Genomic DNA, 72,089 nt, shown 5'->3' with positions numbered 1-72,089 from the left:
AGGATGGTATTTTCAAGATCCATCCATTTACTTAAGAATTTCTCAAATTCATTGTTTTTTATAGTTTAGTAATACTCCATTGTGTAAATGTATCACAATTTTGTATCCATTCCTCTGTTGAAGGACATCTGGGTTCATTCCAGCTTCTGGCTATTATAAATAAGGCTGCTATGAACATAGTGGAGCATATGTCCTTGTTATATGTTGGAGCATCTTCTGGGTATATGCTCAGAAGTGGTATAGCTAGGTCCTCAGGTAGTAAATTTTTTGAGGAACTGCCAGACTGATTTTCAGAGTGGTTGTACAAGCTTGCAACCCCACCTGTTGCAACTGGCTCTGCTCTACCTGGCTTGAGACAAAAGACTTAACAAGCCTGAATAGTTACTATGTTGTGGCCTACTCCACTCTGCCTGGCTTCAAACTGCCACTCCGGTCTTTGGGTCAGGGTCTAGAGAGAGTGATGATAAAGAGAAAAGACTCAAGGAATAGAGACAAGACAGAGGTTCTGATCAAGTTTCTTTATTTGAAGGGAAATCTAGGGTATTTATACACTTTTGCCACGCCCCTTGTAGGCGCGTGGATATGACATAAGCTTTGGAGGCGTGGCTAACATGTGGATAGCTGCTTTCTAGCCCCTTTCTGCTAAAAGTCTGCTCCCAACAGGTCCCTCTTTTTAATTATTTTTTCAAAAGGGAAGGCTGGGAAAACTTAGGAAACTGTGCTTGTAGTAGGTTGGAACAAAGGACCCCAGCCTCCCTTTTCCATCCTTGGATACTCAACAACCATTGGTTGAGCTCCTGTCTTAAGATGGTGAGGCCTCCCTTCTTTTAGGGGCAAGGGTCTCAATATGTTCTCTTACCTGTCACTGACTATCCGGCTTAGTGCATAAGTTAGGGGTTAATCCTCGTCAGTCTTGATGACAGAGGTTTCAGAGTCCCCTACTTCCAACCTATAATAATGGACCTGTATGGGTTTCATTTGAATAGCATCTATCTTTGCCATACAAAAGCCATCAGTCCTGTTGAACAGCATAAACCCGAGAGACAAGAGACGTAATGCCTAAATAGTCAGTATAACAGCAACACTCTTTTTAAAGGCAACACACAGAAATACAGAACAAAAACAGAGAGTTTAATTCAGGCTGACTTATTTCTTGCCCCATTTTCATTATACCTTTCTTAACGTGGCAGATTCCTGCAGCAATCAGCAGATCCTTTTAATGTCCTAACTGGATCTCTAGTTCGTAATGTCCTAAGGTTCTCCTAAAGTCCTTCACTGGGTCTCTGGTTCCCTCTGCCTCTTGTTGAGTGCCAAAAATATTGCAACCAGCTCTGCTCTACCTGGCTTGAGACAAAAGACTTAACAAGCCTGAATAGTTACTATGTTGCAGCCTGCTCAGCTCTGCCTGGCTTCAAACTGCCACTCCGGTCTTCGGGTCAGGGTCTAGAGAGAGAGAGAGTGAGGATAAGGAGAAAAGACACAAGGAATGGAGACAAGAGAGAGGTTCTGATCAAGTCTCTTTATTTGAAGGGAAATCTAGCATATTTATATACCTTTGCCACGCCCCTTGTAAGCGTGTGGATATGACGTAAGCCTTGGAGGCGTGGCTAGCATGTGGATAGCTGCTTTCCAGCCACTTTCTGCTAAAGGTTGGCTCCCAACACCCACCAACAATGGAGGAGTGTTCCTCTTTCTTCACAGCCTCTCCAGGATCTACTATTACCAGAGTTTTGATCTTAGCCATTCTAACTGGTGTGAGGTGGTATCTCAGGGTTGTTTTGATTTGCATTTCCCTGATGACCAAGGATGATGAACATTTCTTAAGGTGCTTCTCAGCCATTCGAGTTTCCTCTGTTGAGAATTCTTTGTTTAGATCTGTACCCCATTTTTTAATAGGGTTATATGGTTGTCTGGAGTATAATTTCTTGAATTCCTTGTATATCTTGGATATTAGCCCTCTATCTGATGTAGGATTGGTTAAGATCTTTTCCCAATCTGTTGGTTGCCATTTGTCCTATTGACAGTATCCTTTACCTTACAGAAGCTTTGTAATTTTATGAGGTCCCACATGTCAATTCTTAATCTTAGAGCATAAGCCATTGGTGTTCTGTTCAGGAAATTTTCCCCTGTGCATAGGTATTCGAGGGTCTTCCTCATCTTCTCTTCTATTAAATTCATTGTATCTGGTTTTGTGTGAACGTCCTTTATCCACTTGGTCTTGAGCTTTGTACAAGGAGATAAGAATGGATTGATTTGCATTTTTCTACATGCTGACCTCCAGTTGAACCAGCACCACTTGTTGAAAATTCTGTCCTTTCTCCACTGGATGGTTTTAGCTCCTTTGTCAAAGATCTGGTGACCATAGGTGTGTGGGTTCATTTCTGGATCTTCAGTTCTATTCCATTGATCTTCCTGCCTGTCTCTGTAACAATACCATGCAGTTTTTAATCACTATTGCTCTGTAGTAGAGTTTGCGGTCAGGGATGGTGATTTCCCCAGAAGTTCTTTTATTGTTGAAAATAGTTTTCACTATTCTGGATTTTTTGTTATTCCAAATGGATTTGCAAATTGCTGTTTCTATCTCTATGAAGAATTGATTTGGAATTTTGGGAGATTGCATCAAATCATGAGCAGTCACCAAAGGTAGATGCTGATGTGGATTTCAGGAAGTGCATGCTGATAGGAGCCTGATATAGCTGTCTCCTTAGAGGTCTGCCAGAGTCTGACATATTCAGATGCATATGCTCACAGCTAACCATTGATCTGATCAAGGAGTTCCTAGTGGAGGAGTTAGAGAGAAGACTGAAGGAGCTAAAAGCGTTTGTAGCCCCATGAAGTGATCAACAATACCAATCAATCAGAGCTCTCCAGCATCTAAACCACCAGCCTGGGAGCACATAGCGTGGGACCCATGACTCCATCTGTATATCTAGGGGAGGATGGCCTTGTTGTGCATATGTGGGAGAAGAGATCTTTGGTCCTATGAAGGCTGAACACCGAGTTGTGGGAGAATTCAATGGTGGGGAGGTAGGAATGGGGAGGTAGGTTGGGGCACATCCTCATAGAAGCACAAGAAGGGGAGATGGGAAAGGGGGTTCCTGGGTGGTGGGGGTAATAGGGAAAGGGGATAAAATCTGAAGTGTAAATATAATATCCAATAAAAAAACTGATGGGAGCAGATGTCAAATCCAATACTCAATCATTAGGCTGAGCTTGAAAAGTCCTGCTATGGAGGTGAGAGGAAGGGTTAGCTGAACCAGTGATACAGCATAAGAACAAACCACACAGGATCAACTGACCTGGACTGATGGGAATTTGAGAGACCAGGGAGCCTCTAGGGATCTGTCTTGGCTCCTCTACATATATTGGTATGGCTGAATAGCTTTTATTCTTGAAGAACCCTAACAGTAGATGTATTGTCTGTCCTGTTGGGAGCCGACTTTTAGCAGAAAGTGGCTAGAAACAGCTATCCATGCAGTACATGCCTGCAAGGCACACGTGGTATCTATGCCTGCAAGGCGCATGGTGCACTTGCTATCCATGCCTGTAAGGCTTACATCATATCCACGCACCTACAAAGCACATGTCAAAAGTGTATAAATATCCCAGATTTCCCTTCAATAAAAGAGACTTGATCAGAACCTCTGTCTTGTCTCCATTCTGTGCGTCTCTTCCCCTTATCCCCACTCTCTCTCTCTCTAGACCCTGACCTGAAGACTGGAGTGGTAGTTTGGGCCAGGTGGTGGTGACCCAAACTACCAAAGTGGTGGCGCATGCCTTTAATCCCAGCACTTGGGAGGCCAAGCCAGGTAGAGCAGAGCAGATCGCAACATTTTTGTTATAGTAACTATTCAGGCATTGTTAAGTCTTTTGTTCTTAGCCAGGCAGAGCAGAGCAGGCCGCAATACTGTCCCTTACTCTTTGCCTACTTGAGTGACTCCTTTCCCTCTACTGGGTTGCCTTATCCAATCTTGAAGTTATGGTATGTGCCTGGTATTATTGCTATGCTGTGTTTGTTTGATGTCCCCAGGAGGCCTGCTTTTTTTCTGAGGGAAGAAAGGGGTGAGGGAGAGGGAAATCTGGAGAAGAGTGGAAATAGAAGGGCGGAGAGGCTGGGAGAACAGGAGGGAGATAAAACTATTGTGAAGAAACTGCAGTCAGGATGTAATATACGAGAGAATAATAAAAAAGACTATAAATCTTTCTATATACAGCAAAAGCACTGCAATTCATGACAGAGAGGAGTGATGAATCTGAGTTGAAGTGTTCCAGGAAGCATTTGTTGGCACTTACCAGACTAATGGGATACACAGCTGTAAGTATGTGTACTGTGTTATAAAAACTGTGCTGAATGTGTGAAGTCACATGGTGTAGCATAGGCTCATGCTGCTAGATACATCTCAGAATTATCACACATTTTAATTTATATTAATTGTTGGCCATTGCATATTCAGAAGCCTTTACTTTTGCCAAACTATTCATGAGGCTTTCAGTCAATTAGTTACACATATGGCATGTGAACCACAATTTAAGAGGTCTCCTCTAAATTATACCAAAGGCTTCCAAGCAACATTAGTATTCACACATGAAAAGTTCATATTGAAAAGACAAAGTGCAAAGAAAGAAAATAATAAAGAGAGATTTCACTGAATTATGAAATCATTAGTTTTCTCTATTTGGATATTGCCCAGTTTGGAATCTTCTTATTAAAAATAAAAATGCATTTTCCAGTATTTATAGAATTTGGATTAAGTCTTTTTAAAATTTTTGTTCATTCCTAGTTTTATACAAGTGTGTGTGTGAGTGTGTGTGTGTGTGTTTTGTGTGTATGTGTCTATTTACTTGTCCTTCTGTGTATGTACTATGTGTGTACTGATTGATTCTCTTCAAAAATATTCTACTAAGCAGCATGAAAGCATGACATTATACACATTCAATTTTTGATTATAATATTTAGACTAAATTTTAAAGTAAAATGTGGTAATCATTATTCACGATCATTGCATACGTTCTAAACAACATAAATAAATTAAATATATTTGTTCATGGAGTATAAAACAACTGTAAAGGGATTACCAACACATCTCCAGGAATAACAGAATGTCATTGTCAATAGTTTAGAGTGTCCAAATACCTAAATTATGGGAACACCAAGTCAAATCTAAGGCCTTGTACATTAAAATATTCCACAATAACCACAAAGGCACTTAACCATAGAATAAACTCAAGAGCATTGGAATAAGTGTAACAGTTTTCTAAGTATAAAAATACTTATTTGCACTTTAATTACTGAATAAATACAAATTCCAGTGACAGTTTTTTTCTCTCTCTTCAGAAATCATGCTTTAATTTTATTCCAGAAAGTGAAATAATGGAGAAAATTTAAGAAAGTACATTTTAAGTGAAAGAAGTAAGAAAGATAATGAATAGTAACTTTTAATAATGACTTAAAATATTATTAATACAGAAATAATTTTACCATGTAGTCTTTCCCGTTACAAGGTAGGAAAATAAAAATCAATCATTGTTAAATAGTGAAGGCCTTAGACTACTGTGATATGATCAGAAGTACAAAAGATAGAGATAGAAATAAAATGCTGAGAATCCTGATGGTCTATATACAAGAAAATCAAGATTATCATAAAAGCCTAATAGCCGCCTTTTAATGCTGTTGAAAATATGATAAACCCTGCTTAATCTGCAAAGCCTCAAAGATAGCTCTGTAAGTTACATTTGGGTTTGAATTACAGGAAATATTTTAAACTACATCTATATTATTGCATTCAAGGTTTTAAATGAGATTAAGAATGTTTCCCCTGGTAGATTTTCTGAAGAAAATAATTGTGATAATTATATGAAGTTGATTTTTAGCTGACACATCTGTTTACTAAAAATGTATAAGTACATGAATTGACACGAAAACATACCTGTAGGTGAAGTGTATTACCATATAAATATGTCTGCATTTGGAATCTGCTTTCTATGAATATATGATATATTGAAAGTAGGTGTTTCACATGCTGAGTAACTGCTCAGGAAAAAGTTCCCCTTAATCTCAGCTTTTCTGGAGCAAGTGTGAAAAATACCAATCCTTTAATCCTTGCCTGCATGTTCTGTCTAACTGAAATGAAGTATCTCATGGTATTAGCCCCAGTGAGTGGTTAAGCAAGTAAGTGATTCAATTCCAGCCAGAAGCTCATCCTTAGGATAGTGACTGAAGCTATGCAGAAATTAGAAGCTACCTTGCTTAAGGAAATTACATGCCTTTAGAATGACACAGATATAGAACTGTTTGAAATACCTTTGCCAAAACACTAAAAATATCCTTTGACACGTATCTGTGCCAAAAGACAATTCTGTACAACTGTATGTCAATTATATTAATCATGTATCAACATAATTTAAAAATGTGTAATTTTATTGTGCTTCTTTTGTTTTACATACACAAAGCCATGATGAATATACTTGAATAACAAATTAATACATAAATATTCGTGCTAGGAAGATTTACTTAAATTCAACCAGATAAAAATATTATTCTAAATAAAGAAAACAATACTTTAATATCAAACCATATGTAATTTTAGAAAATACTCCTGACTAAATGAATTTTGCAGTGAAAGAACAAAGCAAAGAAAACCAAGTCAGTTTAAAAATTTATAGGAGTCATTAATTTTTTAAATCTATGTGATTATGAAATAAAAGACTAACACATTGTGTATGTTGAAGTTTACAGTACAATAGCATTCAGTCTCCAGCTAACATAATCCTTAGTATACAGTCATGCTGAAAAGACTGTTTGCTAAGTTTTCATATGATCATCAGCTCTGTCTCTGCTTTTTCTGAGCCATGTCATGATTGTTAGTTAACAAAACAAAATACCTTAAAATCTGGCATTAAAAAATACTGTTTACAAAGAACAGAGATTTTCAGTTTGTTCTAGTGTCTTCATCAGCTTATTTTTTCTAGAAAACAATATTTCTAAGTGTGAACACTAGTTAATAATGACTGAATGATGGTCCATTAGTTGTGACAAATGTTGTATGCTAATATGCTAATAAGAGAAACTCAATGTGAAATGTACTAAAACTCTGCACTATTTGAAATGTTCTATAATCTAACCCTATTATAAAATCAAAGGCTTATTTCAGAACAGGAGGTAACTGGAAGAATAAAGAAAAACACAAAATAAAATAAGAGAAAATGAAAGAAAATTAAACAGAGGAGGCCATACATACACTGAAATGCTACATTTATATGAACTAATCTGAAGGAAAAGTGAAGTGAATCATCCTAGATTCTATGGACAATTGGATAAAGACGTATTATGTCACCAAACTGACCTCACCCACGCTTATATCTGCCAGAACCTGAAAAAGATAGGCAAAAAAATCCCAAAAAATCTGTCTCTAGTCCATACCTCCTAAGCACAGCCAGCACATAGGGCAGACCTATATGGAATTCCTGGACCCTCAGTGTCCAGTACAACATGTCCATTTTTTTCTATCACCAGCATCCATTACAGAGAAGTGTGGAGTCTCTGGATCTTCTGCCTCTGGGAACACTTCTCCTACCCTGCTACCACCCTGCCCAGTCACATAAGAAGTCTTCAACTTCTGTATACACTTTCTTACCTAGCCGTACAAGGCAAAAAATTCTGTCAGCCCTCTACCACTATGCATAATTCCACTGTCATCTAAATAGTAGAATAGATAGGTAAGAAGTCTCTGGCCCTGTGCCTCTAGGGTATACTTTTACTTTTGTAGTGTTCATCTCAGCCAGGCATTTATAATCAGAACTTCTGCAGTGGCATATTTCTTATCTTGGGCCCTAAGGCTTTTTGAGGTATAGTAAAGCAATGTCTTCTCCAAAAACTGGTACACAATCCACGAAAGGGAACAAGAGGAAGAAATCCACCTTCACCTGACACAAACACATAATGCTGTGAAGTTTCAAGTAATTGGTTCATCAATTTGACACATTCACACACCTTATAACGTCAGCTCTGAAGATCAAGAGACAAATAAAACAAAGTCTGTTGTTGGCTTATGAGGTCAGAGTATATGCCAGATACCACAGGGTTGAGATCACTTTCAACTACCCAATTCTAATAATCAACAGCACTTCTCTCCACAACTAACCCTATACCCAGCCAAAATTTACAAAGTAGGAGAACAAAAAGGATCCAAACAAATCTCACTTAACTCAGCTATGCAAGAACATCTTAACAAATTAATTTCAGATGGAAAATAACACTAGCTATGTAAAAAAACTAAACAAAATATTTTCTCCAAAACTTAATAATGATAGCAATGCCCACCAATGACTGTGATTTAGATAAAATTGCAGACAAAGCACTCACAAGAATTATAAATGAGCTCAAAGATCTCAAAGAGGACACAAATAGACATGTCAATAAACTCATTGAGGATATGAATAATAAGAATAAATTTTAAGAAAAGAAAAAGGTGAGTGAAATAACAATGTCAATGAAGGACATGAAAATAGTCTTTAATACAGAGATATAAATATCAAAGAAAAACTAAACTGAAACAATGCTGGATATGAATACATCAATAAAACAAAAAAAATCTACAGTTGGAAACCTCAATGAAAGACTGGATCATGCAAAGGACAGAAGAGCAGAACTTTCAGATAGAATGGAATATATATGGAATCTCTGAAAGCCAGAAGAACATGATGTACTTATTGTATTTCAGACACCACAGTTAACAGCTCAGGCTATTATACCTAGCAAAAATTTCTATTATAGTGGAAAGAGGAAAATAACACTTTCCATGACAAAACAAGTTATGTTTACTGAGCCACAACTACAGAGGATATAAGAGGGAATACTTTGAATGGAGATGAATGATAAATAGACCCAACATGGTAGAAGAAATAAAACATGTTAAGACTTTCATTAAGAAAATGAGGGAAACTGACTTGCTGTATATTGCTTTTATTATGTTTAGGCATGGGTCTTGAATTCCTGATTTTTCTAAGACTTTTCTATGAAGGGATGTTAAATTTTGTCAAATGCTTTCTCAGCATCTAGTAAGATGATCATGTGGTGTTATTCTTTGAGTTTGTTTATATAATGAATTACATTGATGGATTTCTGAATATTGAACCATCCCTACATTCCTGGGATAAAGCCCACTTGATCATGATGGATGACTCTTTTGATGTGTTTTTGGATTCAATTTGCCAGAATTTTATTGAATGTTTTCACATCGATATTCATAAGGGAGATTGGTCTGAAGTTCTCTTTCTTTATTGGGTCTGTATGAGGTTTATGTATGAGCATGATTGTGGCTTCATCATAGAATAAACTGGGTAGTGTTTCTTCTGTTTCTATTTTGTGGAATAGTTTGAAGAGAATTGGTATTAGGTCTTCCTTGAAGGTCTGATAGAACTCTGCACTAAAATATCTGATCCTAGGCTTCTTTTGGTGGGGAGACTTTTAATGACTGCTGCTATTTCTTTAGAAGAAACTGTTTAGATGTTTTTTTTGCTCCTGATTTAACATTGGTACCTGGTATCTGTCTAGAAAGTTGTCCATTTTATTGAGATTTTTCAGTTTTCTTGAGTATAGGCTTTTGTAGTAGGATCTGATGATTTTTTGAATTTCCTCAGTTTCTGTTGTTATATCTACCTTTTTAGTTCTGATTTTATTAATTTGGATACTGTCTATGTGCCCTCTCGTTAGTCTGGCTAAGGATTTATCTATGTTGTTGATTTTCTCAAAGAATCAGCTCCTGGTTTTGTTGATATTTTGTATAGTTCTTTTTGTTTCTACTTGGTTGACCTCAGCCTGAGTTTATTTCCTGCTATCTACTCCCCTTGGGTGTATTTGCCTCTTTTTGTTCTAGAGCTTTCAGGTGTGCTGTCAAGCTGTTAGTGTATGCTCTCTCCAGTTTGTTTTTGTACGCACTCAGAGCTATGAGTTTTCCTCTTAGCACTGCTTTCATGGAGCCCCACAAGTTTTGGTATGATGTGTCCTCATTTTCATTAAATTCTAAAAAGTCTTTAATTTCCTTCTTCATTTCTTTCATGCCCAAGTCAAATGGGACCTAATAAAATTGCAAAGCTTCTGTAAGGCAAAGGACACTGTCAATAGGACAAAATGGCAACCAAATGATTGGGAAAATATCTTTACCAATCCTACATCTGATAGGCGGCTAATATCCAATATATACAAAGAACTAAAGAAAATAGACTCCAGACAACCAAATTACCATATTAAAAATAGGATACAGAGCTAAACAAAGAATTCTCAACTGAGGAAATTCGAATGGCTGAGAAGCACCTTAAGAAATGCTCAACATCCTGAGTCATCAGGGAAATGCAAATCAAAACAACCCTGAGATTTCACCTCACACCTGTCAGAATGGCTAAGATCAAAAACTCAGGTGATAGTAGATGCTGGCGCTGGCGAGGATGTGGAGAAAGAGGAACACTCCTCCATTGTTGGTGGGATTGCAAGCTGGTACAACCACTCTGGAAATCAACCTGGCAGTTCCTTAGAAAATTGGACCTAACATTACCTGAGGACCCAGCTATACCACTCCTGGGCATATACCCAGAAGATACTCTAACATAAAACAAGGACACATGCTCCACTATGTTCATAGCAGACTTATTTATAATAGCCAGAAGCTGGAAAGAACCCAGATGTTCTTCAAAAGAGTAATGAATACAGAAAATGTGGTACATTTACACAATGGAATATTACTGAGATATTAAGAAGAATAAATTTGAGAAATTCTTAGGTAAATCGATGGAACTAGAAAATATCATCCTGAGTGAGGTAACCCAGTCACAAAAGAAGACACATGGTATGTACTCACTGATAATTGAATATTAGCCTAAAAGCTTGCAATATCCAAGATACAACTCACAGACAACATGACAGCTCATGAACAAGGAAGACCAAAGTGTGGGTGCTTTGACCCTTCTTAGAAAGGGTAACAAAATACTCATGGGAGCAAATATGGAGACAAGCATGGGACAGAAACTGAAGGAGGGGCCGTCTGCATACCATTCTAAAACCTGGGTATCCATCCTTGTGCAGTCACCAAAGATAGACACTGATATGGATTGCCTGAAAGTGCAAGTTGAGAGGAGCCTGAATATAGCTGTCTACTTAGAGGTCTGCCAGAGCCTGAAATATACAGAGGGGGATGTTCACTGATCATGGGGTTCCCAATGGAGGAGTGAGAGAGAAGACTGAAGTTGCTAAAATGGTTTAAGGCTCCATGAGAAGAGCAACAATACCAACCAACCAGAGCTCCCCGGGTCTAAACCACCAACCTGGGAGCATATAGGAAGGGAACCATGGCCCCAGCTGTATATGTAAAGGAGGATGGCATTGTCAGGCATAGGTGGTGAGGAAGTCCTTGGTCTAGTGATGGCTGGATGCCCCAGTGTGGGGAAAATTGTGGGTGGGGAGGTGAGAGTGGGAGGGTGGGTGGGGACATATTCTCATAGAAGCAGGAGGATGAGGGATGGGATAGGGAGGTCTTGGGGGCAAAGGGGATTACATCTGAAATGTAAATAAAATATATAATAAAAATTTTAAAAAGAAGAAAATGAGGGAAGTAACTTGACCATATTCATGAATATATAAGAAAGATACCTGAGCAGAGAGTATATAAAGCAATCCAGTAAGTGGCAATCTTAATGGTTTCTGAATCAGTACTTGCTTGAGTGTTAGCCCTACCTTCTCTCAGTGATGGACTATTACCTGGAAATACAAATAAATTATTTTTCTCTCCAATTTACTTTTTGTCACAGCAACAGAAAAGAAAACTAGAATACATGTTTATGGATATGTGCACATACATGTGTGTTCACACAGAGACACAAATACACAAATGAACACACGGTTAAAATAAACTCTTTTAACAGTAAGAAAATGACTAAGAAAACACCAAATAGTAAAGATATCAACAAAATGGCATGAATTATTACAAATTTTTCAATAATAACTCAATATCAATTCATTCAACTCCTCAATCAAAAGATAAAAACTAACAGATGGATAAGAACTCAATCTTTGTTTTTGTTGCCTATAAGAAAGTCCACCTGAAAATCAAACAGACACCATCTAAGTGTAGATGGACAGATGAAAGCATTTCAAGCAAATGCAATCTCAAAGCAATCAGGAGTCACTATTTTGGTATCAGACAAAAGCAGAGTTCTACTCAGGCCAGAAAGTATCAAGATCATTTCATACTGATTAAAATAACAAGACATCAAGAAGACATTACTATTCTCAATATATATGTTCCAAATACAAGTGAAGCTGATTTCACAAAAAAAATACTACTAGATTAATTTCACAATTTAACCCAAACATAGTGATTTAAGTTAAATGTATACCCTACTCCTACAAATAGATATGTTACCCAGGCAAAAAAAAAAAGGAGTAAAGAATTTATGGAGGTATTTTGTATCACGGGTAAAATGGATTTAACAGACATCTATATAATAATGCATATATTATAAGATTCAAATCTTCTCAGTAGTCCATGTTATATCCTCAAATTGATCATACTTTAAGATAAAAACTTAATATGAACAAAATAGAGAAAAATTAAGATAGTGGGTAAAACTATAAAAAATATACAACTCATGGAAATTAAAAAAATATACTATTGAGCAATGACTGAATCATTAAAGAAACCAAGAAATAAACTTAAAAATTTCTAGAATCAAATGAAAATGGAAACACTATATCAAAACTTATGGAATGTGATGATGGCAGTTGTGAAAAGGAAATGTCTAGGTAAGTGAGAAAATGAGACTTCAAGTAAATACACATTGAAGGTCTTAGAAAAACAAACACAAATCAAATCAAGTACACATGAAACACAAAAGATCCTGTATTTTTTAAAGCAATTCTGAGCTATAAGAATACTGCTGGAGGTGCTACTATACAGAATTTCAAATCATACCAAAGAACCATAATACCAAGGCAGCATTATACTGGCACAAAATAGACACAGATCAGTAGAATAAATGACAAGCTACTACTAACTACAGCCAAGTAAGTTTTGACAAGGAGGTAAAATATTCATAATGGCGATGCTGGTAATATGACATGTCCACATGTAGAATGAGGACTAGATGGTTCCTTCTCTCACCATGCAAACCACCACCAAATTGATTAAAGTCCTCAACATAAAACTGAGGCTCTGAAAAAAAGCAAAATGTATGTTAAAAGACATGAGTATAGGTAGAGGGCTTGTAAATGGGACTCCAAAAATTCAGAAAATTAGGGCCAAAAACTTAAAACGGGGACTCCAACAAGTTAAAAGTTTCTGTACAAAAAAAATAAAACTATCAGTGAAGCAAAAAACAACCTACAAAGGGAGAATATACTTGTGACTTATGCAGTGGACTGGTAATTAACACCTAGAATAGCAAAGAAATGTTTAAAAATATAAATGATATCAGGTAAACAGACAACCCAATCAACAATAAGATTCAGAATCCAAAAGAACTCCGAAAACAAAAATATTAATGTCCAGTAACCACTTTAAAAAGTATTCATCATCCTTGGCCATCAAAAAATGAAATAAAATTAAAACTACTTTGAGATTCCATCTCACCTCATCAAGAATAGCTACTTTCAACAACTCAAATGACAGCACAATAATTTTGTTGTGGGAAAAATGAACACCTATTCTCAGTTTTGAGGAGTATCAACTGTACAGGTACTATGTTGATCAGTGTGGATGCTTCTCATAAAGCTAGAGATATAATTTTCATCATATAACCCAGCTATTCTACTCCTCAACATTTACCCAAAGGACTATATCTCCCATTAGGGAGATACTTGCTCAACTATGTTCTTTCTGCTTCATTGACAATAGCTCAGAAATTAAATAAGCCTAGATCACCATCAACACGTGGATAGTGAAACTGTAGTTCATTTATTCAATGGACTATTACTCAATAATAAAAAATGAAGTTATTTAAATGGCAGGTAAATGGGTGGATCCATAGCTATCATGATAGAAAGCATATCAGCAGGTAGGCAAACACCATACTAAAGCAGTAGCTGACAGCATAAGCATAAATCTGATCCAAAAACATGAAGCAGAGAGGGAGAAAATGCTAACAGACTGGTATGGGATTTTGTATCCTTCAAGTCTATTCCAGTGACAAAAGTCCTTCAACATGGCCACACCTAATCCTTCCAAAACAGTTGCACCAACTGTTTACCAAACATTCAAATATATAAGACTATCTAGGACCATTCTCATTCAGTCACTTAAATGAATCTCAGAACCTCTCAGATGGACATAGACCTGAACATTCTCCAATATGTATTGCATTCTACCATTTTTAATAATGTATAGTATTTCTGTAAGCATATAGATAATCTAATTCATAATTCCAGTCATCTTTCATGCATTTAGAGATTTTGGTTGGTGACATATATTTTATTTTTACACCTGATGTGATACTATCCTTTTATTTATGCTGTGTTTGCATGGCAACATGATGCATACATTTGTTGTACATAAATATGAACAGTATAGCTACAGTATCACTTAAACAATTGATCTAAAATTTTGACTGATGTAATAGTCAATGCATCTGAACAAAGATATTAGTATTACCACCAACACAGAAACCCTGAACTTTGACAGATTTTAAATAGGCACAAAGATGAAGTAAAATAATGAAAAACTATCAAATATTGGTGTATATTTGAGGCAGCTTATATAAATGATTGGCTGTCCTTTTTGTTTGTTTGTTTGTTTGTTTGTTTATGTGTTGTTTGTGTATGTCATTTGGGAATCAGGATCCTCAATTGAGAAAATGTTCCCAACAATTGGCCTGTGGGCAAGGCTAGGGGAATGTTTTAAATTAATGATTGATGTAGGAAGAAACACCTCACTGTAGATGGTGACATCTCTTCTGTTCCTGGGTTTTATAAGAAAGAAGGCCCAGGAAGAGCATCCCAGCAAGGAGCGTTTTTCCATGGAATCAGTTCTTGCCATGCTTGAGTTGCTGCCTTGATGGTCTTCAGTGATGGGCCTGAAGTGTATGATAAACGGAAGAAAAAGAAAGAAAGAAAAACCCTTTATTTCCAAGGTTGCTTTTGGTCATGGTGCTTTCTCATAGCAATAGAAACTTTGAGGAAGCCTTTCTCCTTTTCATAAAGAGATACAATTCTAAAGTTGATACCATTAAGTCTCTGAGGGAATCTCATTTTGTAATAATCTTTTTCCACAGGACTTACCAATTGACCACAGGGCATGTAAATGATTTTAATGGGATTTCTTTCTTTTGTAAAGCTATTTCATCCTTAAGGCTGCTTGAACACTTAATAGGCCTCAAAATATTTTTAGGGATTCCCTAATGAAATTGTGACTAAAATAGATTAGAACAAAATAAACTTCATCTCCCATTAGGGGCTACTTAAGTGTATTTCCATTTAGAATTAGAATTGTTTATCTGAGATTCACCTGGTAAGTGCGATTAACTAGGGAATTTCCTTTGTGAGAATATATTCTCATTTCTATTCAGTAGCATACCCAGTAAAAGAAAACAAGTGACACTGTGATGTGTTGTATGATGGCATTTATAAATGTTGACATCAAAGTAGAGCATTTAGAAACAGAGCTAGATTAAAACAGAGCCAGTCAATGGCATTCAACAGTTAAACACATCACAAATTTCCGAATGATGCTTTCTAGCTATTTGTGCCTTTTTCACTAAACTAGGTGGTGGGATTTACACATACAATTTATTTCTTGTGGGTATTACCATCCCTAAATTAATTTTGACTTTTCTTTTCATGAAATCAAGAAGGAATAACTAACATTAACAACCGGAATGAGAGATACTAAGATGTAGCTCCATGGGAGAGTGCCGGTCTATCATATACACGACCGAAGGTTTTATCCTTAGCACTGCTTGAAAGCATCCAGGTCATTGTTGAATTTTCTGAAATTGATAATACCATTGCAACACAAAATAAACTCAATGGTATATTTTGAACACTTTTTTCAGTTCTTCATTACTTAGGCATTTTTGTCTTATTATTTTACATGTACAGTTTGGTTACTTTTTATGTTTCAGTGGGTTTTGGTTTATTTTTGCTTTTATTGTTGATGATGATGATGATATTTTTTGATGTGTGTGTGTGGATAGGTGTGTATGTATGTGTGTGTTTGCTTTTTGTATGTTTTTTTAAGAGGCAATATACTTAAATTTGGATTACTCAGGAGATAGGAAAGGTCTGGGATGAATTAGGGGAAATGAAAACAATGTGATCAAACTACATTGTATGAAAATTCAATAAAAAAGGGAAATTTCATTCAAATATATTTTATATTTTATATCTAATGAAATTAAAGATAATTAAAGATTCTGACTTTGGTTTTTGGTGGTGGTGGTGATGGTGGTGGTCATAGTGTCTATATATTTATATGGTGTGTGTGTGTGTGTGTGTGTGTGTGTGTGTGTGTGTGTGTGTGTGTTTAAAGTGTTTAGGATAGACCTTTTGGTTATGCACAGGCTAGGGAAAGCACAAATACTGAGTTTGGGCTTTGGTTTACTTGAATGGTTTGTTCATGTTTTATGTGGCATTGGAGATTGAAATTATTAGTGATTTGAAAGTCCCTGTACTTGTCAGGATTTTTATTTCTTTGAAGAAATACTAGACATGAACAAATTAATAGAGGAAGAATTCACTTTGCATTATTAGTTCAGAGGATGTCATTCAGGGTCACTTTTATTTTTGGATGCTGGGCCTATAGTGGCAGAGATGTGTCAAAAGCTACTTGCAGTGGTCTGATTGGTCTGGCCTCAGTAGGAGAAGATGGGTATAATTCTGGAGAGACATGAGGCCACCAGGGATGGAAGAGGCCTGGTGGGATGAGAGCAACCTTGCTGAGGAAAGGGGGAGGAGGAATTGGATGAGGAACTGTGGGAGAAGTGACTGAGTGGAAGGAGGACAATGACTGGAATGTAAATAAATAAAATAATTAAAAAACCAGCCCACATGGTTTGTTCTGTTTTTACAAACAATGTATCTCTCCACATGGTCCAAATATAGTTATACATATTCAGTGAATAAACATGACAATTTTTGTTCATGTTTAGGGAAGTGTAAGCAAATTAAAGGAGCTATTTTTTTTAATTTGGCTACAGTTCACAAATTTGTTTGAGATGCTTTCTAAGTACTACTAGAAAATTTATCTATACCATCAGAAATTTTATTTCTAGGATCGAGTAACCAAGAAATAGAATGCTACAAGATTATTGTGGGCAACAGTCCAGGTTTCTCAACTGTTGGCCTAGTGAATAAATTTTATGAGGATGAAGTTCTTGAAATTGTCTGTTGTTAAATGTAAGGTTATGGCCCAGAATTATATATCTGTCACCATATCATAAAATGCAATTAGAAAATAGGTGAAAATAACTAGATTTATAGGAAAAAGGCTACATTAAAATTTAAAAAGAAAACCTAAAGTTTATTCTCTAAATAACTGAAAATATTAGTTTTTAGTTTCTTCAACAAAATACCGTAGGCAATTATAATTCCTTATCATATGATGTTATAGTAGTAATTTAAGATTAGATCATATAAAATTGCAAATATATATCATCATCTTATTCACAAAAATGATATTTTCATCTAGGTGAATCAGGAAGTCACACCCATTTATAGAATCTTTCTTTGATATAGGTATTTCCTGTTGTTGTACATGTGGCATATGATAATGATGGCATCAATATTTCATTTTTCTCTTTATATGCACTCTTTTCAATGTACATTTTCAGTTTCATACTATCAGATTTACTATTTTGTCTGGGATTAACAATTTGATTTACTTTGTCCAATAGCTTATTGGGATGTGTGTGAAAACAGCCTTCGAATGAGCATATGCAATAAGCGCTAGGCTTCTTCTATGATAGGATAGACTAAGAATGAGATACATGGAGAAATAGGATCAAGGACAGTATGTCATCATGCTCCAGGTCATCTTAGATTTTAGATATTCAACAATCCCAGACCTGTTAATAAAACTGCCCCTGTCGTGTGTAGGTAACTTTTTACCAGTCCATAGCTGTAAGCTTAATGTTGTAGACTACTCAGAGTTTATCTTGGTACTCATATTATAGAAGCAATAACTAACAGAAGAAATTACCTGTACCCATACACACAATGGATGTGTAGGCACTATTACTATCTACATTAGACAAAGGAAGACACAAAATCTAGAGAAAAGTCCAATGAATTGTTTCAAATTATATTACCAGATAACAGAGGCCATTGGAAATAAGGAAGCCCAGCTCCATAGTCATTATTCTACCCATTGCACTTGAGTGAGTGGCTTTGTTCTTCTAAAGAGAAAATGAAATTATGTTTTGAGTTCCTTGTCAATGTTAAAGTACACAAAAAATAAAGCATTATTATGAGACTGAAACAACTTTTCAGAGATGCTCTAAAGTTCTAGCTAATCATATTCTACATTTCACATAAAAAGTAATCCAAAGCAATTGTAAGATAATTCAAGATGCAAAGTTCTTTGATATGCTCGTGACATAAGGAGAATTGATAAATGGTGAAATTTCACATGCTACCTTCCTTCTGAATTTGTAACAGAACACTACTATTTGCTATCCAACTACCAAGTAAACAGAAAAATAAGGCCATTATTTTCTTGGACAATATCATTATAAATAGATTATGTTTGTAGTAAATGTAATTTACAACACAGATCCTACAGACAAAAAAACCTGAAGGTATTAATAAGACACATTTTAGTTTTATGAAGTTAGACACATCAGCATAATAAAACAAAATATTCTTTGGGAATTCCAATGGAACAGGATACTTCTTTCTGAGCTTCAGGCGGTATGTATATACAAATAGTTCAAAACAGGAAGCTGATTATGCTTTGATGTTTAGTAAACATGTAAAACAAAAACTCTGCAAGGCATTATGTTTATATGCTATAACTCTATTTACATGGAATAGTATCAGTAGGCATATATTTTTAATATTCCATTTGTATTTTTATTATTCAATATATTGAAGCTTCCAAAGATGATTATTTCATGAAAGAATTAACAGTAGTAATGGAATGTAAAATGATGTACATGTCTATGTGAAAGAGCATGAGCTCAGCTGAGCAGGACATGCCAGGCAAAGGAACTTAACTTGCATGGCTGTAAGATATATTATTCCTTTCTTAAAATAAGGGACAATCCTTATGCTTTTCCCAAAAAGATGTAATAAAAAGACAAAACAAGAGAGAAAATACTGCAATTTAAAGCATTGTGATTGGACAGAAAAAATCTGCTTTAGATATTATAGCTGAAATTAAAACAATAAAATTGTTAGGTTTTATTTAATGGATTCTTTATTTTTGCTTATTTATTCATTTAATAATTGTTACTTAATTGTCTCTTCATATACAAAAAAGATTTCAGTAGAAATGAAACACTCTAATAATGTTGTTTGTAGTGTCTGTATATAATCTATTATTTAGCTTTGCACAAAACAATTTACTCACATAGTAACTTAAAAATTGATTGTTGCCCTGGCTTGGTCCTTTTGGCTGGGTCAGACTCCTAGCTGGTCTGCTCCAGTGAAGATGCTCCACATCTTGACCAGTCCTAGAGGAACCACTGTACTCAGGTAGGAACCCTCCCCCACAACTCTATGCCCTAGAGCTGCAGCTGGGAGCCTGGGGCACTCAGGACCCATTACCCACCCAAACCCTGCCCTCCAGAATACCACTCCACTTCCACCCCTAGCTTGGTCCTTTTGACAGGGGCAGACTCCTAGCTAGTCCGCTCCTGTGAAGACCAGTCCTAGAGGAACCACTGCACTCAGAGCAGTGGAGGAACCAATGCACTCAGAGCAGCAGAGGAACCACTGCACATGGAGCAGCTGAGGAACCACTGCACTCAGAATAGCAGTATTTCAGGATCCCGGAAGCAGCCTCTGAGTCCCAGGAGCTCTTCTACCTAGGAACTCAGGATCACAGGATCACAGAAACAGCTGGACACTGAGGAGTTCTAATACAAGCAAGATAACTGGAAAGACAGACTCAAGTAAAAGACACAGTGAGTGCAGGCAGCACTAGAGATAACCAGATGGTGAAAGGCAAACTCAACAACATAAGTAACAGAAACCAAAGCTACCTGGCATCAGCAGAACCTAGTACTCCTACCATAGCAAGTCCTGGATACCCCATCACACTGGAAAGCAGGATTCAGAATTAAAATCACTTCTCATGATGATGATCGAGGACTTTTAAAAGGACATAAATATCTCCCTTAAAGAAATACAGAAGAACACAGGTAAACAGGTAGAAGTCCTTAAAGAGGAAACATGAAAATCCCTTAAAGAATTGCAAGAAAAAACAACCAAACAAGTGAAGGAATTAAACAAAACCATCCAGGATCTAAAAATGGCAGTAGAAACAATAAACCTCAAAGGGAGACTACTCTGGAGGTAGAAAACCTAGGCAAGAGATCAGGAGTCTTAGACTCAAGTATCACCAACAGAATACAAGAGATAGAAGATAAGATCTCATGTGCAGAAGATACCATGGAAAACATTGACACAACTGTCAAAGAAAATGCAAAATGCAAGAAGCTCCTAATCCAAAACATCCAGGAAATCCAGGACAAAATGAGAAGACCAAACCTAAGGATCATAGGTGTAGATGAGAGTGAAGATTCCTAACTTAAAGGGCCAGTAAATATCTTCAACAAAATTATAGAAGAAAACTTCCCTAATCTAAGAAAGTGATGTCCATAAATATATTTGAATCCTACAGAACTCCCAATAGACTAGATCAGAAAAGAAATTCTTCCTGTCACATAATAATCAAAGCATCAAATGCACAAAACAAATAAAAATATTAAAAGCAGTAAGGGAAAAAGGTCAAGTAATGACAATGAAGGCTCATCATACCAAAACTCATAGGACACAATGAAAGAAGTGCTAAGAGAAAAACTCATATTTCTAGGTGCCTACCAAAAGAAACTGGAGAGAGCATACACTAACAAATTGACAGCACACCTGAAAGCTCCAGGACAAAAAGAAGCAAATATACTCAAAAGGAGTAGACAACAGGAAACAATCAAACTCAGTGCTAAAATCAACCAAGTAGAAAGAAAAAGAACTATACAAAGTATCAACGAAACCAAGAGTGTTCCCCCTGGATATCTATCCCATGTACAGCCACCCAAGGAAGATGCTGATGTGGATGCCAGGAAGTGCATGCTGACAGGAGCCTGATATAGCCATCTCCTTAGGGGTCTGCCAGAGCCTGACATATACAGAGGAAGCTGCTCACAGCTAACCATTGAACTGATCAAGGGGTTCCCAATGGAGGAGTTAGAAAGAAGACTGAAGGAGCTGAATGTGTTTGTGGCCCCATGAGTAGAGCAACAATACCAACCAACCAGAGCTCCCCAGGGTCTAAACCACTACCCTGGGAGAACATAGCATGGGACCCATGACTCCATCTGTATATCTAGGGGAGGATGGCCTTGTTGCACATATGTGGGAGAAGAGATCCTTGGTCCTATGAAGGCTGGATGCCCCAGTGTCAGAGAATTCAAGGGGGGGAGGTGGCAGTGGGAGGGTGGGTGAGGACATCCTCATAGAAGCAGGAGGAGGGTGGATAGGATAGGGAGTTTCTGGGTGGGAGGGAATGGGGAAAGGGGATAACATCTGCAATGTAAATAAAATATCCAATAAAGTAGAAAAAATGACTCTCACTTGGATTAAATGTGATCATTTCTTCTAGGGGTTTATCTTATACAAATTTTGGTTTGTTAAAACTAATTTTGTTGAATTTGATTTGAATAGCATCTTAGTTTTTACATCTTAGTTCCATTTTTAACATACTGGTAAAGAAAAGTAGTAGGTTTTTCTTTGAATTTTCATATTTGATTATAATGTATTTTTATCACAACCATGCTCTATTAGTCTCTCTTATTCTGAATCTTTTTTGACCTAATTGTACCTCTTTTACTTTACTTGTTTATTGTTGTTGTTGTTTTGTTTTATTTTCATTTTATTTGACTTATTCCTTGGGAATTTCATACATGGATATAGTACATTTTGTTCATATCCATCTCTCTAACTTTTCCCATACCCCAGAATTACCCCCTTGAAATTTAATAGGTTTTTACCAACAAAGACTACTGAATCCAGTCAATACTACCCAATTAAGCAAAGTTTAGATTCATCCACTGAGACATAGTAACTTTCAAGAGATCACATCTCTGAGAAAACTGAACTACCTTGACTGAGCAGCCATCAATTTTGAGTAGCTCTCATCTAAGAGTGGGACTTTATGTTTCACTCCCTTCTTGATGCTGGAATACTGGGTGGCTTTTGATCTTGTCTTGTGAAAGCAGCTACTGCTGCTATGGCTTCAAGTGAAAATGCAATTATGTCAAGAAGACACTGTTTTAAGCAGTTCTCTTTGAACTCTAACAACGTTTTTTTGCTTCTTTTGCTATGGTGCTCCCTAAACCTTGGAGTGAGGGGATAATGTAGATGTTTTATGTCAGCTGAGCACTCAGTGTCCCTTATTCTGTCTGCATGTTCACTAGTTATAAATTTTTTGCTAAAAGATGTCCACTTCGATAAAAAATTTCTCAAATGTAGAGTGAGTGGCACATCAATTGATAAGTATAAAAATAACTATTTAGAAACCATTTTGATGGTATATCCAATAGCAAAACAATAGCAGTGGGTTTTCTCTAACCTTGTTTTCTTTGCCACATTTAACACATTTAACACAGCAAAAACAGGCCTTCCTGTAGAGTGGGTCGTCTATTCAAACAGAAAGCTTTGTTGGCTACAACCATATACCAGGCAACCCAGTGTTGCATCAATGAGCATACATTATGAGGGTAAATATTATTGTAGCTCCCATAGTTAACAAGTGGATAAGGCTGTTGATGATTTTTTGTCTCCTGGAAGCATCTTTTGGTATTATGAAATCTAAGCAGAATAGAAAAAGTTTCCAGGTCAGTACCAGTTTGACTTCTCCATATCCTATGACCAAAGTATGTAATGTCTTTAGTAGTGGATGAAATCTTAAGCTAAAGTTCTGGTGAGCAACCAAGAACAATTGCAATAGCCTATATTGTTAGAGTGCTCTCTGGAACTCCCCTGAACAGTAACACAAAGGGAAGTATCCCATGCCTGCCACTGGGTCTTTGGTTTGATCTACTGCTGCTGGAAGAAGAATATTCCCCCTCCATATAGGCCCACTCCAAATAGTTCTTTTTAAGATTTTTAGAAATCTTATAAAATTGTAGGTTTCCAAATGTTTTTTTTTTTTTTTCAAATGTGTTTTCCTTGGGCACTCCTTCTCGTCTCCTCCTCTCAGCCCCATTGCACTCTCTCCCCAATATTCCATTTCTTCTTTCTCACCACCTATGGTCTGCTATCCATGTACCATAAGTTATTTCTCCTCCCATCTTCAGTGACCCTCTTTTAGCTTTCTGTATTCTATAAGTATTCTGAATTAAATAGAAATCTAAAAATTTGAAGTAAGGATCCACATATGAGAGAGAACATACAGCATTTGTCTTTCTAGCTTGGGTTACCTCACCCTAAACAATTATTTCCAGCTCCTTTATTTACCTAAAATTTTTATAAATTCATTTTCTTTGACAGCTTAATAATATTTCATTGTGTAAATGTATCACATTTTGATTATCCATCCACCAGTTGATAGATGAGTAAGCCTTTCCATGTCTTGCCTTTTATGAATAGAGCAGTAATGAACAGGGATGAGCAAGTATCTCTGTATCGTGTCATATACAGATACTTCTTTAGATATATGATCTGTGTTTCACTATTTTGTAGGCATTTATTAATCAAATCAAATTGACAATCAAAATTTAACACCAGATCATCCCTCTATGCAGTTTTAGAAAAATTTCCTTTCTTATTGTTCCACTCAATCTTATAGACATTGGTATCTTAACAATATGGGTTATGGGCAATAGAAATGTACTTTTTTCTTAAATTAAATCATTTAGTTTAGAATTGGAGACAAAAGTCATATGGGCTCCTGCATGAATTGTCTTTATTAGCCACAAAATTTATTTCCCATTCTTATTCTATATTTTAACACACTATATTATTAGTAACAGTGCAAGGCAATAGTAATATTAGCAAATATATTTTGAAATCTTAATTCACTCCACAGTATAAAGCAGAGTTATTATAACTATGTTCTCATCCAATATTACAAGATCCATGAAGCCTGAGCTTATATCTTTATCAAAATCTAATCACAGATACAGACACAGTTTTGTGTTCATGTTTAGAAACAATAAAACTGAGTGATAGGAATATTTTAAATATATGTGAAACACTTATGAAACAGAAATGCCTGCAAATCTGTATGTGTGTGTGTGCCCCTGTGCATGTTTGTGCATGCATGTGCGCTCAAGTTAATTCATGTACATATATGTGTATGTGTACATATGTGCATGTGTCTATTTGAATCCAAAGAGAAAGGGTAACATCTGGAACACAGGAGCAAGGACAGCTTGAAGGTTGTTCATCATCATGAAAATATGTTGGTCTTGTCAGCATTTGGTATTACGGATGAGTATTTGGGAGAAATTGAGTAGTCTATCTACAATGCTTGTTCTAACAGATTGAATTCATGGACTTAACTGGTAATAAAAGAAGTCTCTTGACCATGTAAGGGGTACCACAGTCATAGCTATGTGCATGGCTATTTTATGCATTAATTCCAACCTCAAATAAATCATTTTTCTGTTCTGCTTTGGAAGGAAAGAGGATATTTCTGTCAGTGAGTGAATGGAGGATTACTGACTTTCTGACCTTTCCTCACTGTGATAAAAGATGACTTATTTCCTTTTAGTAATACTTCAAAAATAGAAATTTGTCTTTTAAATGTGCAATGTGAGAATGAAGTTAGCAGCCAGCTATTATTCCATAAATAGATGGTAACAGAGAGCACCCCTTGGGAGACAGAGAATTGTAGCTCTCTGAGTACTCCCAGGATACATGTGTTTGTATTTAAAGAACTATAAAGAATGAAGTCTTGACCAGATGTATGAGACTCCAATTTTATTCATGTGACATTTAGATATAGCATGTAAAATGTAACACATTTAAATATGGTAAGTTCTAAGTTTGCTATTTGGCATTCATTTATCATTTTCCAGATGAAAATGTTGGGAATGCAAATTTATGTTGTACTGCATTGGTGGATCCAAGTAAGTATGGAAACTAACAACACATGTGTTTTCTCTTGATCCAGAAAATAAGACAATTGCCTGGATTTGAAAGAAAAATTGATTTGCTGCTCAGCTACAGGAAAGGAATAAGTGAGAGGACAGGACTTTAAATGTGTTGAAGAATCTCTTGAAGGCTGAGGATTTTAAATAAATGAGAAAATTGCACTATTTAATACTATCAAATAAAAAAATAGGAGTGGGGCTATTCTATCATATCATTAAAGTATTGTATTAATAAATCTAGGAGGAAACGTTCTTGCAGTCACACCAATTGTCAGAATCATTCTTTTTACATAAAATAAATAAATGCATCTTTTTTATATTTCAAATAATTGTATCTTTTATATACAACATAAAAGGTACTCACTGCACACAAATTGCCGGGATTGTGTTATTCTAGCAAATTCTTCCGATAAATAACATTAAGCATTAAGGCCATTTACTGTCCACATTAAAGAAAATACACTGACTAAAATCCATAGCATTCTATGTAACTTTAAATAATTAGGAGGGAGAATAAAACTCTCAAAGTATATAGATACCTTAGTCCCTGACTGAAAGCTATGAAGACAAAAAATAATTTGGCTGTCTATTATTATGTGACAGAGTAAACTGTCATAGCACATCAATTAAACACCTTTAAGAGTGAACTGTCACTTTCCTTAAAAAGTGTTTATATCATACTTCAATTTGAGATTGAAACACATATTGTACTGGTAAATATTAAAAATGACTTACCTTTAGTAAAATCGACCACCAAGCAAATATGAGTAACACATATCCTTTATCCCAGAATGTGTTATATGACAAATATGTCAAAACTTAGTTCCTTGCAATGTGTTCAGTGTCCTGGTGTTTTACATATTTTTTTCATGTGTCCAGAAGGACAATTCAATGACTGTTGGGTTAAATTTTTAAATCAATCATGTAGTTCCACCTCCAAGGTGGGAGGATAAATAAAATCTTTCATAATAGACAATAGCAAGACTAATACAACAGGCTTTATTCTAAGTGAGTTCATGTCTACTGAGGCCAAGTAGCATTATTACAATATTACAGTGAAGATAAAGGAAACCTCAGTTGATAGAGATCACTAGACACCCAAGGATCACATGGAAAATGTATTAAGAAATGTTCATATGTTTTGTAATTTCTTTTTGGAATCTTAACATGACCTGAATATCAGTCCTTCCATTAAAAGAATCATTGTCAAGGTCTTCCTATGTCAAACTAGATTTAGTTCACCAAAACTGAAAATTATTGGAAAGACATGAGTTTTTCATGGAACATGAGATAGTTTTATAATACGAGGTATTGAGACTCTTTCTGGGTTCCACTTGTTCACTACTTTTCTCTGTGTATTTATTTCATTCCTTTATTTTCTTAGTTTGTTTTACTTGAATCTCTGAACATACCCCAGACCCCATATTCTTTGCCTTTTATTACTAGCTACACACAGAGACTAATTCCAAATTAATAAATAAGAGAAACAGAAGGGAATAACCTAAGGCAGAAAGCATCTCTATTTCAATCATCTCTGACCAGGGTGCAGCATGATTTGATGAAAATATGATTGCCTCCCAAGTCTTCTATTGTTCATAGAGAAATTATGGGTGGACCATAAATTTAAAAATCAATCAATTACATCAAGTGTTTGGATTTAAACTCTTTCGCATATCCACACAGCCTTATAGCATACAGTTATGACCACATGACAACCCTTGGAAGGGCCAACTATTCAGTATCCCTTTCCTGTAGGTTATTTTCCACAAGCTTTACTTTTGACTTCAACACTATATTTACAGATTGCAAACCATTTACAAAGTACTCCAAATATAAAATAGATATTGTGAAACAATTCTAAGTTTGGAATGTGTACTTATTTATCCTTATGAATCAAAACTTGTCTAGCTTTAGTTAGGGTTTATTACATTTGTTTTCTCCATCCATCCAAACATCATAAGAGTTAATCAACACTACGTGAAGCCACACAATATTTTATGTTTGATAAAGTAGATAGATGATTTAACTGTTGCCTCCATCTTAACTGAAGTATTTCTTGTTTGAAGACAGCATACAACCACTGGCAGTAACTTACTCTACTTTGAATCATCTGCAATATCCTAAAGCTGAAATGTCTGGTTAAATATGTTGTGATATTCACTGACTTTCAGAGATTGTTGCAAAAATATTCCATGAAAGCCAGACAAGTAGAGGAATGTAATTTAAAGGATTCCATATGGGGAAAGTTTACTAGAAAGATGTGTGCAAATGACTGAGACTTATTTAGTAACATCTGAGTGATAAATTTTTTAAAATTCTTCATTATAATGATGCATTTAAGTGTTTGCTGACAGGATCCTGGTATGGCTGTTCTCTGAGAGGTTCTGTGAGCACCTTACAAATACAGATGCAGATAGAGCCTACCATCAGACTGAGCCCAGGGATCCCAATGGAAATGTTAGGGGAAGGACTTAAGGAGCTGAAGGGGATGGCAATACCATAGAAAGAAAATCAACTAACCAGAGCACCCAGTGTTCCCAGGAACTAAACCACCAACCAAAGAAGAGGGATCCAGGGCTTCAGATACATATGTTACCAGCTGATGCCCTTATCAGATATCAATGGGAGGCGAGGCCCTTGGTCCTGTGACGGCTTGAAATAAGAATAATAATTTCTTATTAATGAATAATAAGAAATGAAATAAGACAAATAAACATTATGATTAAATACAAAAAATACTAAGTCTTTATTTAGAGAATGTAGCTGGAAATGGCATACGTAAATTTATTTCTCCATAAAGATTTCTACAGCTTGTCATATTTATGCCAAATTTGTTCCAGTAGTCACAAGAATTCATAGCATGAAGTCAGACAGAAACATATTTTCAAGACCATGCAACAAAACATTCATTACACATTTTTTGTTTGATATTTCTATGTGCCTAAAATCAACACAATAGTAGCTAAATATTTAAGAGGAAGAACCATCGTAGGGTTGATAACTATAAAGTATATGCTTTATATTAGAAGTGGTCCCATTGCCCCAGAGTATGAGAAAGTTTACTCTGCAAAATGTTGTACAGCCTATGTAGAAAACTTACTAGCATTATAGCACTTGTAGTTAACATGTACTTATCAAAACTAGCAAGATAGTACATCTACTCCACTTAACCCTAACAATTTAGTGTCCCATTCCTATAATCTTAAGACAATGCTCAGGTTCAAACAGGTTTCCTGTTTTGTTGTTTTGTTTTACTTGTGAGCTATCTTATTAAAAAATTAAATACATTCTTTGAGTTATTAATATTTCTTGTGAGAATAAAGTCAAAGCAAACTGAGGGGTACCATCTTATATGTGAAATGTTTTACTTTACTGCGATGTCTGGTTTTGTCTCACGTACAGGGTAATATTCCCTTAGACCACCAACAGATGCACCCTCATTCATATACAAATTCACTCATTCATCACCCACAAACACCCACAAACACACCACACACACACACTTCATAAATGCTTGACATATGTAGATTGAAGTATTCCAGGTTTCCTGTGGTTTGATGACATAGTTTTCCATTACTTGTTCCAAACTTCTTTTATAGCCATTCTATGAAGTCAGTTCAACTTGGAAATAATTTCCTGCCAAAATGGAGTTTCTCTGGTGGAATACTCAACACAGCCTTGGTTTGACAAAGACTATTCTTTGTGTGTTGTTAATCTTGGCTTAGTAACACCACATTTTATCCTTTCCACTTGAACAGTTGAGCTGCTGTTCTTTTAACTAAACTTTGGAACTCTGACACCTACTTCTGGAAAATAAATGTGAGTCAGCTACCTGGTGAAGATGAAAATAGACTTTTCCAAGTGTGTGTACTTATTCAAATTTCCACATGAATGAGGGTTCATCTTACACTCTGATGAGACAGCACCATTGCCCTAGGTAAAGTTTATTCATAGTTAAACAGTACCCAACTTGTATATATTAGAAAAAGTCTACCATTTAATTATGAAGAATTTATTCAGGCTGGCTTTAGAGGTAATGTTGCTATAATAGTGTTCCAAAACTTGATATGACTTAAATCATTCAAGTAAATTAGACTTCCCGTGAAAATATTGCTAAGCCCACAATTCTAATTGTCATTTACACTTTCTATCTTATCTCATTGGAAATTGTCCTTCTGAAATTCCATTAACAATAAGTCCTAACATGAAAATTTGATAACCTCTTAAGGGACTTTGTCTGCAGAATACACAATTTTGCCATCAATTTATTTTCAAAACAAAAAGACTGATATTATAGAAACAGAACACTATTGATAGTACAGGCCCGACTTAATTAAGCTGACTGCTCATATTGCATGGCTATTATGAAAAAATAAATTGAAATTGCTCTCCTGTTTTATGTTCACAATGAAATCTCTGAAGTTAAAGTAATTTTCCTTGTTACATCCTATGAAGCTATGTTTCCATGTTTGCAAATTCAGAGAAACTAGGTCATGAGTAATTACCAAGCAAGATGTGTTTATAAAAGGTAATTTTTCTCATGTGAATTTTCAATGAAGTCAGTAAGTATTAATATTGAAAACATAATGCAGTAAGCAGATGATACCATCTCTGCAAAGGAAAACCATTCAAATAGAAAGACTAAGAAAACTGTGAGAACTTATTAAATACATGTATTTGAGTTTGTGATGTGAACACTACATTAGTTTTCTTAGCAGAAAAATGATAAAAACCACAAAAAGCTAGTGGTTATTTTCTATTTTAATTTTATGATTTATTTAAATAAGTGTATGTGTAAGTATATTTACATGTCCCCAATGCATATACGGAACAGCTCTTTAATAGAGATTATCAAACTAGTCTGCTTTAACACAATGTACAAACACTAAATTTACACAAAATATACCTCCATAGGGTAGGAAAAGGCGATGCTCTACATTGCATCTCTGTCTGTGCATTTTAGTGCAAACACCTTCAAAACAAGAAGACGGTATTTCCTGATGTTATGAGACTCCTCATTCACTTGCAGAGGACAAAAATGATCATAGATAAGAAGTTAAGAAAATAATTTTTAATTATTATTATTTTTTAATCTTCTTTAAATAATCCAGTTGCTATCCTCCTCTTGTTCTGCTCTCTGACAGTTCCTGATCTCATTCCTCCTCCCTTGTCTCCAAGAAGATGTCCCCACTCCTACCACAAATAAGAAAAATTTAAACTGTATATTTTGGGGCAGAGGGGTAAGTTGGCGGTAGAATGCTTGCCTAGCTTGTGTAGGATCAATCAATAGCATACCAAAACTGAAACACACACTATAAAATTAAAAGAATAAAAGGATAATTTGGGAAGAAGTAGTGAGAACTAAGGAGAAAGAAACATGTAGAGTCAAAGTTGTATATTTGAACAAAAATGTCACTCTTAAATAATTTGCTTTGTATAATAAACACTAATGATTTGACAATAAAACTACACATATGTTGCATTATGCACAGAATTTTTAGTATATTTTTAAAATAGAAAATGACCTGATGATATGTAATTTCTCTAATAGGTTTACAGAAACAAAGAAAACACACAATGAGAGCATTATCAGTGAAACCACTTTTATTTTTTTATTTTTTCCACATAGATAACTTTAGGTCAACTACAAAAATCATGAAATGCAGAACAGATCATGGGACTGTACACTCAAGCATCACTGGAGTGACAAACAGGTTTTCCCCAGATGACTGTTAAGAGAAAAATAAAAGGAACCAGGATACCATAAACTCATATTTAAGTAGTAAACATGTCAGATATTTAAAAATAATAAATACAGAATAGCAGGAGAGAAACTAATATCATAAAACAGCATGGAGTATATTTGATTTTCTTTAAGACAGATGAAATTTCTAGGCACAGTTTTAGGCATTAAAGAGGACACAGAGGCATAGGTTAGTGTGCGCTGCTCTGTACAAAAATACAGTCTGAATAAATTACATTGCTAGCCATACAATTAGACAATCACTTACCAGTCAGTTCACTGCATGTTTAATAATATACAGGTACATGCTAATCCATATATATCATTTATATTTCAAACACATAAGTCTCTCTATATTTGTCTTTAAAATTTACATGTTGACCTTACAAAAAGCAAAATACTTGTGCAAGAAATCTGAATAGCTAGCCCAGCTGAGTACTGTTATGGTTTCTGTGTGTGTACATTATCTCTCTAAGATAAACCATGGATGGGTTCATGACTATCAACTCTGTTTAAGAAAACATCAATCCAACCTAAAGCTACAAAAACATGGTGCTACTATAGCTGAAATTATCACTTGTGTTTATTCAGATAGACACAATAGTACTTTAGATGAGAAACAATGATTTTCCTGCTGTACTAAGCTTTCTTAGCAATGAAAAAGTTCCAAATATTAGTGATGGTAAAAATGTAGCTTAGGGCTCGTTAACTGGGAAGCAAGAAAAATTACAGAAGGAATCTACTTTTCAATAGATTACAAATATGTGTGCTTCAACCTGTAAAATAGCCATTCACTTTTTGGCTTCCCATGTGGACAGAGAATGAAACCTTGATAATACTTCTGATAAGATATTGGTCTAATTGAACACTGTATCCTCCAACAAGCCTCACTGATGCCAGCACCAAAGTTTTGATCTTCCATTATTAAAGAATAAAGAGATCCTCTTACAAGAGGCTGTGGTCCATAGCTAAAATCCCTATCCAAATATCACATTTTCTTCATTCTGTTCTCACAATATGCAATAAACTTTATAAGAGAATCTGCCCCAGATTTTATGATTTTTAAGAAAACTGCTTCAAAATATTCTACAATCTTAATACCTTTCTGGAAATTTTCCATTCAGTTCCTTATGATTCTTGATAGAATCACTCACTTTCATAAATTTTGATCTCTAAGATGCATTTAATAGCATTTGTCTATCACTACTAAAATAAGAATGAATAAGGTATTCATATTTACTTTGATTCCATAGAAAATTCACAATTGATTTTGACATTTAAATAAAATATTTTAGAGTCAGAGAAAGGCAGTTGTTTTTGGCAACCATTCGTAAGATAAGCTGAAAGGAGAAGTCTGCTCTTGGAGGTAAAGCAAATTATTAAATACTATTGACACAGTCCTTTTCTTAATGGATTGTATAACATATTAGTAAATAGATACATTTTAAAGTTTCTTCCCCAATGTTTCTGTCTTCAAGAGGGTCAAACGAGAGAAAACTTGCTTTAATGTCTTTGTTAACAAAAATAATCATTTAAACTTTCCTATCAGAATTGTATATTTTATATAAAAATAGGCTTATAGTTAAACTATCCAGATTTGTATAATAAACAGAACTAATACAAGTTTGCAATAGAGATACATTGCAAACTTATTCTTCATTGTTGATGTTTTCTTCCCTTGGAACAGTCAATGAATAATTTCCCTAACATAAATTCACCATACTTGTGTGCACAACTCAGTTAGCCCATCATTTAACTTCAGAGGACCAGGTGACAATGGAATACTACTCATCTACTGAGTGATTTAGACATTTATAGAAATCTATCACTATTCCTTTATTTTAAAATGAAGACATTTAAAATACTTGCAAAAATAGCAGCCTTGTATTTTAATGAATTTTACACAAAGTGATCATCCTCATTCCTACTCTCTTTTGAACTACAATGCTTATAAAAGAATCTTTAAATTTCAGATTAACAGTATTTCAATTTTTCTTCTTAGGCAATTCTATTAACACTTTCCAGTGAATCAGTAGAGAACACAGAGCAGAAGCTTTAAGGTATATGAACTTTTGTATGGTAAATAACTGTGAATACCAATTGCTTCACTAGAGCAAGTATTGATTATATGAATGATAGGTACATGTATGTGTACTATTAATGAACAACTTATTACCAGTATAGTAATGTCTTATAGTGTAGAAGAATAAGCTTGTTACATATGGACAAGTGTTTGCTGCAAAATTTTGTAAAGGATTTTAAAGGTTATGAAAGCAACTCATGCACATTTCTTTCTGATTGCCCCAGGGGAAAGCAGACACCTTCAATTTTCTAACTGCATAATGAAAAACACATGTCTCCAAACCTTGACTTCCTTCCCAAGAGATGATAATTGACAAACTATAATTTGCTATTAAAAAGAATAGCCTTAAAGGTAGAATTAAACGGTTATATCTATGATTTTCATTAGATGTCCAAAGGGCAGTTTTGCTTCCCAAAACCTCACTCAAGCAAATAACCAACAGCCAATATAGCCACTGTGTGTTACAAACAAGTGATAAGGATTCCAACAGTACAAATGTTGTCAGAGCAAAGGAAATTTTACATGTTGCTTAGGCCAACTGTTCCCCTGCAGGCAATAAGAGACTCTGGCAATTCTCATTCCAACTAGCTTCTCACAATGGTTGCTGTCATACAGACTGTTCACATGTCAAGAAAAATAGCATGAGCATATTGGAAGTTTGCAGCATATGCCTATATCTAATCAGCGCTCTTAATTTGTGCAGGTCCCTAAAATGGATATAAAAGCTGGTTATGATGTTAAAAGCCAAAAGGCAAAGGATATTAAATCAACTGAGCAAACTGCTTGAAGCTCCACAAGTGTTTTAGAAAATAGTGTTAGAAAAGATGTCAACATAAATCTTTTGTTGGATGGTTGTTTTCTCTTTTTGTGGTGTGGTGTGTGTGTGTGTGTGTGTGTGTGTGTGTGTGTGTGTGTGTATGTGTGTGTGTGTGGTGTGTTTAATTTCAGACTTGGTTTTAGTAGTAGTCTTCATAGTTCTTAGGGTTCAGGCAATAAAGAATGGCACCCCCAAATGAAAATATAGTTGCGCCCCAGGCCAGGCCATAACCCCAATTGAACTCGTGGTAAATTTTCAGGCTCACAGTTTCAATGAACTTGATTGGATAAAGGACCAGGCTGCAGACCTGCAAAACAACTGAAAAAAAAAAGCAAACAAAATTATATTACTTGTAGCAAATAAAACAACATACACATAAATATATATTTGTGAGTTAATTTTTAATAAAATAAGTATATAAGTGAAAAAAATAAAGTACTTCTAATTCTAAATGTTATCCTTTAAAATATTAACAGAATTTTTTACTTAGGTACTGCCCCAATACTGTAATCATTGTCCTGTTAATAACTGGTGAGTTGCTACTAGCAATTAATGAAATTAATAAAGCAATAATTCATGAATATACAAAAAAGTGATTCTTGCCTTGCAAATACATGTACAATTATCACTAATGACAGCACTATTTACACTGAACTGTTACATATAAAATCTATAGAGTTAACAATAGTGGCCTCAATGCAGACTTAAACCCTCATTATTTATTTTTAAACTTAAGAAACTAAAGAATTCAACATTTTTAGAGATAGATTTGGGCAACCTATAACTTAGGATGTTCACAACCATCTGACTCAGTCCAATATTCTAGAAAGACTAATCTTGATGTCTATTTTTCTATTACTCTAATTAGAAACTACTTTCACTTTTGCCCTCTCACACAGTCCACACCATGCATCTTTAAAAGACACTCAAAAGTCATCTTTGCCACAAAGCCACAACTAATTATACCCTTTTATTAGATCTTACACATATTTGCATATATATTTCCCACAGGCACTCAAAAAGAATTAATGAAGAAATGAGGAATATGGATTTTAAAAAAAGAGGGCTAGGCTAAGAAGACTACTAGAGCAGAGTCAAAATTTATATCTTAGTTCCTAGTTGGCTCTTCGTTCTAACTCAGGAATGAAGGGAAGCTGTGATGATTCATATTTAATAAAATAAAACAAACCCATTAATCAGAAAGGGAAGGAAAGGGAAGGCTTCTTCTAACCATCTAAAACTAAGGAGTCATATAACCTGTAGTCCTGTGGGTATTTTTGTATGAGACATACTATATTGTATTACACAGGAGATGAAGTCACCTATTTAAAATTCATAACTTCCTATTGGATCAACTATTATATTTCTATTTCATTTAAATTAATTTAATTAGAATGTATGGGCTAAATTTGCCATATTTGCCAACTATGTTAGCTTTAACACTCAAGAAAAGTGATTTTTTTCCATTTAAAATCTAGATCAAGATATACATAAAAGGGGCTGAAAATTACTCAGCCATGCTCACTCAGTTATAAGTTGTCCACATTACAACTGGCAAAGCTATAGTTACAAAAGAAACCCAATATCTCTAAAGCCTAAAGTATGTTTTCTGAACCTTTGAAAAACAAATTAAAGATAGCCCTGACATAAGAAGCAAAACCTTTGTTAAAAGTGATTACTGTTTAGTTCTTATTAAGAGATTATAAATTCCAGTAGCTCAAGGACAAAAATATAAACAATTAAATACAATAAAATTTGGTCCAGTGTATGTATATGTATGTATGTATGTATGTATGTATGTATGTATTATGTATGTATACACACACACATTTCTTTTAAAAAAAGGATTTCAGATTTTAAGATCTATCCTCACTGATTCTCAGCATGTTTTAAGACTCACATTACCTATTTGATTAACTCTCCTAGCAAGACTACATTGCAATCATCTATCTTTGACATAAAACTGATGGAGTTTTGATGGTTATGATGAAGAACATGGTTCCTCAAAATCAATATTTTCTGTAAGAATGATGAGAGCAAAGACTTTGTCTGAATCCAGATGGAATTCCAAATGGAGTTGCCTGGTAGCACAATTCCACTGGGCTTATATCTGTCTGCCATTCTTCTGCATTACTACTGAGAGTAGATAAACAGGAAAAAGAAGAATCTCTTGACACCAAAAATAGAAACCACACCTTCTTCTTAGTTTAAAGTTTTAGACCAGTTAAGCGTCTGCCTACAGCACAATTATATAATCTCACTTCATCTATTTCTAACCACAAAGTGGTACAATGTGCATTAATTTAAAAAAAGTGGTTGGCTCTCTACGTTGGTGAAGGAAAGTTTTAATTGTCATAAAGCTAATGAATCAATTACAAAAAAAAAAAGAAACAACACATTAGATAGTGGACATGTTTTTCCCCCATTTTAAAGGCTTGTCTTATTACTCTTATTACTAAATCATAGCGAAAAGTACCCAGGATACAATTAAAATAGGGATGTGAGTTACATATACTTTTAATATATCTAATAAATTCAACCATTCAATAAATGATTCTGAGTTATACAGTTTAAGGCATTATTGAGAACAAGAGAATCAAAACTACTATTCTAATTTATGGACAGTTCAACAGTAAGTGAGTATAAATTAGAAAGTTGGCCACTGTGGTCTATGCCTATGATCCCAGCCAGAAACTGAGGAAGTTGAGGAAGGAGAATATTGGAGGCCATATAGGAGCATTCTGAATCAAAAAAACAAACAAATGAACAAACCACCAAGTCATCAGTCAGTCTACTCCGAATATGCCAGCAAGTACTACTAAGATCCAAGAATAATCAGAAAAAGAGTTGAGAGCTGTTTTTTAGATTCACAATGGAATTAGATTTTTTGTTTGTTTGTTTTTGTTTTCTGTTTTTTTTCCTGTCAAGTTGATAAGACCATATATATAAATTATGAATGGAAATGCAGGTCAACATAGCCAGAAGGATGTCCAGGGAACAGGCAGGGTTAAATTCCGATGGTGAAGTATGCCTCTCAAATAAGAAAGATGCCAAAGCTGTGGGCCTGGTTCAGATAACAAAGTAGGAAAAAAACTGTCAGGCATCAGTTCCTGGTTAGGTTTTAACCTGAAGACCAGAGTTAGGACTTTGGACTCCAGTCTAAATTACAAGAAGCTGCTAGAGAAATTTGAGCAGAGAAGTAATAACCAACTTGAATCTATTCAAAAAGCAAGTCCCTCAGGTAAGGTGCTCACCTACGCTGCATTAAAACTTCATTTGAATGTATTTCATTTAGCAAAATCTGAAACCTTATGGTAAAATGATTTTCTGGTAGAAGGCAAGTGGAAATACAATTCCATTAAAGCTTCAATGGGAAACTCAGTAGAACAGGTTGATTAGACCTTTCTTCTGTTGTAACAGATGAAAGATTACCTTAAATGATTTTGCCTTCTGAACTGTGCTATTCTTTCTGGACCCATAAAGAAAACTAAGATGCAATAGAAAAACTGAAGAAAAATATAAGCCTGTAATAGCAAACAATTTTTTCTCTGTTTTATAAAATGTATAGTAAATGAAAAAAAGAACCCTTGTTTTTCAGAAATATTTGCAAGGGGGAAAAGGGACCAACGTCTACAGCACAAGACAATGACATCATGCTGTATTTGTATCTTACCACCAATCAATAAAATACAATATAAAAATAGTGGGCATTGTCTGTGGTATTCTGTGCCCTTCATCAGATACAGCATTGGGAAAGTTACAGAGCATTTCAGAATTTTAAATACTGGAATTTACTTTCTTATTTTTTGAAGATGCAATGTAAATTATGATTATGAAATTGTGTGGCTAGAAATATGAGAGGAACTTATAGCTACTAATCTCTGTGTGCATTTTAGCTTTGTTTTATCTGCTTTCTTCGATTTAAGATAAAGTCAATGTGATGCATACACTGAATTGGTGTTGAAGTTATATCAATCCTCTGACCTCAGCAGAGGATGATCTTGAACTTCTGATTCTCAAACCTCTGCCTCCCAAGTGCTGGGATTACAGACATGAAACACATTATCTCCGTTCTAGTATTAATCAAGTGTTTGTCAATTAAAACATTTAAAACATTCAACATTACTTCTAAGGGAATGTTTTAACATTTTAAGAACCATTTCTTGGGTATTTCCTGTGGTGTGGTTGAGGTATTTGTTTCTGATACAGAACTGCCAATACCCCATCCAGAATGTTTTATCCTTCACACTCTATCACATATCAAATAGATTTCTAGTTGCTAACACTTACATTTTTTTTTTGCCTCTAGTAACTCCAGTTATTTTTCTCACCTGTAAAATGATGACAAGTTCTGGAGAAATTAATGCTGAAGTCCATTAAGCACTACCAACAGCCTCTACCAGTTCATAAAAACTAATGTTTAAATACTCTAGCTTTCCATTCCTTCCAATGAGAGAACTCAAAGTGTGTGCTTTGTACCAGTTTCTAAACTTGTACTAATAAGGAATAAAATCTAGCTGTTTCTAGCTCAAAAACAATGGGTTTGAAAATCCTCTCTCTTCTGGCTGTGCTTTGAAGCTGTTTTTACTTTGTAGGTTTCTTACTGTAGTTCATCTTTTACCTCTGCAATGGGATTGTTTACCCTTGAGTTCATTGTCTTAGGGATTGCTTTTTTGCAAAGCAAGTCGACAAGAGAAAAGACTACATTCCTACTTCAGAAGTGGAATCCTTATGCTTGTATGCAAGAACAATTAAATAGACAAAAGGACAGAGCCCAAGAGGTCAGTACTTGTTCATTTACCATCGTAGACAGTAGGGAGTAAGGGGGGAAAAGATTCAGGTGGAAAATAAGGTTGGAATGGTAAAGAAACTACTAAGAAAAGAATGTCATCTTGATTCTTGGGAAAAGGGAAAGGAACAGATCACATGATTAAATTAGAAATTATTAATTAAAAATAAAACAGAAGACCACATTTAGGCACTGAAACGTGTCCTTTGATAAACAACTGTGGACTCAACTAAGGCAATATTCATATTGCAAACAAACAAGGGGCAGACTCTGGAGATAAGTGAAAGGCAGCAGGCCTTCCAGCTGGGCTCCTACGTATAGAATATAAAGAAAATTGTAATTTGGATAATAAAAACATTTTTCCTACAAAAGGAATTTTGGACTATCGATTAATTAAATTTATAACTCTGAAAGTAGTACAGTATGAAATTAATTAGTGTAAAATACACTAACCACAGTATAGTAGGATACTGCTAAACATCTGCAAATAGAACATCCTTTTAGTTTGTAATCTAAGCTAGACTAATTTTCAGCCAAATAGAGATTCAAAATGATTGCCCATATTCTCAGTATCTTTTAAGATGATGACAAGGGTGGAAAACACAAGCTCCTAATCAGGGACCAGAGAAAACTCAGAAATGAAATTTAGCTTCAAGGGGGAAAGAACAATCACTCGATATAATCACTTACAGGAAGAAGGCTTCTTCCAGATATGACAAAAGGGAGCATCTTCAGTAATATAATAAATTAGTGCAATAGCATCTAAAATCTAAAATATGAAACATTGACTATTTTCTATAATTTGTACTCAAAATCCATAAAGGACCAAAGAAAACACGCATTCTAATTATCAGTGGAGTAAAGAAGCAGACAATGAAGAACCATAAAGGAGACAATCTTTTTTATTTCACTAAGTCATTAGTGAGGGAAATTGAATGGCAGGTATCAGAATCTCAACAAATCTATCACTGTCAGCTATCCAAAAAGGCTAAGAAGCTTCTATTGTCAGCTATAGTTCAGTCAGTTCAGTTACTTAATACAAGTCAGTTTGTGGTCTTTATGACATCCCAAGCATCTGACTTCCTAAAGGAGTACTGTTCCTGTGAGACAGAACAACTGGATTTTCAGGATATACTCTAATGGAGAGACAAAAGACTACAGGAAAAAAATTAGAATGTAAAAAGGGGCTTGTAGGACAGCCAGAAGAGGAAAATTTTTAGTTTGAAAACTAAATGCAAAGCTGATTCTTCTCTGCTTTCTGGTTTATGTTGTTGTTTTGTTTTCCCGATGTGACAGGTACCCTTTAAGATGATTCAGGAATCTTCATATTTCATATAATATAGATACCCTGAATAGAAATCCTGTCTCTTCATACAAGGGCTGGACCTAGGGCCCCCACATATATGTAGCAAATGTGCAGGTTGATCTTCATGTGGGTCCTAAACAACTGGAGCTTGTGTTATCCCAAAAGCTGTTGCCTGTCTTTAGAATCTGTTCCCCAATTGGGCTGCCTTATCTGGCATCAATGAGAGACTGTACCTAGCCCTGAAGAGACTTGATGTACCAGAATGGGGGTGATCCACAGGGGAAGAGGTACTTTCCTCTTCTCCTATGAGAAGGGGAAAGAAGGGGAAAGAGGTAAGGAGCTTTGTAAGGAAGGGGGGCTGTGATAGGATTATAAAGTGAATACATTAATTAATGGAAACAGAAAAAGAAACCCTGGCTCTCCAACATAATAGCTGAATAACTGGGGATAGGGGGAGCTTAATTAATCTTTCTAAGTCTAGTTCGTTGACAATAAAGGCTGTTGTATCAGAAATAGAATATGCTTAAGTGTGGCACATGACAGGTGTTCAGTTGATTATTACTATCAACAGTATTATTAGAGATAATAATCTAAATCTAGACTTCTAGGAAGGATAAGAAAGTGTTGGCAAATGGAGCAATGGTTTAAATGAGCTGTGATGATGGGGCTACCTTTAGCTCTGTTAGCAGCTGCTCAAGTTAATTACAATCCCACCATGAAGTAAAGACTTCCAGGAAGAAAGATGATAAAATTTCTCAAAATTTGTTTGGCTGTTTTTAGATCATTTCAAAACAAACAAACAAAAACCAACTCTTTTCGGATCAGGTGAAACCTGTTTCTTTCTGAGCCTCAATGAGAAAAAAAAAAGACTTTATATCACATGAATCTCTCACAAGACTATGCACTAAATGTTGTAGTCTATTAGCAGTCATTCAAAGACTATTTCTTGGGTATCCATGAGTACAAACCAGCACAGAAGGCTGTTTCTGGGTGGAATGCTTTCCAAGTGGAAGTGGTATGCTTGTTTTGAATACAGGTTACTGTTCATCTCAGCAGAAGCAAAGAAACATTTCTTTTCATAGATCTCATTTCTCTACATGAATAGAGACAAATACTCCATGGTAGTACACAGCTTGATATTTAGAGAAGTAAACATTTTGTTAAGAGATGTATTTAAAATATTCACAAATGACAGTATAAATAAAATGAAATGCTCTCAGATATGCATTTGAAGAATGACTGAAATAAATTACAAGTGGGATAAGCCAATTACTTCAGTACATTTAGTTTCAATTATGTAGATTTTCCAAGTTTTTTAATCTTAAATCCAGATTAATAATTGATTACTATGTGCAATGAACATGCTTTCCAAAAAAACCAAAAATCAACCAAATGTAATGATTTATTGGCTTTTTGTGCAATTTATAAATAACAAGTATGTTTAATCTTGCTTATATTAAAAGCTAACATTAAACTAATGGTTATTTCAAAACAGGTTTTCTATAATCAGTTCCAAAAGAAAGAGAACACAATTAAATCTGAGGACATGTACATTTTTAAAGTGTAGCAGTCAGTACCATGCCCATTTTAGGCCTCAGTTCGGGGAGTGAGTGACATTATATGCATCTTGCTACAGGGTGTCCTCTCATGATTTTAGCATTTACTAATATGTAATACCTAAAGCTAAATCAAAAATTTTATTCCAGCCAAACTTCCTAACTTTATGTTGTTAAATTCCACCATAGTTTGTTATAACCAGGACTCATTTTCCCAAATTTTTCTATGGCAAAATTTACATGGCAAAATGTATATTTCAAGGATAAAAAGGGAAACAAACTCCTACTTTGTTTTCTACACATTTCTAGATCGTGTCAGCAATGGACATCTTTACAGTTTTCACTAGGCACGAGGCAGTGAGTAAACTGCTAAATGGAATAGTAATTAGAGTTTCACAGAAACGTTGAATATTTAAATGATTGGAGTATCTCTATGCCCTCATACAATAAGAAATATTTACTGTTCTAAAAATGGTTGATAACAATTCCACTTTTAAAGCTACATAACATAATGTGTTATGGAGTACAGTTTATTAAAAAGATTTCAACTTGTTATCTCATTGTTCTGTTCTTAAGTTTTACATTCAAAGACAAACTTATACCTAATTAAATTATCTACATTGTTCCATTCTAATAAAACAGGAAATGACCCAATGAACCAAGAAATAAGCTAGCAAATAGTGACACATCTCAAGAGTGTTTTTTATTTGTTACTGTATCATTCCCAATTGAGGCTCTCATTTGCATGTGCAACAATAAAACTGTAGTATTACAAACATTTCAAAATATATTATGTAGTCATGCTTTTGTTGTCTGTTAAAATATGTTTTGCAGTTATACTTCAACCAGTTTTAGAGCTGTCCTAATAAAATATTTAGTCAATAATAGACATCCCAGAAATAGTTGAATGGATACATGAGGAAGTCAGTAATGAATGAACCAGTTGTTTAAGATTTACTATCCTCTATTCTAGTCCCAGGTCTGCCAGTGACTACTTGATTTTGAGCAGGTCATTTAAGTAAGTGAATTAGACATATTTCTAAATTGCTGTTCTGCCCTTTGTATTTTCCTTTTCATGATGCCTAATTCTTCTTTGTTATCAAAGGCATACAAACAGCAGGGGGCAGTAGAACACTTTGGGTTCTGTAGTTTTGCCTCATCCTATCCTTTAAATCCTGAGATATTTGATCTATTCCAATTTTAAACAGCCTTTAAAACTCCATCTAACAGCGTAGATGGTTCTGTCAGTGTCTTCATTATTGACAAGTCACAGGGGCTTATTTTGCAGACTTCAAATCAGATATGACTGACAGGGAAAATTGAAGATACCACAAGAATATTTTAGTTTAGAGTCAAAATGAATAATATATTCAAGGATATTCTTATAAATGAAAATTACAACTCACATCAGATAATGAACTGGGCTTATAACAGTCCACAAGCTCCTCCCCCTTTTAAACACAGCTGTTGGTCTTTTGTTTACATTGTTTGATATTTCGATTTAAAATATGCTTCACAGAATAATGGCTGTTAAAGTAATAGACATCCAGCTGCCCTCATATAATTAACTTCTTTGACGGTTCACAATAACTGTCATGATTTTTTCCATACAAGAGTGCTTATTTTCCAAAACACGTATGCCTTTAAGAGTATATATGTAAGAAAAAAATTCTTTTATTGTTTCATGTCAGAATTAAAAAAAAAAAAAAAGCTACTGCTAGCTATTGCCCTAAGATCACAAAGAAGGCTAGGGATTGAAATCAGGAAGGACTGATGCTTAAAAAGTATAAAATAAAAAGATGTGATAAATACATCTGCTACAATTTCTAAAGCAATAGCCCCACAGCCCTGTGAAGGTTTTTTTTTATTTATTTATTTACTTATTTTTTTGATTCAGTGTCTTTATTTTTGCAATACTGGGAACTGAACATAGATTCCATGCCCTGTCCTAGAGCTTCAAGTCATGCTTTGTATGCACTCTATTATTGAGCTGTATTTGCAGCCCACAAATATTTATTTATTCATGCTTTAGTAAGAAGTTTAGAAATTGACAGTGTTCTGTGAAATGCTTAACATGCTGGAAGGTGGTACTCTGATAAACCTTCAGCCAAATTACCTTAAAATATAACAAATGCCTTTCAATTTTTATGTAAGGAGCAAACACTGATGCACAAGGAGGGAGAATGGTAGAAAGGTTCATGAATCTTTAATACTGCTTTGAATGTAATGAATGTATTTACCTGCTGCAAAAAGCATGACAGCAACAGGTCTGTAGAAGCGCCGTCGAGATCCCACACAGATTGAAATCAAACCCACCAGGAACGCAATCAGAATGATGGCAGCGCCGCCCAGGAGTAAAGCCAGAGTAGCAATCTGCCAATCTGAAAAGAAAAAAAAAAAAAAAGAAAAGCATGGTTTTTAAGCAATAAGCCTCCAAAGAATCAACAGAACTCTGCTCAGCACCTTTCACCTTGTAGCACCTCTGGGTATGATTTGTCTGCATGTTAAGCATCCTTTGGGGTTTGAAATGTTTTGCGACAAAAATTAATATTAATATCCTTGTTAAGAAATGGTTCCTTTGTTAAGCTCAGCACAGTTTTTAGGGCAGAGTTTTGCCACAATGTTTACATGGGATCTTCAAATGTTAAATTGAGTGTCTGTCTTTATGACCTACTTTTTTTCAATACTGAGATTAAAAATTTTATTTACTTATAAAGTTAATAAATTTTAAGTGTAGAAGAATAAGGATGAATTGTATATAGACACTATTCAGATATAGATTATCTTTTCCTCAACAAGAAACTCCCCTTTTGCCTTTTCCCAGTCAATACTGTCTTACTAAATGAGCTAGTGACAAGATGCAGTGACATGACTAATTTAGTTTGGTCTGTTCATAAATGATATGAACAAGTTTGTGTCTTTCTTTTAAGTCCCTGAAAATCATCTCATTATTATATGTTTCAAGAAAGACAGTTTTTAAAATTCCTTTCCTGCTCAGAAAGTCTTTCTTTACTTCATAAAAAACTCCAAGATTTAATTTATCTTCTTTTACTTCTAAAACAATTTCCCAGTCAACTCCCATCAGGAAGGTTTGTTGGTGGTTTATTTCATTTCATGCGTCTGTAGTCACCATCACAAAAATGGTTTCTGAAGTAGGGAATTTCAGAGAGTCAGACAAACTCTAAATGATTGCTTAGATCCTTTCTTTAATCAAGAACAAGTAAAGCTATATTGACCACTTAGCATGTCTGATTGTGTGAAAAAAAAAAAAAAAACCTCACTGATAACAATTTATCACTTCTTACAAAGATGTAGTCACGGTATAACAAAAATGTTGTATTTTTCAGTCAATAAAAAGAAAGATAAATTTATAAAGTACATATAGATCAGGAACCATCATATAAAGGATATTATAGGGATTGACACACTACAGCATAGTAATTTGAACAAAATTCCCAGGATGCCTCTTCTGCTCTTCAATTTAATGTATGCAGAGGAAATGCAAATAGATTTTAATCAATTGCTAAACTGCAAATGCAATGCATTCTACTCAAAGTCCATAATCCACGACACTTTGATGCTTCCCCCTGAAACTACCCTACAAAGCTTCTCAAGTGCTGAAGTATGAGAAAGGTTTATCAGAGAAACCCTAAGTCATTCCTTTTTTATTTATTCTTGAACACCCTGTTCCACATCCTTGCCTCCAAAAAGCTCTGGATGTTTCACTAGCTTTCAAGTAGAGCATGAACAGCCATCAGAAAAGAAATACATAAAACAGATCCCCAGATCTCAAAATATATAAGCATCAATCACAAGAAAGTAGAGAGCATTTTTAATGTATCTATTTGTAACAAAGCCATATAACTTCAAACAAAAGTGTATCTGGCTTTCAACTAGAAGTTAAAAGGATAGCTATATTATGGCATTTTTATTCTCTAACAGCATGTAGCTTTAAATTTAAAAGCCGAAAGAATAATCCTTGTACTTGGAAGCCTCTAAATTACTTTGGAAAAGTTTATGCATTGTATATTATTTGACATAATGGAAGCTTGTAAGTTGAAACTTCTGAATTTAAAAATAAAATCAGTATAATTACACCAAAGCAATAAACAGGAAACACAGAAAAGAGTAAAATCCATCGATGCATTCACAGATCAATGAAACACCTGGTGTTTAAGCAGCTACACCATGGATAATTTTCGTTGGATGATTACTGTTATAATGATTATCACTTTAAGAGTAATTTTAGCTTTCTTTGAATAAACATAAAACTAAATAGCCACCTCCTTAAAAGATCAATACAAACTTACAATAGACTGTTTTTCCTGCTAAGTTCTTCCATGTACCTAAAACATGTGTTAAATGGCACCATTTGTACTATTTTTACTTTAACTCAAAATAAGACAAGAAATAGTCTCGACCAGTATTGTCTACCTTTTTAATAGCTTGAAAGACCCATGTCACACATTTATTTCCATTTTGTAAAGACAGACGAAGAAAAACACTCAGCAAATTTTCTGAAGAAAAAAATCAATTCAATATTTTCAGCCGTGTAGGTGATGGTCTCTCTGTTGTACCTGCTTAACTATGACATAGTGTGAAAATGGCCACACATAACAAGTAAATGAACAAATGCTAATAAAAACGCATTACAGAAATGAAAGGTGGGCCAACTAGATAGCTCTGTAAGTAAAGGCACATGCTGCCAGGCCTGAGGACTGGAGTTTCAATCCCTGAAAAACATCCGGTTGAAAATACAACTACTCCACAAGCCCATTGAATACAAAAATGTGTACACAGAGACACAGACACAAACACAGACAGACACAGACACAGACACACACACACACATACACACACCAAATAAATGTAAAACCATTAAAGCAAAAAGGGGAAAAGAGTAGGTTGGTTGGCTGTTTTGCACCCTGTCCTGGACTGTGGTCTATTTCACTTTCAAGTATTAAGCTCTTTTCTCCTAAGCAAAGCCTAAACAAACAACTGAAATCACATAACAATGTCAATGAAATAAATTTGTATTACCAAGTGATACTCATATAAATCTGAAGAAAAAAAAAACAGAATAAACATTCCTAAATTCACATATGGTTGAATTTTCTCAAACAATGGTATTTCCTTTCATATAGAAAAAAAATGAAAAACTGCAGTAGTAGACACAGGAAAACTAAGGGATTAAGAGAAACTAAAAACTCAGAAAGGAACATCTTGCAGGCCAGGAAATACAAAATTAACAGAGACATTTCTCGGTTTTCTACTAGATTGCCTATATTAATTTTATCACTAATGCAGAACATCTCTGTAGACTCAAAGTCAACAAGGAAAGACAATACCATCATTGCTGTGATATTGCTGCCCTTACCTTTGGTCTACAACCAGAGTTACAGCTCAAACAGAAAAGCTGTTTAATTTTCCAAGAGAGACTAGAAATGGGCCATGACTGTCACTGTCCTGGCCAGAAGCCATGGCTTTGAACTGGAATACCAAGACTATATTCCTGGTGGAGAGTGCCAAGTTTTTAAGTATTGTCAGAATGTCCACTGGGAAGGATTCATTCAGGCTGGTTGGTTGCCTAGGACTTAAACTTCACATTCCTGGCCACATAATACTCAATTCACCAGCATAAACAATGGTTACGAAGGGCTACTATATTCAAGGTCTAGTATGCTTTTTAAGAGTCTGTTTGAACCTTTGGAGCTAAGAACAGGGCTTCTGCTTTCTGTACTAATAGAAGCCTCAAATTCAATGGACAAGGCTAAGAGAGGATCTTAAAGTCATGGATAAATAGTTAACATTTTCTATTGCTCTTTCTGAGCAGTACTATGATATAGAGAATTACAAACAAAAGTAAAAGGGATTTATGTATACTTAGGTCATTAAAGTACCAGGCTGGGGTTTATAATACTTATTTCTCAACCAATGTCTAGAAATTGAATTTAGCACAAACGCATGCAAAAATTTGAGTAATTTTAGAAGAATACACTAAAAAGTGACCAAAATACTCATTTTTGCCTCAGTGGTAATTTAGTTTGTGTGTCACAAAAAAAAAAAAAAAAAAATGTGCTACCTTACAGTCAATGTCTGTAAGGCAAATTAAAATATAGTACCATTTGTAATTTTCAGTTCTTCTTCTTATAAAAAGGAAGTCATGTGTTTTAAGTTTTTACTATCAGTTAATCTCTATATTTATCTTCATTTTGCTTTCCAATTAAATGCCTCATAGAACTGTGTCAGATCAAGTATAAACACCTGAGATCTATGGTTCTGTATTCGATTTACACATTTCTGTAAATTATGGTATGATACTGTAGTAGAGCAGTAAATATAAAAAGCAGTTCTATAGAACATCAACGGCCTATGGCACTGATTTAAAAACTGTAATGCTATCTTTAACATTAGGGCAGCTTTTCCTAAGATCTGACAGAACAGGTGATAATGAATCTAGAAACAATTCTTAATGTTCTTAGTGTATAAAATGGGTGAGGACTCAGATGGTCAGATAACCTACGAAGTGAAATAAGGTTGCCATATTACATGTCACATTCCCTCAAGAGTATATGGGCAAAAATGACAAAGGAATACACTAGAAACTTTGGAACTGAACTTAGGGAAGCAACAACCTAAGACAACTGTGTACTTTTCCTGACAGAAACAAAAGCAAAAGTAAACAAACAAAAATGCATACACACTAAGTAAGTATTTCCTTCCACAGTAACAGGATAAAAATCAGGAAGTCCCTTGTATTGTATTATTAAGTTCAATATTAACATGCAGTTCAGAAACTAAATTTGAGTCTTCTTTCAAGGTATTTTTACTTACAAGTATCAGACTCTTCATTGTCTACAAACACATTAGTAATCTACAGAATTGTCTTGACATATTTTTAGCAGTGTAAATACGTGAGACTGGTCAGAAGTTGCCAGTACTTTAAGAAAATTCTATAGCTTATGTTACAACTGCCCAGCTGGAGAATTGTCTTCTCACAGGAGAATTCATAGTCAAAATTTATTAATGATTTCCAGGAAAGGAAATCTTAATAAGGATAGATGTCCATTTCGTTCCATCAGTAAGATAAGTTCTACTACATATGTCTCTGATCCTAAAATTGTTCCTTTCTCACAAAATTAGATACAATAAAAAGAAGAAATGTACTTAGTTCTATTATTTGAGTGAACAGTATTTCTCTAAATATAATATATGCTTTAAATTAATGTATTAATATAATATGTTGTAATAATAACTTATTCAGCATTTTTTAAAATTCTCATTAGAAACTAAAATATGGATTTTTACAAACTTGTAAAAATCGCAAAATTTGTCTAGCCCCAAACTGTATTTTTATCTTTAGTCCCCAAGGAGGAAATTATATTATTTAAAATGAAATTCATATCTTTAGTGAAAGTCACTCAGTAATTCAGATAATACAAATGATTTTTTACTTCAATACTCATAAATTTTTACCAAATTCTCCATAATGTACCTAACAATTTGAGCACTTTCACCCACTCTTATCAAATACTTCTGATCAATTTTGTTTAATTGTAGGATAAATTTATAACAATACTTTTCAATTAAATTATGTTGATGACAACTTAGGAAGATAAGTCATTATTATTAATTCCTTTTTACCATTAGGAACTAAAAACACCAAGGTAATATATTTAAGGGAAAAATGTTCTCAGTAGCAGGTGAATTCCTCATGTTCAATCATGACAATTTTATTCAAATCCTTGAAGCTGTTATTTGCTAGTTTTAACAGAATAAACATTTTTTTTTCTTTAACAAAGGGACCTCTTAGCTAGTGCACATAGTTGTAATTAGAAATCTCAGTGGAATATAATTTAAAATCTGAGTACTGTAACATATGGTGTTTCCTCTCAAATAAAACTGTTATATACAGTGCTTAGCAAAGAGCCTTGGTATTAAAGCATGTTTTAGCGCTTACACAGAAAGAAAGCCAACATCATGCCAAATGACTGCTGTATCTTCATGTGCTATATGAGGAAACTTTCATTGGCATTCGATGATTCTATTAGCTAACAAGCACTGCTACTTCTCAATAGTAACTACTGAGGAGTATTTGTTCAAAGATTTATTAGGTCTGGTAAACCAAAGACTGTTTCCTTAACTCTTAAAAATAAGGAAACAAAAGAAAAAAAGCAAGGCAGGAAAGCAGGGAGGAAGGTAGGAAGGTAGGAAGGTAGGAAGGAAGGAAGGAAGGAAGGAAGGAAGGAAGGAAGGAAGGAAGGAAGAAAAGAAGGAAGGGAGGGAGGGAAGAAGGAAGGAAGGAAGAAATGGAGGGAGGGAGGGAATAGGGAGAGAGAAGAGGAGGGGAAGGGAGAGAAGGGGAAAGAAGGGGAAAAGGGAGGAGAGGAGGAAGGGGAAAGGAGGGGAGGCAAAGAGAGGGAAAGGGAGAGGACCCTTCTGGAACAAGCCTTTAATTTCAACACTCAGGGAAGCAGGCAGATCTCTGTGTTCTAAGCCAGACTAGGCTACAGAGTGAGTTCCAATTTAGCCATAGCAACAAAGAAAATCCCTGTCTTGAAAAACATGCACAGAAAATAAAAAGACAAAATTGCAACTTAAATACCTGGGTTTATTTGAGAAAAACTGAAAGCTGAAACCCACAGATGGGAACAGGAATGGATAGCCTTCTAGCCAATATAAACTTTGAAAATAACGTATAAGACAGCTAATAACATTAAAAAAGAAGGAAGATCTTCAAATACATACATACACACACACACATTAAATCATGCAGTAGTAAATACTGAAGAATAAAACAGGTGAGCTAATCACTCAGACAGCTCTTTCTTTCTCACTCCTCTAGTGAAGAATATCTACTACTTCATTTTCAGCAAGTTGTAAATTTATTTCATAAGCTTAAATCTTGTCATTTGTTTCATCATCCTCTTAGGTCTCCCTACCTAGGATAGAAGGCTTATTGGCTAAGTGCAGACCGGGATCTACCCCTTGCTATTCAATGAATCAATGAGGTTAATTCATAGACAGTAAGAAAATGGAGATGTTGCTAGGGATACTCTCCCAGTTTCATTCCCAATAGACTATGGCAATGTTTTGGTGACTATTGGTTTAGAAGTCTTAAACATGGCATCAAGAAATTCTCTTGTTAAAAAATTTGAATTTTAGGTTTAGTGCCTGTTTTGATATAAATAATAAGGAATTGAAATTTCATCTTCTATTTTTCCTACATCTTTTTTTCTAATAAACATACAGTTTAAAGAGACTGTATGTATGTATGCAAAGTTTGTGGCACTATACTGAAATGATTCCTTAAATTATCAGTTTAAACTTCACAACAGTTAACAATCATGCTGACAAACTAAAATTGTCCACATATGTTTTCCTGGTTCTTTGGGAGACCACAAATGTCTTTCATCCTTGTATATATTTTCACTTTATAAGTGAGGTTTCTTTGTTGTTTATGTGGAAAACATTCCAATAGAAAAGAAAATCAAGGATTTATTAGTTTCCCCCAATCCAATATAAACCTAACAGCAAAATAATTAAAGTGTTCTTCTCTAAGTTTTAAGATAAGTGACCTAACAATCTGAAGAGTGGTAGATTCATCTGTCAGTGCCCTTGACATGAAATAGTTAAACCAATTTCTAATGAGCCTGATCCTTGGTTTTATGAACTCAAAGAGCAAAGATGGCTGTATCTATATGTACCTATCTAGTTACCCACCCATAATTGCATTTAAGTTCTTATGCTCACATCATCCTACAAAAACAAATTCTAAATTCCTGTAAGTGACCAATAATTGAAGCTATGTAATGGCTAAGGGTAGTATTTATCCTAGCCAGGGATTATTTATATATGGATTAGAAAAATCAAGTCCAAAAGTTACATATGTAGTTTTCTTTGTTCTTCAGAGGCACTAAAGATTTTGGAGATGTATAGCTAGACTGTGTCAGATGGCATGCTTCCTTGAGAGGTGGAGTCCAACTCTCCATTTAAATCTGAGCTAGCCATATGGCTAGGTGTAACTAATAGAATGTAATAGGAGAGCTAGAAGACCTCCCAGCTGGTTCACAGAGAAGATAGCCCAATTAAAATTCTCACTCAGTAGGTCACCAGTCTAATTATCCTGAGATCCCCATGCTAAAAAGACTGCCTGCAAGTGCTCTGGAGGCAAGACAAGCCTTTCAATCATTCCCACCAAAGTGCCAAATCCTTAAGTAGAAGGATTTAGAACAGGGTCCTCCAAGAATCAATATTCCAGGCCCTGACTGTAAAAGTCATGCTCAGCTATGACCACAGATATCTGGATCACGGACAAGTTAGGATCATTATGCTCTATGTGCATTCCTGACCTTCAGTGTTGCAAAATATAGCTATTTTATACAACTAAATGCTGGTCGAGTTAGTTTTTTGGAATTAGTGCAATGAGTAAATGCTCATCTCTTATCACAAACCAAGAGCCTGGTAAACTTATGAAAATCAATAGTATTCTCTGAAACATTACAGTCATTAACGTGACACTGGGAGTAAGTGATATCTGGCCTTTAATACTATTGAATAAAATGTAGCTACTAAGATAATAGTTCTCTGACCATGGGGCTTTATGAAATGCTATGAAACTCAGACCAATATTTAAGTCTAACATGAAAACAATTACTTAATTATCCAGTGCAAATAGAAAAATTACTTTCATTGAAAAACAACATTTTGAGTTTGCTTTTCTAAAGATATAATATGAAAGAAAAAAAAACGTTTTATGTATTTAAATTTCATGACATGCCATCTGAAGAAGTTAAGTACATTTTTAATGCTGACATGATTGGTGAGTGGCCAAGTTCTGGCTAGAAGCAAGCTGAAGTTTCATGTATTCTTCATAATAGTACTTTGTCATACCATTAGATCATGCTATAACTTAGCATAGTTCATATAGAAGCTTATCGTGGAGACTTATTTTGAAATACCTACAAGCACTTTCATTAAGAGAAACTAGAAATATTGGCTATACCTTAGGTCTCTCTAAACTGTATAATTAATACACAAAATGAACAAAATCTTAAAATTCATTTATTTTCAACAGGAAAGATCTTTTCTTGAGAAAAGTTTTTTGTTTGCTTGTTGTGTTTTTCTTGTTTTGCAATGCCAGCATTTGTTTTAAATGCTAGTTTTCACACTCCTATCAAAACCCCTTTGTTGCCAATAGACTCTGCTACGGGACTCCCTGGAGACTATAATCTTTCTATGAGTCTGTGCAAGAGAAGGATTCTACTTGACCACAAATCAAAATACCCTTTAGTGAATATGAAATTCAAGAAGACCTTAAAGGGAAAAAAAAAATCTCATGAACATTTTGATTTAATTCATCCTGGGTTTTCTTTGGTTTATTAGTTAAGGTGCTAGCTAGTGCTGGTACTTTTCCACCCACTAGTGCACTTGTTCTAGTGATGTTCTTGTCCTAGAAACTGGAAGAGGGTATACTTGTAGTGAGTAGACAATTTGCTATTGGTAAACACATTTATCAGGGTTAACTTATCTCTGAGAGCGCCTAAACCTTCCTGGACCAAATCATATTTTGAGGTTCTCTGATGAAATTCCATTTCCAAATTAAGGTGTAGTCTCAAAATACGCAAAGATGCCATGAATCTGAACTTGAAATCACTGTATCTTAGATTTTTCCAAGAATTGCAGGTGTTCAGGCAGTTCCATTTATCTTAAATTACACCTCAGATAGCTTTACTCATAAATTCCTTTTAAAGGGAATTTTTATACTAAAGTTAAAAACATGAGCTACACGTAAGCATTCTTGAAAGAGCATTCTGTCAACTGAAAATAATAATAATAATATTCACCTGTTTTAGCATAGAGTGCTCTGTCATTTCAAAACTACCAATAACTCATGCTACAAATGCAGCTTATTCTTAGGGCAGTGCACCAATGATGCTATTAATATTCCTTGAAAAGCGTACTATTTGATCAAGTGTACTGTTGATAGAAAAAATGGTTAAACACACCCTTGTTAAATTCCCTAATCGTTCTCAGTTAAACCTGTTTATTGAACCACCTATATGTTTTCTATTTTGCTGAGTCAAAAAACAGACAGTAAAAAGCCATATGCTTCACAAGAAGTAGCTACATATTAATGTTTTGAACAGAAACATAAAATCATCCTAGGAATGACACAACTTCTTAATGTAGAGTTTAGGGAAACTTCGTTCTGTATTCTCGTGAAACTGCTATATCTCGGAAAGGCTAACTGTTATATTCTAGGGGGAAAGTCGTTAAACTAAACAGGAAGCAGTGGATAAAACATTACAAAAACTTTGAATGGGACTGAAAACATATTTAAAAGCTGTACAAATGTACTGGGGAAAGTCATCTTTAGAAAAGAATTCTATATCGGGCAGCCTTGTGATTACTGCATATTCCAAACTTCCCCCACCCGACTACCAGTGACAGCCAATTCACTATTTTCTGATTTGTCTTCCTAGAAAACATACAAGCAAAGATAAATGCCAGTGCTATCCTTCACATCTCCAATTGAGACTCTAGTGAAAAGCATTCTGGCTGACTGACAACCAGATTACTGCTTTATACTAGAAGTGCTGACGCAACCTTCAATGTAACAGGACACAAGAGGCATGGCTCTGCTGTAGCTTAAAACCACAAAAACAGTTTATCAACAGCAAACAAGGCATATTTGGTACCAAAATTCAAATACAAGTTTAAAATAATGGCTTAGAGGAAAGTTGCAGTAAAAACTGGGCCTAAGTGGGGAATGTTGTCCTCAGATAAAAAGCATTCCAGAAATTTTCCTTCTTGAAATAAAACCTTCCCTCTTCAAGGCAGTTTTAACTCTAATTAAAACAAAGATTTTTAATTAAGCCCTGAAAATTCTGGAGAAGGATCTTCTGTAAAACTGTCCTTGGTGGGTTTTCCCAAAGTAATTGATTTTCCAGAGAGAATAAAGTCGAGCTTTAAAAATATTCAGAAAGACATTTTGCTTCTATCCTTCTCCTTCTCTGAATGGCGAACAGACTAAATAAGCTACCCACCATTGGAACAGGCAAGCACAGCATTCCTGGGCTGATCCTACTGTCCCTCTTTGTCTTAAAACACTGGGTGATAGAAGCTTCAAGTCCATATAACATCCTTAGGAGCCCATTGTCTAAGTGGGAACAGCAATTTTCTGTATTTTGGCCCTTCCCTTTACAACTTTTCTGCTACAACAGAAAGTCAAAAACTTTCACATAACTTGTAACAAAAACACCTCTACTTGTAATACATCTTGCTATCTTTTGGGGAGACAGGAAACTGTTTTCTCAAGCAAAATGAAGCCAAAGCTGATTTAAGGAACCTAAGTTGAAGTGCATAGTGACAGAATAAGGGGCGGTGGCTGGGGAGGAGGGAGGGGTTGGCTCAGAAAGTGTGCTTGCCTTTGATTTTCCCTTTGCATAATTCTATAGACACCGTATTTGCATTAAGCTTATGTCTCCTCATTTGTCCAGCTGATATCTTTGGTTTTTGTCTTTTACTCTTTTTTTTTTTTTTTTTTTTTTTGGTCCAGTTACAAATTTCTTTGTAGCTAAAATCAATGGGTATGGAGGCAATTAAGGAAAGATTACCAAACAAACTGGAGCTGCCTTCCCATCATTCCCCACATTCCAGGCCAAGAGAAAAGGATAATAGCCTAAAAAGCAAATGGGAGCTGAAGCCGGCTTCACCAACCTATCTGAAAAGTCTTTATGCAATCAGAGGGCTATTATTTCAGGAGACAGAGTGAAGGGGGCAAAAGATTCACGTTGCTAAGGAGATCTGCTGAAGCTGGCATTCCTACATAAATTTCCATTTCTATTGATGGGAGAAAGAAAAGATATTTTTTCCAAAGTTTATTTGGATCCCTTGGTTACTGAAGAAAGGCATTTTGTGGGTTTATTTTATCTTCAGTTGTAAACAACTAATCCTGAAAGAATTAAAAGGCTGGAGTGTTGACCTCCTGCTGCCAACTGGTCCCCTTCACTATGAATCAATCAACAAAGAAAGCCTTCAATAGGTATTCTGAGGTAACAGCAAAGAAAAAGCCTTTGTAAGCACAAAATTAAATTTCTGGAAGAAATTTAACTAAGTGAACTAATTTCTCCTATAACAAAAAACGTAAGACAAAGAAAAGTCGGATTTTTTTTGTGGCCGTTGTGCTATGTCAACTTTATCAGAACTTGAAACGTTTCCAGCAACGCTTAAAAAAAAAAATTGTCTCAGAGAAGACATGAAACTGTCAAGAAGGGATTTAATGAGTTTCTGGGGTCAGTGTGTGAGGGTGTGCGTGAGCTAGTGCGTGCATGTGCGTGAATGTGTGAATGTGTGTGTGTGTGTGTGTGTGTGTGTGTGTGTGTGTTAGCGCGCGCGCGCGCCAGCATAAAAAAAAAAATCACCAGCAGAACCTTTTACATTCTTTAATCTGTGAACACACCAGCAGCTGAAGAAACAGAATTCGAGTGGGAATAGTTTTCAGCAAGAAATTGGAAGTTGGCAAATTTCTACGAAGAATAAATGGGACTCTGAGAATGGGGAAAATTAAAACAAAACAAAACAAAAAACTGGAGGGTCAGGAAGGGAATAAAGCCACAAAGTCCCTTTTGAGCTAGTATCCACAATGGCTACCGCCTACTCTACCCCGTTTCCCATCCACATACAATTTTCACTGCTTGCTGAATAAAGCACAACTTTCCAGGCAACTGTGAGTAACTAGCTCATGGAGAAACTGGAAGAAAGGGGAGTTTCTTACTGTGGGAGCGAAAGAAAGGCAACTCAGAAGCAACAACGGTGTCGCCAAAAAAGGAAAGGAAATTCATCAGTCTCTCCTGACTCCCGGTATCCCTTCCCAAAATTTAAAGGGGAAACACATACACCATACACCACACACACACACACACACACACACACACACACACACACACACACATGAAAATTCACTTGGGAAGAGCCAGGTAAAGTGAAATAGTACAGGGAAAAATGTGGGCCTAGACGAAAACTTGGGCAAATTGCTCTTAGGGGGTTGGAACAGAGAACCCCACAGATTTGGAGCGTTTTGCCCATTTCTTTTTTAACGGGGGTGTGGAAGGCATTGCGTCTTTTAACTGCCACATGGTTCTCGCCCTCAATGATAACAATTGCCCAAAATAGCATACGTGTTACTCCAAAGCGGGAGGGACCGGCAAAGGAGGACTAGAGGGCATAGGAGGTCTCTGGAGTCTTGCCTACCCGGACCCCTTCTGGAGAGGGGCACATGCAAGAGGGTCCTGGGGCCCAAGGGTTAGAGAAGGACCGAGAAGGTAGGGCAAGGAGGAAGGGTGGGAGGGGAGGAAAGTGGGGGAGGTGGCTCCCAGCGAGGCGGTGGCAGCAGAGGAGCCGTGGATGGCCACGCGGGAGCAAGGGGCGCGGCGCGGGGGGTTGGGGGGGCTCACCGCTGCCAAGAGTGGACTCGCAATGCCAGATATCCAGGTTGGCAGGTTTCCGGCAGGACTCCCACAGGGACAGGTAGTACTGGTGGTCCGCGGTGACCCAGGCGGGGCTCAGAACAGCTCCCAGATCCAGACACAGCGCCAAGAAGATGCACACCAGCCCGACCAGCTTGAGTGGGGTCAGCACCGACACTCGCACCTCTTCCATGCCGCTGCCAGCTGAAGCCATGCCCGGGACGCCGCTGCCGCCCTCCCCGACGCAGGCGAGGACGCCAGGAGGGTCCGAAGAGCTCAGAGCCGGACCTCCCGAAGAGAAAAGGGGCGGCACACTCCGCCGAGAACTCGTACCTCGGTGGCTCTTTTCAGCACACGGAGCGCTCTACGGGACTCGCCTAGTTGGGGAAGGTTGGCCCTAAAGAGGTCGCCCGCAGCTGCAGCGACAGCAAACGCACAGAGAATCTTCTGCAAGCGATCTGCCCGCGCCCGCGCCCGCTCCTCCCTGGCGCGGCCAACCTGGCTCCGCCCCAGCCCCGCCCCAGGCTGCGGGAGGCGGCGCCTTAGGAGAGAGACGGAGGGTCTGCGCCCGGGCGGCGGAAGGCTCTGGCTCCTGGAGCTCTGGCTCCCGCCGGTCGCGCCACTAATCCTGTGGTCACTGCGTGCAGCAATTCTTCTCTGAGGCCAGCCCGACCACGTTTGCTCCGGGGTCGCTGCCTCGCGTTGTCTCCGGGTCACGTGGCCTTTCCTTTCCTAGGGAGCAGGGATTGACCATTTTTCTAGATCCGCGTCTAGATGTGGCTTTCTAGGCTGTGGCCTTTGGAGAAAAAATAGGTTCCACACTCAGCGATGTTCTGCCCCGTCTTGCCAGCCCATTCACACACGGAATGACATTGTGGAAGGAGGGGAAAAGTAACACTTCTCACTCTCTGAACCCAGGAGCCACCCTTCCATCCCCACCTTTCAGCTCCATATTAAGTCAGTTCTCCTCAATCTGACAGCAGCCTTTGCTCTCCCTCCGAAAGGCAAGTGGGAGATAAAATGAAATGAGAGGTTCCACAAACAGTAAATGTAAAGCTAGCCCTAGCCCTATTGGCAACTCTGCTGTTCTGTCCTTTGTACTTTGGCTAAAATCCCTAAATTTTTCTTCACTGTGTTCAGCTAGATCTGAATTCCTACCCTTAGTGCTAAGCTTTCCCCGTTCTTCCACAAGCCCTACTACAGAACCTGAGATAGGAGGCTGTGGTATAAGGTTCCTGAATGGGACTAATGCATCTACATAGATTTTTCATTAAATTGACTTGCACAAGGACTCTTCAAAGGATATTGTCTTGATTCTTAAGGAGGAGCTTCATGCTTTTAGCTAGTTTATGAGAACTGCACACCCCTTGAAATTGAATTTGTGGTTTTGTAAATGTGGAATTCAACGTGATTGGGGATGGGGCTTCTTTCTTTCTTTCTTTCTTTCTTTCTTTCTTTCTTTTTTTTTTTTTAAAACTACTTTGTATCTTGCCTGAAAGAAAAAGAAAAAAAGCAATTTAATGACCAGACCATTGTCTAAGAATGTTTCCAGATCATTTACCTTTTCAACAACTTATTATGAAAGTCAAAAATGAGGACACTGACCTGAAGAATGCCCCCTGGTGTGCTTCTAACCCCTAACATAATACCATCCTCAACCTTAATGGCTCTCATATTTTCTGTGCAGGGATCATAAGAGGGTCCTTAACAGTCATTCTCTTCTAACCTCCTCTTTGCACAGGCATAGCACTATTTGACAAGAACACTTGGAGTGGAAGAAGGAAACAAAGTAGTATCAGGTGATCTGAGACAAAGAAACCCCAAGTGAAATGAAACCCAAAGTTTTCTTAAATAGGAGAACTGGCTATCTTTTCTACCCTTCAACCATTATCATGTTAATTACTTCAGGATGCACCAAAACCAAGCAAGGAACACACTCAAAAAAGCTTCTTCCTTTACCTAGATCTTCCAAATGTTTATTTGATGCAGAGTTAGAGTACTAAGTGCCCCACACCTTACTAAACCAGATTCTTATGAAACATTGAAAATTTCCAAACCTGAACTCTGGTGATTAAGGATGTGATACTACCTTTTGCCCAGATTTACTTGCAGATTTATAATCCAAAAATAATCTTTAAGAAAATTTCCTGAGCATGTTCCAGGTTATAATGACATTGTTTTACACTCCAAATTCTAACATCTTGCTTTTCTGAGTCAACTAACATTTTCCTGATTCATCATACTTATTATTCATTCTACACCACCCCTACACCAACCTCCACACTTACTGTATTTGTTCTGTATTGTTTTCAACTGCTTGGTGGAGCTAATTTGTACTATTTCAAAAAAAAATTTGTTATCTCCAAAAAGTAGAAAAGTAAAGTACCTCTAACAACAAAAAGACAAATTCTGCTAAAATACTCTGATAATTCTACCTGTCATTTATAAAGATTGCACACTATAGTGAAGATCAACAATCTTCAGTTTTCACCTTTAAAATATATAAAGGCTTCAGAGAAAAAAATATTATTTGTTTTAAATAATATCTTAGTAAACTCATTTGGCCTAAAGTTCTATTTGAAACTATTTTGTGGAGAATTATAGATTTGATTTATCTCATTGTGAATAATCAGAGACTCTGTAGAGTCTTGTGTAACTTACGAAACAAACAAAATACTATCCTCCATGCATCTGAAAACTTCTGATTTTATCATCTCAATTGGTTCCCAAAACTTCACTGAAGGAATAGTAGACCAAAAATTACCATAAAAATGACAAATTAAGGATTACCAAAAAAGATACCTGACTGGAAATAAGGGGAAGACATGACAATTGAATTACACACACACACAAACACACACACACACACACATATACATATATGTATATATATATATATATATATATATATATATATATATATATATACATGTCTCCAAAAATAAATGCACATACATTTATATATTTTATGGCTATCATATATTTACATATTATATACACAGTGTTTGTTGCACAGAGTAGGATAGAAATGGATGTAGATTTATCACAGTGAACTGTGAAGAAAGAACTTCTAGACCATGAAAACTTACTTGCAATTAAATGAAAAATGAGGACAAGGTATGGCTGAAGACAATGTTTGTTGTAGATATAAGGGAGAGAACAGGCAGAGGTATCTCAAAGAGTCCAGGCTGAACATGACCAACACATTGAACTTTGTCATGAGAAGTCAGGGGAGAGCAAGATAGGAAAGAAGGAGACAAGCAAGCAGGCCAAGAGAGTTCCAGGAGCAGAGTCAGACAGCAGTCAAGAGAGCACGTGAACCCAGAGAAAGGAAATATCTGTGCTTCTATAGGAATCAGAAGCTGAGGGAAGCCTAGCCTCTGAGCTTCAAAGGTTTAGGGTAGGAGATAAGGTGAGAAATTCTGGGAGGAACCACAGGTACTCAGTGACAAGTTTTCTTGAGACCAAAGAACAATCTGTTAGAAGGGATGGCTTTATTGGTATAGTACTAGCATATCACAGAAATCTAGATGTTTGGTTCACTTAAATACAGCCTAAGATATTGTACTGCCTAATCACTCCTGTTTCTGGACCACAAGGGAAAAAATTATCAGCTAGAGTCAGTAACTCTGTTTGATTGGTATAAGGGCTCAAGGCAAATGAAGTGTGTGTACTGGATAGCAAAGTAAAGGTAGAAAGCAATCTCTGTAGACTCTGAACTCAATTACAAGGTCAGGTCTCATGCTGGCTAGTTTTATGTCAACTTAAAACAAGCTACAGTCATTTGACAAGAGGGAACTTCAGTTTAGAAAAACACCCACACTAGATTGGCTGTAGTCAAGTTTGTGTGACATTTTTTGATTAATGGACTGAAATAAGAGGGCCTAGCCAATTGTAGAGGACATTTTCCCTAGTTAGGTGGTTCTAATGGTAAAAGAAAACAGACTGAGCAAACCATGAGCAGTAAGCCAGGAAACAGCAATCTTCCATGGCTTCTGTTTCAGTACATGCTTCCATATTCCTGTCCTGATTTCCTTCAGTGAAGTATAAACTGAAATAAATCCTTTCCTCCTTAAATTGCTTTTGATCAGTCATTTATCACAGCAATAGAAACCCTAAGGCAGTCCAAAATCTTTAATTAATGAAGCAAGAGAAACAAAAAAGGTCAGGAATGTGAGAACTCATGTTACATAAGATCTTGGAGAGTTTAGAAGACATGTGGAATATGTCACAGCTGCAACACAGACAGAATAAGAGATAGAGGTAGAATTTGTTATGCTATAAGCATGTCTTGAAAATTAAAAGTGAGTGAATATCATGTTTTAAGCATACTCTATAAGCAAGAGCACCATGTCTATGTTTGTTTGTCATTTGAAATGTATATGTGACTAAGTGCAATATGAGAGTTAACAAGGAAAGAGTTATTGTTTTCAGAAATTCGCACAAGTACAGTGTGTAAGTCTTTAATTTCTTCCTGGCATGGAAGCTGCTAGTTGCCATTAATCCTAAACCCTTCTGTATTTGAGCCAAGTAAAAGTGTCCTCCATCTTTTCTAAATTCAATATACCATCAACATGTAATGTTCTCCATTTATAAAGTACCGGGGTACTTTCAGACAGGCTTTCTCCTTTGAAACCCTAGAAATGATAGTTGATCATGGGCTCATTGCAGACATGCATGGGTAAGATCCTATTTATTCCCAGAGAGGAAAAAATGACAGAAGGAAACAAATTTTCAGGAGGGAAAAACAAGGAGAGATTAGAAATACCTACAAAGTCTTTTCCAGTGTGACTGGCAAGAAGGTTGCCAAATTTCTTGTAAGTGATTCTCCAGGTCACTCCATTGGAGTATGATATGAATTGCACCATAATATAATGAGGACTTTCTGCTACTTATGAAAATTAATGAGGTCAAGAGACTTTCAAGTTATGTACTTTCTTTACTGCATTTCTGGAGTTCCTTCTGTTATGCAACATTTTGCACTTAGGATTATCAACATAACTATGATTGGTAATTGTTAATCCTGCTTTTTAAAAAACAACAATTATAAAAATTTAGAATTCCACATCTAAAAGCTAAAGTCCATAATTTTTAATTATATTTTTAATATATTCTCTGATTTTAAAATTGTATTACCCTGTGGATTCAGTTCAGTCAATAATAGTACATTCATTATTCACATTGTATTGATGTTTTGATTTCATGTTAATTGATGTTTCATATTAAAAACCCATGACCATAATAATTTTCTAGTCCACAAAGTAAGAAAATAAATTAGGAAAGTGGAGGCATTAGAGGACATGGAGGAAAAAGATGATTAGTTTTAAAATAAATATGTTTATTGTAATGAAAAAGTCTGAGTCAGAAGCCCAGGAGGCAGAAATATGGGGAAATTAGATTATTGTCAGTAGGAATGAAGACATTTAAAAATTAGTAAAGCTTGTCATTCCTGAATATTAGTGCTTTCATTTCTCTGTTTTGATCACTGTCAATGTGTTGTGTGGTACTCTACCGACACAAACTTAATCCTGAACTGATTTTGAGTTTAGTTAAATACCATCATAGAGACCCATCATTTTAGTATCTGGTACAGAGTAACTTCTGCTTGAGAACTAATTGACAAAAAAATAGGCTGAAAGCCCCAACAATGCTTTCTCTGAGAGTTGAAATTTAGGTGGAATGAGAAACTATAGCTTATGCTTCGTAGAAGAGGCTGGAAGGGACATAGTATTTAACCATGGCCTAGCTGTGAACTTGGGCACATACTAATGAAGTTAGAAGTAGATGAGAACATCTGAAGTCATCCTGAAGAAGTAGACTCCCCCAGCATGCTTTCATTGGAACTTATTAACTAAGAATCCACTGTTACTCTAAATTTATTCTAATGCTATCATTACACAGTTCAAGTGAATGCTCCTAAAAATTGTTTTCATAATGACCTATATTTATTTGAGCATTCAAATAGAGGCCATTTCAACAGGGGGAAATATTTAAGATATACCTGGTTAGATACATTGTCAAAGTAGCCTCAATTTATAGGATCAAATACAGCATGAACATAAGACTTTAAGGCTGGAGATAAAGCTTTGCAGGTAGAGTGTTTGTCTTGAGTGCACAAAACACTGAGTTCCATGCCCAGAACTGTATAAACTAGGCATGTATATATGCTTCCAACAATACTCCAGATGTGAATTAACTTTTGTGATGTAAACATCATTGTATCTGGTAATGTTGATCTTGCCTTCTGGTAGAGACTGCTTCAGCAGGATCAGAAAATCCTTTTCTAAAAGTAGTTGTGCGTGTGTGTGTGTGTGTGTGTGTGTGTGTGTGTGCGTGCCTCTCTCTCTCTCTCTCTCTCTCTCTCTCTCTCTCTCTCTCTCTCTCTCTCTCTGTGTGTGTGTGTGTGTGTGTGTGTGTGTATGTGTGTGTTGGCGACTAGGTATCCATTCCTTTCTTTGTGGTCTGAAGGATTCATATTCAAAAGGGAAATCTGAACCCAGCAGTTTACATCTCAAGTACTTTGCTGAAATTGAAGGAAAGGTTGAAGGGTAAAGAAGCTTATAGTGAAAAGGATACCTACAGAAATTTATACTCACAATTCCAAAGAGAAGAATTCAACTAAGTAATTAATCTCTGAGGTTTTCAAGAGGGGTCTTAAATATCAAGGTAAGGGCTTGAGACTAGTTGGAAAAGGAAGTCTTCTTAGAAATTTTGTTTTAGTGTAGCACTCACCTCTAGTTTCACCTTTTCAAATTAGTCTGTAAAGTGAGTGAATAGAATATATCTACAGTCTCTCATAATTCAATATGTCATCTTATTTAGTTCTAAACAGACATAGCTAAAATATACCAAAATCATATAATATTCACTCTATTATTCTATTCTCTCAATAAGTTTTCCACCTTTTTTATTCTTATGTCTTTTGCATTGCCCATTTCTTTCAAGTTGTCTGTTTTTCTTGTTGTTGTTGGGTTTTGTTGTTGTTAACAGCAATGGAAAGTTGTTGTTGGGTTTTGTTGTCGTTAACAGCAATGGAAATTTTATTTGAGTAAGCAGGCTCAAGGTTAAAATACTCACTATGGAACCTAATGACTGTATAACTTTGGCCTCAGTTTCCTTCTTTATAAAATAGAGTGGTATACCACTGGATTGTTGAACAGACTAATAAAGTAATTTCCATAAGGTGTAATGCCAAACATATGGTAGACACTAATCATAATCATTACATTATTAAAATCCAGATGTCAGCTAAGGCCTCCAAGTCCCTAGGAGAGTTAACAATTTTACTCAAATCTTTAATTTCAGGATTCTTCACAATACATTATCATTTCCCAAATCCTTGCCTCTTAAGATCTTGTTGTTTGTTTCTATATCTTTTCAAATATTTCACTCATAAAAAACTGGATTAAAAATCTGTCCCTTCATAAATTTCTGGAGAAAGCATATTAAATATCATGATACAGTATTTAATTTCTGAAACATCTGTGACCATTTAAGAATTTGTTTAGAGGTTCTATTAGGGATTCACAGCAGCTCCTAAACCTTTGTCTGTAAAAATAATTAAACAAACAACAAAATGACTTTCTATATCTGCTAAAGTGGTTCTTTTTAAGCAAGTGCACACCTTTGGAAGGGAAACCCATGGTGTCATGAGGGAGGGAGGAAGGTAACATTCACCTAGCCAACTGAACCAATGCTAGCAATCTGTGAAGTGATAGATGTGTCATCCAGATCTAATATCCTCTCCTCTCCCAAAGAACACATTTCATTCCAAAGTTTCTAATTCTAGGGTTCTTACTCCTTTCTCCCTGAATTTCTGATGCAAGTAGTATTGTCATCACTGGGAAGCTTACTGCAAATGTTTGTTTCTTATTTTCCCTCAAACTATAGCATACTGAGACCCATAAGTAATTACTAACATTTATGAATCACTAATCTGTTATCTCAGGTTCTGTGTGCTCAATCTCTACTTAAAGGCATCCATATCAAAGCAGCTGTGAAGCAAATAAAGACTATGTTCTCACATTTTAACATATTATATGTTTAGCAGAGAATGAGATTTCTTTTATATGGATTTCTTGGCATGTCTCACTGTCAGTGATTTTAGTCTCATTGATAATTTAGTCAACATGTTTAACTAGTATTAGTATTTTATTGAAGAATCAATAGTCCTAAACACTTTCTTTGTTATGATTTTATTTGCAAGCCATGATTCTGATGGTATGCTAATATACTAATGATAAATGATGTTACTCCTAAAACTTGACCTTGAAAATCAATGTTATGATTTAAGAATACAAGAAATGATAGCTAGTTTCTTGTGCAGTCATGTTGGAGAATTCATGAGCTTTTATGGTATATAATAAACTACAAAGGATTTTTTAAGTACATGGAAGTAGCTCAGTCCAAGTCACCGAAAAAGCATCATGAAAAAAAGACCAGTCCTTACTGACTAGGACCTTTATCACTGGCCTGGAAATGATAGTTAGAGGTAAGGTAAGAAAATGAAACTACATTTTTATCCAGTGGCTCCTTTAAAATTCCTTACCTTTTGCCAGCCAAACTGTCAGATTTGAAATATTTTCTATAGCTTAATTGACAAATACAAACTACTGTGAAAATGAGTAGTGTTGGAAGAAACACTGTCTATGGATACAAAAGCAAGTTAGAGATATCATTTAGGAAAATCACAAAAGAGCATGATGAGAATCAACAAGTAAATATGCATTTTTCCAGAATTATGGAAGGCATGTAAATGTTTCATTAAAGAGAACCAAAAATTAAATGATTGTATTTAATCTTGGAGTATGAATGCAATTTAAACCACATCTTTTGGTAGAGATTCTACCCTCCCCCTGCCACACTTTCAGCCAATACACCCACCACTGAGCCTCAGGACTACATGGAGTCAGAATCAGTATCTTAGTTAAAGACTCACAGAGCCAGTCTCATCCTCTCTGGCTCTCTTATGGACCTCTCAGCCTATCTAGCTGATCTAGGACTTCATGTAACATGAACCCAGAGTTTAAATTCAACTCCAGATCACTTAACCCTCATCAGAGAAGCTTTTTCTTGCAGTAAACTTCAGTTAACAGATAAAGCCACATCTGGTCAATATACAGAGAATAAGAAACTTGAGAATGTTCAGACCCAAGTGGGACATCTTTATCTTACCCCTCCTTCCCAGGCTTAGGGATTTGTATGGAAGAAAAGGTGGCAGGATTGAAAGATAGTTCAAAAACAAGTTTTTTTTCCAGATGTATGTGGGCAGAAGTGCATAGAAACTCACATATAGTGTGACAGCATGCACAAGACTTGTACAAGCTCTAGCCAGAGCTTAGTATGGAGCAGGGAGGTATGCATGATGTCTACACCCTAGCCAGTAAGACACTGGCATTTGACTTCTGATGGGTAAGAAAATCTTAGTTTTCTTCAATGGAGTAACACTGAATATATTAAGCATTCCAGAGCAGGACTCCTTGCAAGAATCACACAACAGACAACCATGGAACCAATGCAAACTTCCAAGATTGTTCAGGGTTTGTTTGATTGTTTGTTTACTTTTGAGAAAAAGGGAGGCAGAGACAAAGAGAGAGATAAAGAGAGACAGAAATTAAGAATGGAGAGACAAAGGGAGAAAGAACATGGTGTTGATTGTGTAATGAGGTGGGGGAAGTTCTGGGAGGAGTTGAGGGAAAGGAATGAATATAGTTAAAACATACTAAATAAAATTCTCAAAGAATATGGAAAACATTATTAAATTAATTGTATTTCATTGGTTTGTAGCTAAAAAGAAACAAAGGTCCTTTATTATTAGAGTTGATGATTAAGAATGTAGGACAGGCTAGTGGGCCTTCTAGTAATCAATATTTACATGGCTGACATTGAAAATGAGAGACTGACTGATTTCTCATAACTGGTTATTATTTTGTGATAATACTGATTTTGATTAACTCAGGCATATAACTGCAGTGCAGTTATTCATATGCTTTTTAAGTATATAAGAGATCTAGGTTTTTTTACATTGAATTGGATATTGTCTTTGAATTTCTTATTTTATTTTCTTATTCATTTAATGTATTTCAAATAAATATATAATTATATCCTTCCCCTTCCTCCCTCTAATGTCTCTCATATCTTAATCCTCAAATTTGTGGCTCCTTAGGTAAGTATGGAGTCTCATGTGCCTCCCACCTTTCCATATTAGTATGTTGACTGGCTTGATCTTATATGGCTCTTGCACAAGAAACCACAGTGAGTGTGATTCATTACTGCAACAACTTCATCATGTTCAAAGACACTTTTTCACAATAGTTCTCCCAAAACTATATCTTATAAAAGACACTTTTTCACAATAGTTCTCCCAAACTACATCTTATAAATTATCCCTCCCCTTACTTCAGGAGGTTTCATGAGCCTTGAAGGAATTTGATATAAATATCCCATTTATGAGTTGGTACTCTGCATATAGTTTTTTTACTCAGTTTAATCAGGTGTAAGCCTATGTATTGACTGGTGTCCACTAAAAAATATAGTACCATATCATTAAAGACATTATGCTCCTTTGTTGAAAGATAAAGGAAAACAAGGCTAGAAGTGAGATGAAAGCTTGATTCTGTACTGACAAGCTTCCATAGTACCATAGTCTACTGGAGGAGAAACATCACTAACGGTCTTCCTACATATAAACTCTACATGAAAATAACAAACTACCAATCATGATATGCTTAATTATTCCACTGTGGTACAACTGCTATGAATGTAACAAATCACTCTTTGCTCGAACCTGAGGTCTTCTCCATAAGAGAGAATCTATTTCTCATACTGTCAGTTTCTATGAAAAGTCCATGCTTAGAAAAAAAAGGTCATAGAGAGGAACCAACTCTTGTTGTTCTAAGTAGACATTACAATTACCTTTTGTTTATTTATATCCATAGACAAATGATACTCTCAACTACAACAAGAGAAGCCTTTTTTTGCAGTAAAAGGTAGCAAAAGGTGGTAACACACGACTGGTTAAAATATTGAGAATAAATTAAAGATGAATTCTCAACCACCAACAAGACATAACATCCCCACTGAGACTCAGGACACATTGTGAAATATGGGCAAAAAAACCCATAAGATCTGGAAGACAGGAAGAATACAAGAAATGATAGCTAGTTTCTTGTGCAGTCATGTTGGAGAATTCATGAGCTTTTATGGTATATAATAAACTACAAAGGATTTTTTAAGTACATGGAAGTAGCTCAGTCCAAGTCACCCAGAAAGCATCATGACTCTATTTCCTTATGGAATATAGGGCTGTTTAGTTTATCTGATCTTGATTTAACTTTGGTAAGTGGAATCTGTCTGGAAGATTGTCCTTTTCATTAAGATTTTCCAATTTTTTATAATACGGGCTTTTGAAATAATTCTTTAAGGGATTTTTGTGTTTCCTCTTTAAGGGTTTCTACCTGTCTACCTGTGTTCTCCTTAAATTCTTTGAGAGTGTTATTTATGTCCTTCTTAAAGTCCTCTATCATCGTCATGAGAAGTGATTTTAATTCTGAATCCTGCTTTTCCCGTGTGATGGGGTGTTCAGGGCTTGCTATGATGGGAGAACTGGGTTCTGATTATGCCATGTAACTTTGGATTCTTTTGCTTATGTTCTTGTGCTTGCCTTTCGCCATCTGATTAACTCTAGTGCTGCTTGCACTCACTGTCTCAGACTGGAGCCTGCCTTTCCAGTTATCTTTCTTGTGTCTGAACTCCTCAGGGTCCAGATGTCGCTGTGATTTTTTTAATCCTGAGTTCTAGTTGCTCTGTGTACAGTGGCTCCTCTAGAATGTCTCAGAATATGATGTCTCCACGGTAGCTGACCAGCTAGTTGTCTGCTTCTCTGGGTGCAGTGTCTTCTCTAGGATGTCCCAGGATAAGGTGTCCATTGCTCTGAGTGCAGTGGGTCCTCTAGTATTTTTCAGAATATGGGTACCCGCTGTTCTGAGTTCAGTGCCTCCTCTAGGATGTCTCAGGCTATGGTGTCTGTCGCTCTGAGTTAAGTGTCCCTCAAGGATGTCTCAGGATATGATGTTCGCACAGGAGCAGACCAGGAGGGTGTCTGTTCCAGGCACCAAGCCCAGGTAAGGGGGGGTGGGATGGGGAGTGGTATTCTGCAGGGGTGGGGATTGGGCGTCTGCTGGAACCTCAGAGCTGTCTGCACCCAGTTATGGGTCTGGGGCAGGCAGCAGGCATAGGGCAGTGTGTGAGTGTTCTTACCTGCTGCTCTGGGTTCAGTGGTCCCTGTGTTCAGATGTCTTGGGATCTGGTGTCCACACAGAAGTTTGAGAAGTTTGTGATAGTTTTCTTTCTTTCTTTCTTTCTTTCTTTCTTTCTTTCTTTCTTTCTTTCTTTCTTTCTTTCTTTTTTTTAGAACTTTCAGGTGTACTTTTAAATTGTTTGTTTTAGAATTTTTTAATTTTCTTATGGAGACAATTAGTGCTGTGAACTTTCCTCTTAGCACTGCTTTCATTGTGGACCATAATTTTGGGTATATTGTGCCTTCTTTCCATTGAATTCTTGAAAGTTATTAATTTCTTTCTTTATTTCTTCCCTAAACCAGAGATCATTGAGTAGAGTGTTGCTCAATTTTCATGACTGTGTAGGCTTTCTGGTGTTTCTGTTTTTGAAGTCCAGTTTTAAACCACAGTGATCTGATAAGATACAAGGTATTATTTCAGTTTTCTTGTATCTGTTGACGTTTGTGTGGTTAGTTTTGGAAAAGGATCTATGCAGTATTGAGAAAAAGGTATAAATTTTTGTGTTTGGTGAAATATGCTGTTAATATCTGTTATTTTCATTAGATTCATAACATTTGTAAGTTTCAATATTTTTCTGTTTATAGGTTTTGTTTAGATGACCTGTGGATTACTTGAAGGGGCATATTAAAGTCTCTTATTACTACTAATGTGTAGGGTTCAATGTGCAATTTATGCTTTATCAAGTTTTCTTTTAGAAATGTGAGTGTCCTTTTGTTTGGGGCCTAGATGTTGAGAATTGAGATATTATCTTGGTAGAATTTTTATTTGAGGAGTATGAAACATCCTTCTCTGTCTCTTGAAATTTAGTTGGATTCTATTTTTATTATAGAATAGCTACTCCAGCTTGCTTTTTGGGTCATTTTGCTTGGAAAATTTTTATTTCAGCCCTTTTCTCTGCAGTAATGTCTATCTTTATTTCTGTGTGTGTTTCTTGTATGTAGCAGAATGATGGGTTCTGTTTTCATGTTCATTCTGTTAACTTGTGTCTTTATATTGGTGAATATTTTCTATTGATGTTGAGATAAATTAATGACCAGTGATTCTTATATTTTGATATTGGTGGTGTTAGTGTATGCCTGTGAATCTCTCTCTCTCTCTCTCTCTCTCTCTCTCTCTCTCTCTCTCTCTCTCTCTCTCTCTGTGTGTGTGTGTGTGGGGGGTGCATTTGTGTGTATGTGTATGTGTATGTGTTTGTGTGTGCCTCCCTTGCTTTTGCTAATATGGGATTACTTATTTTCTGTGTTTATTTGAATGAGGTATCCTCTTTTTTTGGAGTTTTCCTTTGAATACTTTCTGTTGGACAGGATTTGTGGATAGATGTTGTTTTAATTTGAATTTTTCTTGAAATATCTTGTTTCCTCCAACCTATGGTGGTTGAGGTTTTGCTAGGCATCATAGTCTAGATTGGTATCTGTGGTTTTTTAAAAGTTGCAAGATATCTGTCCAGGCTCTTTTAGCTTTTGGAGTCTCTGTTGAGAAGTTAGATATAATTCTCATAAATCTGCTTTTGTATGTTATCTGGTATATTTCCATTTTTGCTTTTAATATTCTTCCTTTTGTAAATTTTTTATTTTGAATATTATGTGGTAGGAACATATTCTTTACTTGTCCAGTCTAATTGGTGTTCCAGAAGCCTCTTGTGTTTTTATAGGCATCTCTTTATGTTGGGAAAATTTTATTTTATAATTTCTTTGAAAAAATTTTCCTGGTCATTTGGAACTGGAGCTCTTCTCCTTCTATTCCTATTATTTTTAGGTTAGGTCTTTTCATGGTATCCTAGATTTCCTTGATGATTTGTTTTGGGAATTCTTTAGATTTAACATTTTCTTTGACTGATGTATCAGATTCTTCCATTGTACCTTCTATGCCTGAGATTCTCTCTTCCATTTCCTGTATTCTGTTGGTAATGCCTACATCTGTTTTCTACATTCTCTTCCCTAGGTTTTCTGGATCCAGGATTCCCTCAGTTTCTTTTTTTTTCTTTATTGCTTTTATTTCTGTTTTCAGGTCTTGAATTTTTTTATTTATTTCCTTCACCTGTTTATTTTTATTTTCCTGTATTTTTCAGGGTTTTATTTGTTTCCTCTTTAAAGGCTTCTACCTGTTTGATTTTAATGTTTCTGTATTTCTTTAAGGGATTCATTCATTTCTTTAAAGGCCCCTATCATATGTATAAGATTGTATTTAAGGTCATTTTTTCATGTTTCAGTTATGTTAGGATATCCAGGATTTTTTGTAGTAGAATATCTGTGTTTTGATGATGTCATACAGTCCTGGCTATGGTGTTGGTGTTCCTTTGAGAGCCTTTAGAAACCTAGAAGGCTTTAGTTCTTAAATATTCCTATTGTTGTACGTATTGGGAGGGGCCCAATCCTGCTGATCCTGGTGTGACAGGCTTCTGGTGTGTATCTTTGTGCAGTATGGTTCCAGGACTAAAGGTCTGCTGAAGATTGGCAGAGAGGTAGTTGGACTGTGGAGGTCTGGCAGGGATTTCAGGCTGTTTGTGGCATCTGGGAGTGCCCCAGAGGATTCAGTGTGCAGGTAAGATGGGTATACAAAGTGAATCTCATTTTATGTAGATACTGTTATCTTAATGTAGGTATAATTTGCATTCAAAATTATAAAGCCTTCATTTAACAATTTTGTTTCTAATTTTAACCAGTAAATCTACATATAGGTACATTAACTATAAGTATTGAGTATAATTTTAGCATTGTTTTATCTTCT

General features: G+C 35.7%; 1 protein-coding gene across 1 annotated transcript; it reads right to left on the bottom strand.

Moving 5' to 3' along the window:
* Positions 1–30,885: 30,885 nt before the first annotated feature.
* Tmem47 (transmembrane protein 47) lies at positions 30,886–57,911 on the bottom strand. The gene is made up of 3 exons (XM_034485572.1): positions 57,052–57,911; positions 43,834–43,974; positions 30,886–34,260 (listed from the first exon to the last, which is right to left on the bottom strand). The coding sequence occupies exons 1-3, from the start codon at positions 57,275–57,277 to the stop codon at positions 34,082–34,084; spliced, it is 546 nt and encodes a 181-aa protein (XP_034341463.1). The 5' UTR covers positions 57,278–57,911; the 3' UTR covers positions 30,886–34,081.
* Positions 57,912–72,089: the final 14,178 nt, after the last annotated feature.

This window comes from Arvicanthis niloticus, chromosome X (assembly GCF_011762505.2).
Source record: "Arvicanthis niloticus isolate mArvNil1 chromosome X, mArvNil1.pat.X, whole genome shotgun sequence".
Classification (NCBI taxonomy): Eukaryota; Metazoa; Chordata; class Mammalia; order Rodentia; family Muridae; genus Arvicanthis; species Arvicanthis niloticus.
Note: the sequence above shows the minus strand (reverse complement) of the source record. Positions and strands in the feature narration are given on the sequence as shown.

What these genes read in the sequence shown, in the direction of transcription:
- Tmem47 (XM_034485572.1), bottom strand. Translation starts at nt 57,277, where the DNA reads ATGGCTTCAGCTGGCAGCGGCATGGAAGAGGTGCGAGTGTCGGTGCTG. An exon ending in CGAGTCCACTCTTGGCAGCG is followed by an intron (nt 43,975 to 57,051) that starts GTGAGCCCCCCC and finishes TTTTCTTTTCAG; the next exon opens with ATTGGCAGATTGCTACTCTG. An exon ending in TGTCATGCTTTTTGCAGCAG is followed by an intron (nt 34,261 to 43,833) that starts GTAAATACATTC and finishes TTTTTTTTTCAG; the next exon opens with TTGTTTTGCAGGTCTGCAGC.